Here is a 72,089-nt window from a genome sequence, read left to right as displayed (position 1 = left end):
CACTGCTCAGAGCAACTTGGGGAGCAGAAAGCAAGTCGATATCTGCAAAGAGTTTGGGTGTTTCCTATGAGCAGACCTTGCTGTCAGGTTTTAGCTCAATCTAATCTAAACTTCACTGCCACTGAAGATAATTATGCATTAAGCAAAAAAAAAATGCTTAGGATAAAAGCAACTTGGTGTGTGTGGGGTGGGGGGTGGAGGAGAGGTAAAAGGCAGGCTGTTTCATTTCAAATCAACATGTGATTTCTCACCTCTGGGGTTCTCTGTTGTGCTTTCCCAGTTTCCCTATTACGTTCTTTCCTCTGGCTTTCTTCCCCATTTTTTTTGTCTTCTTCTTCTTCTTCTTCTTCTTCTTCTTCTTCTTCTTCTTCGCCGGCCCTACGGCCAGGCTGGGTGGCGCAGGGCACCATGGCGCCGGCCCGCCAGGAGGGCGCCACGAGCTGTGCCCACCCGCTGGCTGGCCGGTCCGCCGCGCAGCTGCACCCACGGCAGCTGCGCTGCGCCTGCCCACCCGCCACGCAGCAGCGTCTGTGGCAGCCGCGCTGCGTGCGACGCCCACCGCGCTAGGAAACGGGGCGGGAAGGCGCCGGAGGGATCCGGCGCACCACAGCGCCAGGGCACTTAAGACGGCCCTCTTCTTCTTCTTCTTCTTCTTCTTCTTCTTCTTCTTCTTCTTCTTCTTCTTCTTCTTCTTCTTCTTCTTCTTCCTCCTCCTCCTCCTCCTCCTCCTCCTCCTCCTCCTCCTCCTCCTCCTCCTCCTCCTCCTCCTTCTTCTTCTTCTTCTTCTTCTTCTTCTTCTTCTTCTTCTTCTTCTTCTTCTTCTTCTTCTTCTTCTTCTTCTATCACTTGTAGCCGAGTAAGATTGTCTTCCATAAACACGGTTTTAACAATGAGTCCGTAAGTGATCCACACATCCTTCCACAGTGGGGACATTGATTCCCGGGCGGGAGTTGACCACAGTGTGGATTTGCCAAGTGTGCCTTCCTCTTGCCACGTTTCTGCCTTGTGTCCTGAATTCGAGTGTCTTCAAAGCCCATGACACCTTTTGTAAAGGCTGTTCTCCACTCACAGGCCAGTGTTTCCCAATTGTTGGTGTTTATGCTACATTTTTTTAAAAAAATGCTTTGAGTCAGTCTTTAAACCTCTTTTGGTGACCACCAGCATTACAACTTACCATTTTTAAGTTCGGAATAGAGTAGTTGCTTTGGAAGACGATCATCAGGCATCCCCACAACATGACCAGTCCAATGAAGTTGACGTTGAGGAATCATTGCTTCGACACTGGTGATCTTTGCTTCTTCCAGTACACTGGTATTATTCCCCCTGTCTAGGTCACTGGTAGCATTAAGCCCAGGCAGAGGTGGATATAGGGGAGCACAACTGGTTCATTTGCAATGAGTGTGGCACCTCAGGGGCGCTGCAGAGGGCGCTGCAGGTATGATGGAAGGCGAGAGGTGGGGGTGCTGGCTGAAATTTGAGACCCCAAGGTCTCCCACTGGCCCATGCCAAGGCCCAAGCCATAGTAGCACGGCCCGTCCATGAGGCAGACTGAGGCAGTGGAATCCCTTGGGGAAAGTCTGTAAATGTTGATAATGTCAAGACCACAAACATGACATGAGTCAGCAGTGTGATGCAGCAGCAAAAAAGCCAATGCAATTCTGGGCTGCATCAATAGGAGTATAGCATCTAGATCAAAGGAAGTAATAGTACCACTGTATTATGCGCTGGTCAGACCTCACCTGGAGTACTGTGTCCAGTTCTGGGCACCACAGTTCAAGAAGGATACTGACAAGCTGGAACGTGTCCAGAAGAGGGCAACCAAAATGGTCAAAGGCCTGGAAACGATGCCTTATGAGGAACGGCTTAGGGAGCTGGGTATGTTTAGCCTGGAGAAGAGAAGGTTAAGGGGTGATATGATAGCCATGTTCAAATATATGAAAGGATGTCATATGGAGGAGGGAGAAAGATTGTTTTCTGCTGCTCCAGAGAAGCGGACATGGAGCAATGGATTCAAACTTCAAGAAAGAAGATTCCACCTAAACATTAGGAAGAACTTCCTGACAGTAAGAGCTGTTCGGCAGTGGAATTTGCTACCAAGGAGTGTGGTGGAGTCTCCTTCTCTGGAGGTCTTTAAGCAGAGGCTTGACAGCCATATGTCAAGAATGTTTTGATGGTGTTTCCTGCTTGGCAGGGGGTTGGACTGGATGGCCCTTGTGGTCTCTTCCAACTCTATGATTCTATGAATGGGGGGGGGGGTTAAATAATTTCGACTGCAACTGTGCCTATATCTAGATCTATCAATCACATCGCCCTGGAAATGCCTCTTTGCTTGCCTGGGTGGAGGTATGTGTAGAAACCGTTGCACCATAGGAAGACAAGACTTACCTTCATTGGCCCACCCACTTTTGCCCTTAAAGAACCTGAGAACCACAAACTTGCTTGAGGAAAGGCAGGAGGGTTGGACAATTGCGATGTTGCTGGACTATATGTCCCATCATCCCTGGTCACTGACCATGCTGGATGGGGCTGATGGGAGCTGGAGTCCAACAGCACCTGTAGGGCCACAGTTCCCCCACCCCTCAGTTGAGGGATGTGGGCGTGTTCAATGGGAGACCTCTGAGATGCCTAGGCGAGCCGCTTGAAGGCCGTTCCCAAGGAAGGATGTGGTAAGTATGAAAATAAAATAAAATAACACCTGGGTTCTGACTGTTGGTCTTATTTATTTATACTTTTCAAGTTTATACATTACACTAATTTTACAATCCAAATTAACTTAGTTTGCTCATTTATTCATCTTCTTTAAATATATACTCTTAAGAAACTGCAGGTTATTACAATAATCCTGTCAATGTTTTTATCCGTTTATAATTTATCTGTAAATATTCAATAAACCATTTCCATTATTTTGTTGGTTTTTTTTAAAAAAAGTTATCTTGATTTCTTATTCTTCTGGTAAGTTTCGCCATTTCTGCACATTCCGTAAGTTTTTGTATTCATATTTCCATTTTTTTTTGGCAAATAACATTCTTGCTGCTGTAGTAGCATAAACCAATAAATTTCTATAAATTTTAGGTAGTTCTGTCCCTATAATTCCCAAAAGAAAAGCTTCTGAGTTTTTTGTTTGTTTTAAATATAACTACTGGGTAGTTCGAGAACTGCAGCCCTATGCACAATTTCCTTAGAACTGAACTGAACGAGAGTTACTTCTGAGTAGACATACATAGGTTTGAGCTGTTTGATGTTTAGTAGACTTTTCCTAGTTGGCAATCTGAACTGTGTTCATCAGTTAAGATGACCTACTTGGATTTAAACTGCTTTAATATGTTTGGCTATTGCTGAGGATTTGAGCCAATTAATCTTACACTGAGCTAGTGACAACTAGGGATGGGTGAATATGTCAATTTGTGCTGCTTTCCATTTCTCATCTTCAGTTCTTCACCTCGCCACATCATTTTGCTTTAAGAAAAGGGCTCGTGAAAATTCACCATCATTTTAGTGTGAATTTCTCCTAATATTCTCATTTTTGTATGCAATTTTGCCCGATACACACTTTTTTTGTGTGTGTGCAAAAAAATTCCCATATATAATGCATCTATGTATGTTATTTTCACTAATACATGCACCAGTGTGTGTGTTTTTGTACACATTACTTGGCTGGAGAACTGCATTGCAAAATTCAAACAAGTGCGAATTTTGAACAATGGCTATGTTTATGCATTTATGCATTGTTTTTGGAAATGTGAGTTTCCCTTTAAATCCAAACTGATCAGATTTCTCCTTCATCTCTAGACTGACAACTCAACACTAGATAAATTGGCTGGAGCCCCAGGATTGCCAAAATTTCCTCATGGGAGATTCTTGTTATGCAATAGATCAGAGAATCTTATGCAACTCTAAATCATCTATGAATCTGCTCCCAATTCCTGTTTTTGAGGGCAAGAAAGGGGCTCCAGGAAAGAGGAGAAAATGGGGAAGTTCCATTCCTCAAGCAGAATTCTCTTTCACTAATGGATCGGGAATGGCAGATAATACACACTGTATTAAATCAGGGTTGCGAACACTTGAGATGAAAAAATTCTGGTGCCCAGGTGCGTCCAATGATGGAGCTTAAGCGTGGAGACCAGCAGTTTATGAGAAAGCAGAATATATCACTCATGGCCTTATAATGACATTATATGTCCTCTGTGGAATCCGTTCCTCTCTTTTGACTGTTGCCTTTCAAACTTGCAATTGTGCTCATTTTATTAGCCCTGTCCACACAGCCTAAACCACACAATTAACATCACATGGAGTAGGAAAGTGGGGCCATCCCAATGACCCCAGCCACATGTCCCCTGCCAGACCCACTACTGCTGTGCATGAATTAGGGGGCGGGATGAAGTGGGGAGCCTATCACAGGGGGTTCTCAATCACAGGAGGAGCCTGTAGGGCAGATCTTCACTGTTCAGACCTTCCCCCTCAATGTGAGGATGGCATGATCACTTGCAGTAGTTGTTGCTCACCCTCTTGCCCTGCATGATATTAATCTAATGATTTAAAAAAGGTAAAGGTAAAGGGGCCCCTGACCATCAGGTCCAGTCGTGTCTGACTCTGGGGTTGCGGTGCTCATCTCGCTCTATAAGCCGAGGGAGCCAGCGTTTGTCCGCAGGCAGCTTCCAGGTCATGTGGCCAGCATGACAAAGCTGCTTCTGGCAAACCAGAGCAGCGCACGGAAACGCCATTTACCTTCCCGCTAGAGCGGTCCCTATTTATCTACTTGCACTTTGATGCGCTTTCGAACTGCTAGGTGGGCAGGAGCTGGGACCGAGCAACAGGAGCTCACCCCATTGCAGGGATTCGAACTGCCGACCTTCTGATCAGCAAGCCCTAGACTCTGTGGTTTAACCCACAGCGCCACCTGGGTCCCTTACAGCACCTAAATAGGCTTGGTTTTTTTGTTTTTTTTTGTTTGCAATGCACGTGTGTCTATTGTTAGCCTCCTTAAGGCAATTGTGAAAGGAAGGATATACATAAATATAATACAGTCATACTTCATGTTGTGCCCACTTCAGGTTACGTGTTTTTGTGCTGCATCCGGAATGGGTTACTTTTGGGTTTTGCCGCTCGTGCATGCGCAGAAGCACTAAATTGTGCCGTGCGCAGACATGGCACTTCGGCTTGCATCAGTTCCGTGTTATGGACGGCCCCCTGGAACAGATCCCATCCGCAACATGAAGTTCCACTGTACATTTTTCTTCATCATCATTTACTGATTCATGTAAAAAATGGGTTTACAAAGTAGTGGCTTATAAAGTACAGCGGCACCTCTGGTTGCGGACAGGATCTGTTCCAGAGGTCCAGTCGGATCCTGAGGTTTCCGCAACCTGAGGACCGCTTCTGCGCATGCGCGCGTGGCAAAACCCGGTAAAATATTTCTGGGTTTGCCGCTTTCGCATCCCGAAGTTTACGTAACCAGAGGGTTACGTAACCGAAGGTACTACTGTACATAAAAACCAGTTGTACAAACATTAATGTCTTGACACTTGAGGTGTATGTTTTAAGGACCCACCTTATGTTTATGATTATTTTCAATTGTTTTCAATATTGTGTTTTAATGCCGTAACCCACCCTGGCACCTTAGAGTGAAGGGCAGGTAATGAATAAATATTATAAATATAGATAGAAGCATCTATAATCAAAAGACACAATAAACCAATCCCCATCAGGATAACGCCGCAATGAAACCCGGAGAGTTTTGTCGACAGATCAAGGGAATGCCTATATAAACAGGTGCTTGTTGTTGTTTAGTCGTTTAGTCGTGTCCAACTCTTTGTGACCCCATGGACCATAGCACGCCAGGCACTCCTGTCTTCCACTGCCTCCCGCAGTTTGGTCAAACTCATGTTCGTAGCTTCGAGAACACTGTCCAACCATCTCGTCCTGTCGTCCCCTTCTCCTAGTGCCCTCAATCTTTCCCAACATCAGGGTCTTTTCCAAGGATTCTTCTCTTCTCATGAGGTGGCCAAAGTATTGGAGCCTCAGCTTCACGATCTGTCCTTCCAGGGAGCACTCAGGGCTGATTTCCTTAAGAATGGATAGGTTTGATCTTCTTGCAGTCCATGGGACTCTCAAGAGTCTCCTCCAGCACCATAATTCAAAAGCATCAATTCTTTGGCGATCAGCCTTCTTCATGGTCCAGCTCTCACTTCCATACATCACTACTGGGAAAACCATAGCTTTAACTATACGGACCTTTGTCGGCAAGGTGATGTCTCTGCTTTTCAAGATGCTGTCTAGGTTTGTCATTGCTTTTCTCCCAAGAGAAAACAGGTGCAGTCCTCAGAAAATACATATCACAAGTCTCTCTCTCTCTCTCTCTCTCTCTCTCTCTCATGCTCCCCCCAATCTTTGGCACTGCAAGCTGAATTTTTGGCCATATCAAAAAGGAGCAGGCCCTGTCAGCATGAAGGGAAGACTCAGTCTATGCACTGCATACCATAGCTGCCAAGTTATCCCTTTTTTTAAGGGATTTTCCCTTATGCTGAATAGGCTTCCTCGCGAGAAAAGGGAAAACTTGGCAGCTATGCTGCATACATAGATGCACCATTGTAAGCCTCAGTGACTGGGAAGAAATGGTGACACTTTGCTGGGATTCTGGAGGTGGGATGCTTTAACCACATGATAGGAATATTTAGTCCTACTTCTTCCCTTTCTTTTTAAAACTCAGGATGATCTTTGCCCAGCTTTGTAAAAGTGAACGGGGAAAGTTCCCTTGAAAGAGACCTTTTAATCAGTATTCCATTCTGACAGCAGGGGCTACAGCCTTGCCAAGACATTTTTTACTATTAAGTCAGTTCGGCATCAAAGCCCTAAATGATGCATACAATTTCATGGCTAGCCCCTTGGCTTCAATGTTATGACTGATCAGCAGCAGAAGAAATGCCTTTTCATTTAGCTGAGGTTGCACCGGAAGAGTCCTAGGGTGTGGAAGAAAATGCTACACACACACACTCTCTCTCTATTTCTCTCTCTTACTTTTTCTTCCCGTCCTCCTCCTCCTCTATTTCTCCCCCTTTGAAAAAACACATCTGTCTGTCTAAGACGTTTTTCTCCTACTGTGAAAATAGGTCAGAGTCATAAAGTGCCCCCCCCATGCAGTCTGAGGTAAAAGAAATAAAGTAAAAATAATTTTTGGTCTCTGCATTTATTAGCATGGAAGAGATGTTAGGTTACTTAGTGGAAGGTTCCTTTGAAAATGAAATGAAATAGGGAGATAAAAGACAATCGAAACAGCTTTGTTTCTGTTGGAGGGATTGCGGTGTGTGGTGGTGGAGAGGGGAGACATAAACAATAGGAAATAAGATATTTGAGTCCCATTTTGGTTCAGCCACTGTGTTTTTCCTGCCTACAGATGACACTACTGGTAACTTTTATAATAATAATAATAATTTATTATTTATACCCCGCCCATCTGGCCGGGTTCTTGCTACCAACAATCATTGTTCAAAGTAGGGATGTACGACTTTTTTTTTGGACAAAATATGGAAGGCAAAGCCTCATTTATTTATTCACAATATTTGCATCCTACCTTTTGGCCCTTCAGCCCTGCCTTGAGGCAGTTCACAACGTAATTTAAAGCAATATGCAATTCCAGCAGCAAATCTATATAATTAAACCAAGTGCCAAGCTCAAAGCTGGAACAGATGTTGGTTGAGGGTAGGATGCTGTAGTAACTGCAAGGAAGAGGGCAAGGAAGAAGTGGCAGCAATGGCTGAACAGGACCTCTTTGGTAGGGGCCGAGAAAACCTTGGGCTTTGGATGGACCAAAAGCCTGACTTTGTGAAAGGCTGTTCCTGCACCCATAATCAGAAGGCCAACTTTTGGGAAAAGAGGCTGCAGGTCAGTGGCAGAGTATACTAGACAAGAAGTTCAGCCTCCTGCATCCTTAGCCAAAGAGATCTTATATGTCCTGTTTCCCCAATAAAACTGAAACTCTGCACAGTGGTACCTTGGTTCTCAAATGCCTTGGTACTCAAACAACTTGGAACCCAAACACTGCAAACCCAGAAGTAAGTGTTCTGGTTTGCGAACTTTTTCCAGAAGCCAAATGTGCTCCCTTTTGAGTGTTACACTTCCATTTTTAGTGTTAGGCTAAGGTCTGTCTGTTTTGGCTATTTATTTTGCGTTTTTGTTTTTTGCGGCTCTTTTTTGTGACTTTGTGGAACGCAGTTCAGCTACTGATTTATTGATTGTGTGACTGCAGTACATTTTTTTTATTGCTTTCATTTTATGGATCAATGGTCTTGATAGATAGTAAAATTCATGTTAAATTGCTCTTTTAGGGGTTGTTTTTAAAAGTCCGGAAGGGATTAATCCGTTTTGCATTGCTTTCTATGGGAAAGCGCGCCTTGGTTTTGGAACTCTTTGGTTTTGGAATGGACTTCTGGAATGGATTAAGTTTGAGAACCGAGGTGCCACTGTACTGCTGATAGACATAACTAACAATATGCATGTGAAATAAAAAAATTCTTTCAGTAGCACCTTAAAGACCAACCAAGTTTTTATTTTGTTATGAGGTTTCGTGTGCATGCACACTTCATCAGATACTCTTGAAACAGAAGCAACTTCTCTTTCCAGTCTGCCTCTGAAATCTTTCTGCAATAAAACAGAAATATTTTTACTGCAGAAAGATTTCAGAGGCAGACTGGAAAGAGAAGTTTCTGAATTGGAACTCATTACCAAGCTTAAAACCATGGAACCACCTGGGATGAACAAAGACATTGGATTCTTATCTCATTATGCATGATCAAGCTTTCTTTAGCGCCTCAGCCCTTGCTTTTCCCTCGCAGGACCAATTGCAGTCATCAGCAGTTGTTAACAGCCATCAACAGGTTTACCACTCCTACCAGCCCATCACCCATTCCCACCCACCCCCACCCTCTGTATATACATAAGGGTCTGGCTCTTCTGTTTCAAGAGTATCTGACGAAGTATGCATGCACACGAAAGCTCATACCAAAATAAAAACTTAGTTGGTCTTTAAGGTGCTACTGAATGAATTTTTTTTATTTTGCTTCGACTCAGACCAACACGGCTACCTACCTGTAACTAGAAATATGCAAGTGGTTTGGGGACAGATGCACCACTGATGGCAACATGTCACCTTTTCTTCTCTAGTTTAGGGACTGACATTTGATTGCGTACCAAACGAAAGGCCTTTTTCCATCTTTGGTTTCCACATTTCCCCTGGTTCCTTGGAGACTGCGTGTGGCAGGGCTTTGTTTATGCGTGGGGCCGAGAGTAAGAGGGAAGTTTGTTTGAATTACTCTTAGCAAGAAAGATTGATGTTTAAAATCAGACATCTGGGTAGGGCACGAAAGGCCTTCCCTAACAGAGGATTCAGTCTTCAAGGTATAATATTTATAAAAGCCAGGGCAAGCGGTACATATGTAGATCTAGGACAATTTGATATTTATGAAGTGCCGGGGTTTTATTTGGACAGAAATGTTGGTAATTATCTTTGCAAAGGGCCATTTATATATAGCATTTGAAAGTAAATCAATAGCAAATTGGAATGCCGTTTCTTTTAGTGGACACTCTTGCCGCTGAGCCGAGTGCCAGCAAAGCCGAGCGAAATGTTTCTCGAGGCCTGCCAGACATTGCTAATGCTCTCTGTTCAGATTTCAAGCGGCTTTGTAATGGCAAGTGAACCATGTGGACATGCCTGGCTCTGTCGGCTTCAAGGAGCTGGTTACAATCTGTGTAAATACGACACAGCACAAAGTATTGTTCTAAGCTCCACGACACCCTAAGTCACGCTATAAGGTAGGACCACCTGGAAAATGTCTAAAGGCATGCTGGGAAATAAAACGCCTCCTCTCCTAACTGCGTTCTGTAGAGGGTGCTTCCTATAATACATGTGTTATTAATTAGGGATGTGCCTGCCATCTTGCAACTTTTATTAAATCTCTCTCTCTCTCTTTCTCCCCTGCCTCCCTTAAAAAGTTCTCAGAAGAAGCACCAATTTGGTCACTTTAGTGGAAACTTAGGGATGTGGAAACCCATCTTTCCCACAAGACATCTGACTAGCCCTATCAAAACTTTATTTTTCCCTTTCCCTGAAATTCTTTGGATGTCTTTACCTGGAGAGGAGCGACCACCTTTCCTTCAGGAAAATCATTTGACAACAAAATGTTGTGGCGCATCTAGGGATGAGTGAATCTGTCAAAGTTAGTTCCTCTCATTTTCTCATTTCCCCAGTCTTAAATAGAGTTCTTCACATTTCCACGTTAGTTTGCAATTCTGTGGGTTTTTCTTTAAGGAATTGTGAAAATTCACCAGCACTTTAGGGTGAATTTGTCCCAATATACAATTTTTTTGCAGCACAGTTTCCCTGAATGCTTTTTTTAAAATACTAAAATATACATTTTAGGGCCGCCCACTTTAAATTGGTATATGCATTTTTGTACACATCACTTGGTTTTGCACTGCAAAATTCAGAGAACTGCAGATTTCAAAAGGTGGCAGTTTAAGTGGGTTCACCTTTAAATACGAACCAAACCAACCCCCCACTGCTACTCCTCACGCCTAGCAGAAGTACATGTGTTTAAGCTTCCACCTCAGCCATGCACCCTTCTCCATGCTACTATAAGCTGTAACAGTTTTAACCAGGCCAATTCTTACTGGCCATTGGATTTTCTATTTTTCCTTTCGAACTGATACTTAATATTCCATAGATCCTGGAAGCCACTAAGTTTATTTTGGATCTTTTATTGTGGCCTAATTTGCATTTCAATTTTTTTAAAAATTGCTTTCTACTTCTATATACCTTGGGGTTCACGCAAACATGGTGAGACTTCCTCCTTGTTTCTCAGTGTCTGTTTTTTGGCTCCAGTCTTGTCAGCACTCACCACCCAAGTTTGCTATCGAAAGGAACATGATTATTGTGGTCCTCTGGCAATCACAAGCCAATCGGCATCTCTCTGCACATATGCCGATGTTAGGTTATTTGCTGAAAAGGGAAAACAATGTTCATTTTATTTTCTACCTAGCCACTAATTAGCAGTGCTGCAAGCTTTAATTGGCAATCTCAATTTAAATTGATGAGGCATTCAGGGTACGTTTCCTTCCAGCCCCCCAGCCCCCCCCCCCCGGTTTGAGGCTATTTTAGTTCCTGTCTGTTACCATATGAGGGAAAGAAAAAAAGTAAATATTAAAGTTGGCCTTCCTTTCTTCCCACGAGTGGTAGCTTTTGCTTATTCAAAGTCATATTATATCACCCTTACTTTTATATCTCAAAAAAGGTCCTGTCATGAAGTTTTGGTAATACACACATTTTGATTAATTGCCCCCCCAAATTAGTTGGATTACAACCCTATTGATAAGACAACTTATGAATCACTGACATATGGAATCCATTTGTAGGGTGTTGATATGAATATGGAGATTACCCAGGATCCATAGTTTAGGGCTAAATTATACTAGGGTTGCCATAGGTCCGGATTTTCCTGGACATGTCCGGAATTCAAATGATGAAAATGGCACCCAAGGGGAATTTCCCAAAACCGGCTAAATGTCCGGGAAAACCCAGATGTATGGCAACGGGGGTGATTCCTTTTTAAAAAAATATTTTTTATTAATTTTTTCCAAATAAACAAACAAAACAACATTTTTTTGTACAATTCATTTTAAATTCACCCATCTCAGTTCATTTTGCTCTGCCGAGCTGTGACTTCCCTCCCTCCCTTCATCCGGTTTTCTTATTCACTCCTATCTTGCAGTTCTTTGTTACCCTTACTTTAGTCAGTTCGTAGGGTTTATTTTAGTCCTGCAAGTGTCTTTAAGCTTCTACAGTTCTTCTCCATATAGTCCACAAATTTACTCCAGTCTTTTCGGAACCTTGTCTCTCCCTGGTTTCGGATCTTGCTAGTCAGTCTTGCTAAGTCCGCATATTCCATCATTTTCATCTGCCACTCATCAATCGTTGGTAACTCCTGGGTTTTCCATTTTTGGGCTAACAATGTTCTAGCCGCGATTGTCGCATACATAAACAATACTTGATCTTCTTTTACAATCTCCTCTCCTATACTTCCTAATAAAAATGCCTCTGGTTTTTTGGGGAAAGTATATTTAAAAATCTTTTTCAATGACGGGGGTGATTCCTTGCCAACAATGTTCAAAAAGCTGAGCGGCTCAAAAGCAGTTCAAAATTGGAATGGCGCCGGCACCCGACTGAACACTGACAGCAGTGAGACCCAACAGAGGGGCCACTGCTGCCGCCTCTGTTGGCTCCGGGGAGCTCTGGCTCTGCAAAGGGGCCGCCGTGAGGGGCACGCTGCTACTGCTGTCACCGCTCCTCCACCGGCCTCTGCATTCTCCGGGCCAAGAGGGCTTTGCAGCACCACCTTGTTTGTAAGCCAAAAATAGCTTATCTTCTGAGTTACGCCAATAAAACTCAGAGGCAAGAGGAGTTTAGGAGTCCATTGTTTATTATTGCAAAGCAATAGGTTACAGTCAAATCTTCTTGCAAAACTGCAACCCCGCCCAACGTGGGGCAGGGGAATTTATAATATTTCAAACAAAGGATTTCAATTCAACCAATCAGGTACATCATGACCCCATTTCATGTTTAATACACATGCACAATAATTTCCTGCCAACCTAGCAGTTCGAAAGCACGTCAAAATGCAAGTAGATAAATAGGTAAACGGCGTTTCTGTGTGCTGCTCTGGTTCGCCAGAAGTGGCTTTGTCATGCTGGCCACATGACCTGGAAGCTATACGCCGGCTCCCTTGGCCAATAATGCGAGATGAGCGCTCAACCCCAGAGTCGGTCACGACTGGACCCAATGGTCAGGGGTCCCTTTACCTTTAACTAAACTTTGATTCTTACCGTGATCTGTTACATTGTGTTAGTATGCATTTTGGGAACCTGTGTTACATGTACCATGTATCAACTTATGTTCTAGCTTATGAGCTGCATCTTTGTGATTTGCGTATCAGCTGTCCTTCTATCCCAGTGGGGGCAGCATCTTGCTAAATCATCAGTTTCTTAAAGCAATAGGTTACCATAACTCTTCTATTAGAAGCATATTCTAGGATTTATACGGGTTCACATTATCACATTCATTATAGCCCTTTGGGCCACTACCACAGGAGGAGGTGGTGTTGGAAGCTGAAGAGGTAACAGGCTTTAGTGAGCAGGACGAGTCTGTGGCAGAGAGAAATCCAGAATCAGAACCAGAAGTGGAAGCAGGAGAAGAAAGAAGGCAAGAAGCAGAGATGAGTTAGGCTGGTGAAGAAGCTCGAGTGTCTCCCCCTCCTCTTGCGACCAGCTCACCTTCCCCCTGGTCTTTATGCCTCTTCTGGTTCTGGGAGACAAGAGGGAGGGGAGCTTGTCACAGTAGGAGGAGAAGACACCCATGGCTCTTTGACTTATCTCTGCCTCTTGGCCTCTCTCCTCCCACTTTTCTTCTTCATCTTCTTCCTCTGATTCTCTCTGCCACAGACGACCTCCCTCCCCACTAAGCTCTGTTACCTTTTTAGCTACCTCCTGTTTCCTGTTATTGTCGTCCCACCACCAATGCCCAAGCTCTGAGTCTTCTTCCCTTGGTGGTTCTCCAGCCACTTCCTCCCACCATTCCTCTATGCGCAACCAGCCCATGACGGCCACTCTTTCACTTGTGGGCACCAGCAGAATAATAATCTCATTGCTGCTTGTTCTAAGGTTATTGGATATGGCAAAGCGCCACTAATGCTACCTGCGGATTGGGCTCCAACCGCCTTACTCAGCCAAATCTCCCAATGACGTTAATGAGGGTTTTGGCTCAGGGTGGAGTGCCGCCATCAGGCTCCCACCATCCATTAAAAGCACTTATGAGAGCCTGCATTAGGCTCACCTCGGTGCGGATCAACATTCCATTTGTTAAGATGGAGGCAGGAGGCTCCCTCGACTTTGCCAAGTTCTGGCGGGGAAACGTTAGATTCACTCACCTGTCGAAGGACAGATCATTATATCTGGCGATGCATGCAACTGGGAGACAACAAGATATTTAATGGGAAATGCATGGAATCTAAACATGCCCCCCAAGTGCAAAATTTTCTGGGATGCAGCCTGTCTATAATAATAATAAGAATAACTACAAATGATGGTGATGATTATTTAAAAAACCGACCTACAAGTCTTTAAAGATAAGTGCTTCCAGAACAGTATTGGCATTTCCCCCTTGCTCTTAAGCCAACTTCCTTTCTCTTACTCGGGGGTCAACTTCCAAGACAGCATTAAAGCAAGCGGCTAATGGAATTAAGGGTATAATAATAGAAGAGTATAGTGAGACAATTGTATTAACAAAAAATAAATCATGTTGAGTGTAAGGTAAGTGTTTTTTAATTGATTGATGGGAAAGATGCTCTGCGGGGTTCTTCTGCCCCCCCCTTTTTTGAGGACTAACAGTTACCTCCCAACTACTGCATAGTGGAAAAGCCAAAAGAAGAGAGGGGCGGGGTAGGGAGGAGGGAGAAAGTTAGAATATTATGCACAGGGAAGATAAATTATTCAGGGAAGATGGCCCATTTTGTGCTGACATCACTAATGTGAAAACGCATTAAATCTTTGACACCAGCTTCATTCCTGGGAGGCTGGAATCACCGCGACAAGGTGTTAGAGATTATAATGCGGCGCTGCCGGCTCCGACTTCCTTTGCGCGCCGTTAAATGGCTTTCCAAGGTGATTGGGTAAGTGGGGATTCAGCAGATATTATAAATGCTGGAAAGGAATAGCTTGCAGCTGGGGAGTCTCTCTGTAGGGCCGGCCCAAGACATTCTGCTGCCTGAGGCGAAGGACAAGATGGCGCCCTGCTAACCCACAATTCCATGCAGAATCAATTCTGCCCTGAATCAGTTCTGTGGGAGAACGTCCCCCACTGTACCTGAGGGCAGCAGGCTAGCTTGGGGCTACAGCAGGGGTCAGCAGACTTTTTCAGCAGGGGGCCAGTTCACTGTCCCTCAGACCTTGTGGGGGGCTGGACTATATTTTGAAAATAAAAATAAAAATGAACGAATTCCTGTGGCCCACAAATAACCCAGAGATGCATTTTAAATAAAATGACACATTCTACTCATGTAAAAACACCAGGCAGGCCCCACAAATAACCCAGAGATGCAAATAATAATAATAATAATAATAATAATAATAATAATTTATTATTTATACCCCGCCCATCTGGCTGGGTTTCCCCAGCCACTCTGGGCGGCATCCAACAGAAAAATGAAATGAAATAATTAAACATTAAAAGCCTCTCTAAACAGGGCTGCCTTCAGATGTCTTCTAAAAATCTGGTAGCTGTTTTTCTCTTTGACATCTGATGGGAGGGCGTTCCACAGGGCAGGCGCCACCACCGTTGGCTTCTCGCAACGAGGGAACCGTCAGAAGGCCCTCGGTACTGGACCTCAGTGTCCGGGCAGAACGATGGGGGTGGAGACGCTCCTTCAGGTATACTGGACCGAGGCCATTTAGGGCTTTAAAGGTCAGCACCAACACTTTGAACTGTGCTCGGAAACCTTTTAAAGAAAAAGGAAACATTCTACTCATGTAAAATCATGCTGATTCCCGGACGATTCGCGGGCCGGATTGAGAGGCCGATTGGGCTGGATCCGGGCCCCGGGCCTTAGTTTGCCTACCCATGGGCTACAGGGTGGACCATGTGGCACACTCAGCTTTGGCCCGCATTGATTGTTGCCTGAGGCAGCTGATTCACTCTGCCTCATGGCAGGACCGGATGTGGGTTTCTGGTTAACATAGGGGTGGGGGGCTTCAGGCCTGCAGGCCAAGTGTGTCCCTCCTGGCCTCTCTGCTAAGACATGAGCTGGACCTTTGAGGCAGATGTCAATGCCTGGGCAGGTTCCTACAAAGCAGAACTGAATGGTGCAAGCCGTAATACCAGAGCATGGTGACCAGCACTTTTTCTATTGCTAAATTGGTTCCTGCATTTTTGACCGTGTCACGCAGTGTCATTGGCTTTAAAAGAATTTACTTTGGCCATTAGCTGCAGGGGATCCAGGAGATCAATGCCACTTCTTTCCATTAAAGACAATAATGCTAGCTTAGCTCTTTGATAACATCCATAGTTCCTCCCTGGGGACTACTCTCTCCTTACATTGCCCGAAGACATGGTAAATTTATATAACCATCTCTTGTCTAATATTCTTGATTTGTCATCTCTTGTTAGTACTTTCGCCATTAACTCTAGGTGAAGAGATCCATAGAAGGATGATCTCAGACATATAAAGGCTGTAAGTAGAAAACTAGGGATGGTGCTGTGGTCTAAACCACTGAGCCTCTTAGGCTTGCCGATCAGAAGGTTGGCGGTTCGAATCCCTGCGATGGAGCGAGCTCCCGTTGCTCAGTCCCAGCTCCTGCCAACCTAGCAGTTCGAAAGCATGCCAAAAAGTGCAAGTAGATAAATAGGTACCGCTCCGGTGGGAAGGTAAACGGTGTTTCCATGCAGTGCTCTGGTTTCAGTGTTCCGTTGTGCCAGAAAAACTATCTGCGGACAAAGGCCGGCTCCCTCGGCCTGTAAAGTGAGATGAGCGCTGCAACCCCAGAGTCGTCCACGACTGGACTTCAGCATTCTGAATTTGAATAGCATTCATATCCAGTGGGCACATTTTTTCACACCTGAGAACAACTGATTGTGTAGTAGCTAATGGGCAGGTATTTGTTGCACAGTGGTGCCTTGGTTCTCAAATGCCGAAAACCCGGAAGTAAGTGTTCTGGTTTCCGAACCATTTTTGGAAGCCAAACATCCAATGCGGTTGTCAGCTGTTGTTTCCAGGGCACCTGCACCAATCAGAAGCTGTGCCTTGGTTTTCAAACATTTCGGAAATTAAACAGACTTCTGGAACAGATTAAGTTCGGCGCTTTTGTTTCTGCTATTTTTTTGCATTTTTGTTTTTGAGGCATTTTCATTCAATTTGTTTTTGTGACTGTGTGGAACCCAGTTCAGCTACTGATTGATTGATTGATTGCGGAAAGGGATGAAAGCCCCCCCATCCAAACAGTGACTATCATCAGTGCAGGTAAGAAAAATTAATAATTTTAATGTTTATCATTTACAATACTGTCTTATTTATTTTATAGTACAGTACATTGATGATTGCTTTCATTTTATGAATCAACTGTCTCGTTAGATAGTAAAAATCCATGTTAAATTGCTGTTTTAGGGAATGTTTTTAAAAGCCTGGAACAGAATAATCCATTTTACATTACTTTCTATGGGAAAGCACACCTTGGTTTTGGAACGCTTTGGTTTTGGAACCGGAATGGATTAAGTTTGAGAACCAAGGTACCCCTGTATTTATTTCTTTTACTCACAAACCCACCCTTTACCCATCTGTCATGGATGCTTTAGCTGAGATTCCTGCATTGCAGGGGGTTGGACTAGATGGCCCTTGGGGTCCCTTCCAACTACAATTCTATGACTCTGTGATACTGCCTTAAATGTAGAGTACACATGGAGCTTTAGTCTGGATTGGCATCATTATAGTAATAAAACGAGATTTATTTACCTCATGAACATCAAACCAAACTATATTCCATGAGATTTAGTTTAAAGTAAATATACCGAGGGTGGGAGATTGAAGCATCATGCCGATTCCCTATTTTAGCATCCCCTGTATTAACAGGAGAAAGCAACTATTAAAGAAAGGTAAACCGAGTGTAGTCTGTGTTTACAGTTCTAAATTGTTTTTTGCTACTAAGGAAAAGAATTTTGCAGTCAATGCGGACAGTTCACTGAAGATGTCAGCTGAGTTCAGCGCAGTAGCAAGGCAAACAGCATTAAGAACTATTAAAGGGGAGATGGAGAAAACCATGGCAGAATACCGTGTGACTATATAAATCTATTGTTTGTTCATATTTCACATAATGTGTAAATGATCTCAAAAGAAAAGAAAAGAAGATCCGTCAGAGCTGAATTGGGTGTAGGCTTGAAATGAAGAATTGTTGTTGAGACAATTTCTGGAACGTTATGTATGAAAATGCTTTTAAAAATAATTGGTGCAGTATATTTCTGCTGTGGTGCTATATGTGGTGTTGTGATCTAAACCACAGAGCCTAGGGCTTGCCAATCGGAAGATCGGTGGTTCGAATCCCAGCGATGGGGTGAGCTCCCATTGCTCGGTCCCAGCTCCTGCCAACCTAGCAGTTCAAAAGCACATAAAAGTGCAAGTAGATAAATAGGTACCGCTCCAGTGGGAAGGTAAATGGCGTTTCCGTGTGCTGCTCTGGTTCACCAGAAGCAGCTTAGTCATCCTGGCCACATGACCCAGAAAAACTGTCTGCGGACAAATGTCGGATCCCTCGGCCAGTAAAGCAAGATGAGTGCCGCAACCCCAGAGTTGTGTGCAACTGGACTTAACTGTCAGAGGTCCTTTACCTTTACCTTTATGTCTGCATTGCTTGGGAACCAGGTCACTTGATTTCATTGGCATTGCACACCTTTTTACCCTAGCCTCTCTCTCTCTCTGTCTCTCCCCCTCTCTCTCTAATCACCGTAATTCATTCAAACAGTGTTTAATGTTGTATTTTAAATTGCTGTGATCCACTCTAGGACCTTATGATGAGTCGTGGGTAATAAGAATAAGATGCTGCTGCTGATTTATTAATCAAATTACTTGCAGCATCTTTTTAGACCATGTGGCAAGGAAGCCATCTTTGTGTTTCTATGCAAATAACTTAGAAACTCTCACCCCTTGGGGATCTAAGTCTTACTGCCTGTGTTTTCTTACTGCTGTATGGAAAAGCACATGAACCTGACCTTTGAAGAGTTTGTAAGTAAACCATGTTTAACTTACCAAACATGCGGTCTCTTTCTGTGCTAAGGGAAGTGGGGAACTTTGTGGGGGGGGGATTAGAAGGATTTAACAGCACAAAGCCCTGAAATTCTGGGAATGGCAATTTGACTGCCCCTCCCCCCGGTTTTCCAGCTGGTATGCTTGGCAGGATTGCAGATGTGGCAGTCGACCCACCACTCTGCTAAACCCTGCTAGGGTGTGGTTAGGGCTAGGCTTTCACCCGAAGTGGTGTGTGGACAAGTGTGAATCAGCTCAATTATTAGAAAGCACAAAAAACGGTGAAGCATTCTTATGTGACCAGGGAGGACCATCTCCTGGGTTGAATGGACCCTGGGCGAAGTGCCCCCAAAGAGGCTGGCTGCAGGTACCAGCTATGGAACTGGAAGCAAAGAGGATGGGTGGAAGACAAGCAGATATTTGATTTATGGCGTGGAAAACAAACAAAACCTGCCTTATTGAGGTTTCTGAGAGTCTGTTACTAGAAATAGCTGGAATAAAAATGTCATTGACTACAATGTTTTCCCAGTTAAGGGAAGTAATGAGAGCTTTTGTTCATAAAGAAGAGAGTTGCTTAACAATGAATTTCTGAAATAATAATAATAATAATAATAATAATAATAATAATAATAATAATGGCACCAGCAACAATAATAGCTCACTGTGCCATCCTCTTTTCACTCTTCTTCTATGGGGCTTCTTAAATCTCACAATCTCACCTTTATGGTACTGCTTGATTTCTCCTTCTTGGTCAGGCTTTTTTTGTTTTTCTTCTGGGTCCACCTGCTGCTGCCGTCCACTCTTCCTGGGGCTTTCCCTTTCATTTGCTACTTAGCAGGAGCACATTGTCCTTCAGCAAGGAAGCAGAGAGCAGTCCTGCCTAGAGGAAAGTGTTTGCCGCTGTGTTAAATTGCTCCTTCCCTGCCCCTTTGATTCAATTAAAATGTAAACTCTCCCCCCCACAACAAGAGTCTACAGTGGAACTAGAAGATCATCCTAAAGACCACAAATGCTGATGACCTAACGCACCACTTAACCATAGCCATTGCTTGCCTGCTACATTGTCCTCTCAGCATATAATCTCCTTAGTGGTTCAGCGCCATGGGGACAACTGAAATGCCCCAGCAGGGGGGGAAATATAGGACCCCAGGAGGGCAGGCCAATGATTTGCTTCAGAGAGGTTTCCCTGCCGTGCCTCAAACAACATTAAATTTGTGGAGGAGTTTGCCTGATGAAGATGTTTGCCTCGAGCAGCGTCCCCCAATCTGGTGCCCTCCAGATGTATCCCATCAGCCCCAGCCAGCATGGCCAATGGTCAGGGAGGATAGGAACACAGGAAGCTGCCTTATCCATTGTCCATTGGTCCATCTAGCTCAGTCTTGTCTACACTGGCTGGCAATACAGTAGCTCTCAAGGGTGTCAGACAGAGGACATTCCAAGCCCTACCTGGAAAGGCCAGGGCCAGGAATTAAATCTGGGACCTTCCGTATTCAAAGCCGATGCTCTGTCACAGTCCTCTTATGATGGAGCTGTAGTTGGGAACATCTTGAGGACACCAGCTTTAGCAAAGCTCTTTTGGAGTGGTCAAAGAATCTTAGAAATATGGAGTTGGAAGGAACCTCTGCAATGCAAGAATCTCAGCTACAGCATTCATGGCAAGTGGGCCATCCAACCTCTGCACCCGACAGCTCTCACTGTCAGAAAGTTCTTCCTGATGTTGAGTTGGAATCTCCTTTCTTGAAGCCATTAGTTCGAGTCATACCCTACAGAGCAGGAGGAAACAAGCTAGTTCCTTCTTCCATGTGACAGCCCGTGAGATATTTGAAAATGGCTATTTACTTTCTTGGGCTCCTTGATCACTGCAGATGGTGACAGCAGTCACGAAATTAAAAGACGCCTGCTTCTTGGGAGAAAAGCAATGACAAACCTAGACAGCATCTTAAAAAGCAGAGACATCACCTTGTCTACCATAGTTAAAGCTATGGTTTTCCCAGTAGTGATGTATGGAAGTGAGAGCTGGACCATAAAGAAGGCTGATCGCCGAAGAATTGATGCTTTTGAATTATGGTGCTGGAGGAGACTCTTGAGAGTCCCATGGACTGCAAGAAGATCAAACCTATCCATTCTGAAGGAAATCAGCCCTGAGTGCTCCCTGGAAGGACAGATCGTGAAGCTGAGGCTCCAATACTTTGGCCACCTCATGAGAAGAGAAGAATCCTTGGAAAAGACCCTGATGTTGGGAAAGATGGAGGGCACTAGGAGAAGGGGACGACAGAGGACAAGATGGTTGGACAGTGTTCTCGAAGCTACGAACATGAGTTTGACCAAACTGCGGGAGGCAGTGCAAGACAGGAGTGCCTGGCGTGCTGTGGTCCATGGGGTCACAAAGAGTCGGACACGACTAAACGACTAAACAACAACAACAATTATATCTCCTGTTTGTCTACTCTTTTCCAGGCTAAACATACCCAGCTCCTTCAACCATTCTTCATTCTTTCCAGACCCTTGATCATCTTGGTTGCCCTCCTCTGCACATGTTCCAGTTTCTCATCACCCTTCTTAAATTGTGTTGCCCAGAATTTGGACACAGTATTCCAGGTGCGACTGGCTGATGTTGGCTGATGAGCAGTGGCTGCAAGCTTTGTGCCCTCATGATGAGGTTCAGGGTTCTTGCATTCATTTACTCCTTGGGTTCAGGATACCTCTTGGACCACCTATTCCTTATATCCCTGCCTGACCACAGAGGTCTTTGGAGTAGTCACTGTTAGTGGTCCCCCACAGCTTGAATGCACAGCTTCTTTCCACCCCCAAGTCATGCACACTCAGTATTTTGTAGGTCTCATTTTATGGCAGTCCCTTGGAGTGGAGGCCAGTGCGGACCTGCCACCTACGGGCCTCTTATACACACACCTCCTAGCGAGGAGAGGGGATCTTTTTCTGGGGATAAACCAGGAACTGTCCTTGAAGGTGCTTGGATAGTGTGCTGCTAACTCTAAAGGAGCTATTTCAAGGCTCTGCTGCTCTCCTGTCTTACAGGTTTAAAATAATAATTTTAAAAAATTAGGTCTTACGATTTATAGTGTCCTAGTTTCTGCTTTTAAGACCAAATTTGTAGCTGACTGTCTGCACCTTGGCTCACATGATGCTAATTCTTAGAGCGTGATTGTGGGGTTTTTCCTCTCCGTGCTAATGGTGGGATGTGCCCAAATTGAGAAAAGTTCAATGGCTGAGGTCACAGCACTAAAAGACCTTCACATTCCCCCAGCCAGTAAATGTCAGAGTTCTGTGCATGAGAATGGGGAAAGCCCTTCCAGAGTTTTCAAAATATGTCATTAATGCCTAGTATTCCAGAATACTAATCTTGTGAGAATATAGGAAATTTGAAGGGGAACCGTGTGTCTTCCTGAGCTATGGCCGACCTCAACAACCTCGTTCTTCTCATAAAATTTTATATGCAGCTAATGATTGCTGTCATGGGCAGGGCTTTGACTCAGTACCATAGTCTCTATCTGCCATATCTCTCCTCTGAACTGAGCTTGTGGAACTGACAGTATGTACCGGTCAAAAGGTGGTGATGCACAAGGTTCCCAAATCATGCCCAGCAACATGGACATCATGCCCTCTATCCGGGAAGAGGTAGGATGCTGGTACACTTGCCCCACAACGGAAAACATTGAAGAGCCATTCTGGATCATTTACAAAAGCCGGAATTTTTTGTGGTACAAGGAAAGCAAGTTATTTGAGTACATCAGGGGTGGCCAACTCCCAAGAGACTGAGGTCTACTCACAGAGTTAGACTGGCAGTGATCTACCCCCTTTTGGGGGGTTCAGGTCAAAGTTGTTTTTTTAGGGAGGAGGAAAGCCCCATGGGGGGGGGCAAAATGTTGAGCTTCTTTGGGGGGGGGAGCCAGTGATCTACCAGTGATCTACCATAGATGTCCAGTGATTTACCGATAGATCACAATCTACCTGTTGGACGTGCCTGGAGTACATTATTCTGGAATACTAGCCGAATTGTCACGGTCCAGTCGGCGGGCGGTTGAAGCCCTGACTGAGGACGTCAGGACCAGAGGCAAGATGGTGATGTAGAAGCAGGAGCAGGTGCAGGGCTGAGGGTCCAGCAGCAGGCAGTTGCAGGGTCAAGGAGCAAGGCAGAGGCGAAGGTCTGGGAGTCAAGGAGCAAGGCTCCAGAAAGGCAAGGGTCCAAGGAGCAAGAGGCCAGAGGCAACCAGGCAGGGATAGCGTTGCTGTGGCAAAGAGCTGAAGGGAAATGCTGAGCTTTTATCCCTCCCAGCTCCTGCCACCAGGTGCAGTGAGGTATCAAGTGGCCTCACCTGAGTGACCACTCCTTGCCTCTCCAGCACAAGCTGAGGCCTCACCTGGGTGGCCACTCCTTGCTTCTCCAGCACAAGCTGAGGCAGGCCCCAGTCCTGCAAAGCACTACAGGCCCCAGAGCCTGACTCCTGCCCATACTCCTGGCACGAATGATTTATCTACGAAATGGGCTTGCTGTATGTACACACACTCAACCACTTAGGCCAGAAGAAGTGGCAGCAATATAGGTGCCACATAATATTCATAAGACTTTGGGACTCCTTGCCTATTAATATCAGGCAGGTGTTTCCACTGTATTCTTTTTGGTGCCTGCTGAAACTTTTTTGTTGATACAAAATTTAATCTGTTTTTAATCTATCGCTACTTTAACTTTTCTAATGTCTCAGATAACAGGCACCTCCCCACTTGCATGCAATGGACTTGTGCACGGCCGCGTATATGTGTGGCACCAGGAAACAGATAAAGAATTTAATGGCGGGAGAGAGCTGGAGAGTCCTTGTGGCTCGTGAGGAGACCCTCCTTGGAGCCCGAAGAGGACATCAGTGAGGGCAGAGGGAGCCCCCAAAGGACAGTGGAGCTTTATTGACACTGCTCAGCCTCCCCGCCTAACAGCTGATGCTCGTGGTAGCGCAGCCACATTACCACACATCCTCCAGCCTCCTGCCAGCCCCAGAACTTCAATTCTAGTTGTGGATATTTTTGGACACAGTATTTTTGGTATGGATTGGAGAGGGAGTGGCAGAGAGGGCATTTAAAGGGTGCTTAGAGGGAGCTCCCCACTTTTACACACTTTTTGTTTATGTGTGTGGGGTCCCCAAATGTAACTCCCATTTAATTGGTGTGTGTGTGTGTGTGTGTGTGTGTGCCCCTGAACTGTTGTTAATTTTTCCTATGGATTATTATTATTATTATTATTATTGGTAAACTGCTCTGAAGTTTCTTGTTTTGTTTTTACAATCAAGCAGTGCATCAGTTTTAGGAAACAAAATAAATAACATAAACAAGAAAAAATGATGCCCAAATTGTTTGGCAACATCCCAAGAAAATCTCACCCCACCCCACCTGCTGGCAACTATTCCAGTATAAAAGGTAAGTGCGGAAAGGCTCTTAAACTCCACTAGGGCAGGTCTTTAAACAACAGAGTCCTTTGTCCTCTGCAAAACAGGACACATGACCTTCCCTTCTGCTGTCTTCCATAAGTACAAACAACAGTATTCTAGTAATAGCAATATAATTAAATGCTGTCTCAGCCTTAGGTATGGTGAAAAAACTGTATTTCTTTTCTATTCGGTTGGGGGGAAAACATACAAGCATGAGGTTGAAAATCTGCATGGTTACGAATAAGGGATCAATTATGAAGATAAAAGCCTGCCTCTATTGATCAGAGGGCGCTCTGCGCAATTAAAATAATAACACTGATTAATATTGCAACATTAAAAAGTCAGTACTTGCCGAAGGTGATCAAGTATGCCTCGGGCACAAACGCTGACTTGGTGCCATGCCGGCCCGAAGTGTGAATTTTTTGTCCTCGCCCGAGCGTTAAGTGATAACACTTCTGCAAATGATAGATTGCTACTAAAAGGCTTCATGAGAAGGCATGATACTCGAAAAGAGATTTGGGAATAGAAAGGTGGGTGCTTTCACTGAAATACAAAAGATTTCTTCGATACAAATCAACAGAGACGAAAGAGCAGGGGCAAAGGTCCTGATCTACCTCTAGTCACAGTCGGGTTAATCACATGTAAGAACCGCCGATTCCTACAAATGGAAAAGCATGTCTCTATAAAAAAAAAATCAAAAGTGTGATGGGTCTCCGAGGAGCTTTATGAAACAGGTAGCGATAAGCATTGTGATGTCGGACAGTGGTACCGTTTCATTGCCCAAGCAAAAGATGACTTTGCTGCCGCTGTGGTATAGCCATTATGGATGGCATGTGGGACTTGGATCAGGGAGATATGGGTTCAGTTCCCCCACCTAGTGCAAAGCACAGTAGGTGGTCTTGGATCGGTTGCCGTCTCTCAGCCTAAGTGTCACGGTCCGGTCGGCGGGCGGTTGAAGCCCTGACTGAGGACGTCAGGACCAGAGGCAAGATGGTGCTGTAGAAGCAGGAACAGGTACAGGGCTGAGGGTCTAGAAGCAGGCAGTCGCAGGGTCAAGGAGCAAGGCAGAGGCTAAGGCCTGGGAGTCAAGGAGCAAGGTGTCGGCAAGGCAAAGGTCAAGGATCAAGGCGTCGGCAAGGCGAGGGTCCAAGGAGCAAGACGTCGGCAAGGCAAGGGTCCAAGGAACAAGGCGGTGGCAAGGCAAGGGTCCAAGGGTCGAGGATCAAGGTGTCGGCAATGCAAGGGTTCCAGGAGCAAGGAGCAAGAGGCCAGAGGCAACCAGGCAGGGGTAGCATTGCTGTGGCAAATAGCTGAAGGGAAATGCTGAGCTTTTATCCCTCCCAGCTCCTGCCACCAGGTGCAGTGAGGTATCAAGTGGCCTCACCTGAGTGACCACTCCTTGCCTCTCCAGCACAAGCTGAGGCCTCACCTGGGTGGCCACTCCTTGCTTCTCCAGCACAAGCTGAGGCAGGCCCCCCCAGTCCTGCAAAGCACTACAGGCCCCAGAGCCTGACTCCTGCCCATACTCCTGACACTAAGTGACCTCTCAGAGTTGCCGTGAGGATAAAATGGGACGATCCCATGTGACTTGCTCTGAGCAACCTGGAAGAAAGGCAGAACGCAAACATAACAAATAACCACTTGCGGTTTCATATTTGCAGCATCCCAGTTCTGAGTAACATAGCACAGATCCATCACTGCTGAAATCTGGTTAAAAATGCTGGTAACTTACATGCTTGTCCAAACAACCACCACACATTTTCATATTCAGTTTTTTAACACCTCTCTGTGTTCTTCTGCTATTTCACACCAAACTATATTCATCCTTGTGAGCAGAATGAACATGCACAAAACTACAGTCGTACCTTAGAAGTTGAACGGAATCAGTTCTGGAAGTCTGTTCGACTTCCAAAATGTTCGAAAACCAAAGTGTGGCTTCTGATTGGCTGCAGCCAATCGGAAGCCACAGAAGCCCCATTGGATAGTTCGGCTTCCAAAAATAGTTCGCAAACCGGAACACTCACTTCCGAGTTTGCGGCGTTCTGGAGCCAAAACGTTCGAGAACTAAGCTGTTCGAAAACCAAAGTAAGACTGTACCTGTTTGGGCAGCCTTAAGACTACAAAACCCATATTGCAGTGCAAGTAAGAAGGTACAGAGTTGACTCCAGATTTTGCAGGACCCCAAGGCAATATGCCCCCTGTGAGGCTCACTTTCTTGCTACTCTACTGTGGACACATCCCATTCATTGTCCTCTCCTGCACCACCTCTATGCCCAATCTTCACGACTGCCCAGAATGAGGAACCATGGTAAGAGTTTGCTGCTTTTCCTTAACTGATGCTCATGCACTCGGAGAAGGCAGCTGAACTAGGTGCAATAGACAGGGCCAGAGGGATCTGGGGACAAGCAGTGCATCCCCTGCTGGACTTCAGCAGGTTCCCTGGCATTCTGATTCCTGACCCTGATAAAGAAGCATGCATGTCTACAAACACACACCTGGTATTTACTGAAGCAAGCAATTTACAGTATTGAAGGAACAGAAGGACAAAAGCACACCCTTCTGCAAGGGCACATGTAGATATTCCACAGAAAACTAGCTGGCTGGGACTCAGAAAAGAGAACTAGAACTAGAAAATCTGTGGATTTTAATGCACTACTAATAATGTGCTCCCAGGCTAAGTTCAAGGTTTTGGTACAGTACTAACATATAAGAGCCTTGGGTTACCTGAGAGACTGCCTTACCTTTCCACGCCCAGTAGATCACTTAGTTTTACAGAAGAGTCTCTCTTCGCGGCTCCTAAAATATCAGATGCAAATCCGATCAGGGCTTTCAAGCGGCTGCTCTTGTTTTTGTTGGAATAACATCTCTGTTGAGATATGACAGGCAACTGTTATTTCAAGATGTTCTTGTTCCAACATTTCTTTTTAATTCTCTTTCTTGGATATTTATGTATGTTGCCTTTGTTTAAAAACAACAACACACACTCTGATTTTAATGGTAGCATTGTATGGCTGCAAAGCACATTGAAATTTATAAGAAAGGAGATAGGTAGGTAAATAGATAGACAGACAGACAGACAGACAGACAGACAGATAATAGATAGATATAGATAGATAGATAAAATAAAGAATATGGATCAGTTTATATTCTGCAGTATCAATACTGAGCTTGGTTTTTTGTGATTATCCGTATGTTTTTAATGATTCATATTTATATATAGCTTTAATTATATTTAATTATAATTGTTTTCTAATGATTGTTCCTCCTCCCCAATATTTTTAGCTGTTCCTGTTCTATCTACAAGCACCTTGAGTCCCTGTCAGGGAAAAAGGTAGGGTAACAACAACAACAACAGTTGCTTGCCGAGAAGTAGGATTTAAAGCTGTGTGCAGTGCTTTTTTTCTGGGGGGGCGCAGGGGTATGCATACCCCTAAACATTTTTTGAATCTAACGGGAGAAGAAACTAAAAATATTAATTTTTTAAAGTTTCTTCTCTAGCACAGTGAATCGTCAGTTCCATTGCTACCCGCGATGGCGGCTTCATTTCCTGTCACGGCGTTTCCTGAGTCTCAGGCGGAAGCGAGCGTTTAAAGTGTGAAGCAGTGTGGAATGTGGATGTGTGGTGTTTTACTGATGAAAGTTTGGCCTCATTGGGGGGCAGTATTTCAGTATGAGAAGTGCATGTTCTTTTGTCCATTTACTGTATTTATTTTCCCTGTTTTGAACTATAAAATGGCCATTTTCTTGAGTCATAATGAGAGTACCCCTAAACATTTTTTAAGGAAAAAAAGAGCACCGGCCATGTATGTGTGTGTGTGTGTGAATGAGTGCAGAAACCTCTGACCTTTGCGGGCCTTGAATGTAGCATGTTGTACAAAAGAGTCAGACCCATTTCTCTGCACACTGTTGCTTCTGGCCCCACCCATGAGGGAATGTGGCTGAAAAGGGTTCCCCACTTCTATGCTAGACCTTATCACATGAAACCTTCAACCATGCCTTCTTCCATTTACAGTGGTGCCTCGCTTAACGAATGCCCTGCTTAACCAAATTTCCGCTTAACGAAAGGATTTTTCGAGCGGAGGTTACCTCGCTAGACGAATGCATTTTACGAAAAATTCGTCTAGCGAATCGCGGTTTCCCATAGGAATGCATTGAAATTCAATTAATGCGTTCCTATGGGCAAAAAAAAAATTCAAAAAAAATTCAATGCGTTCCTATGGGATTCGCTAGATGAATTTTTCGCTATAAGAAAAGACCCGTGGAACGAATTAATTTCGTCTAGCGAGGCACCACTGTACTTGTAATGCAAATAGTGAACTTCCAGAGATGTTGCTGGACTCCAACTCCCATCAGCCCCAGGCATCATGACCAATGGTCAGGGGTGATGGGAGCTGTAGTTCGGCCACATCGGGAGGGCGCCATGTTGTTGGCCACCCCTGCTGCACTAGTCACCCAGAAGAGCGAGAAGGGCTATCCAACTAGATAAAACCAGCAAGAGGAGACATGAATATTAACGGTTTGTCTGAGGCCATCTCTGGGATCTCCGAGACTGATTTGCTCCACTTTGTTCCCCTCCGCACAGATTATGTGCCCCACGTGCCAATCTGTGCCTCCCCTTCCCTGCGGCTTCGCACACTCCTGCCATGATAAGTGCCGCTATTATAGCAGCACAAACAAGTGACAAATCTTGGGAGCGCGAGAAAGTAACGAGGGTCTGATCAGTAGTTTTAGTTATCTTTCCCTTTGTGTTTATTGCAGTCTGCCATAGTTATTTCAAAGGCGCCGACATTGATCGACAGCTTCTATTAAGGCCCCGCGCAAGGCAGCTGGATTGAACAGATACATTAAATAAAGCCGTTATTGCTTTTCATTGCCCTTCCGTAAAATATCACTGCTAAATAGCTTCTGCCATCAGATGCAGTTAGGTACATGGTTTTAATTTGAGGGACTGCTTTCTAACACTGCACAATTGACACGGGCCTTTGTTTCCCTTGCAATAATGATTGTGTACAACCTCGAGAATTGATGGGCTGTCTTTGGAGGCTGGAAGGGACTGGGGGGGCGGTGGCGTGGGGGTGGGCACAATGGCTTTATTGTCTTTTCTCTCTCTCTCACCCTCCTTTTTTTTAAAAAAACTTACACTTGCTATGCTTGTCAGAGGTTTGCAGCAGAAGCTGGAACAATGTCAGGACAGGCTCCTTATCTCAGGATGTTGTAATGTAGCAAGCTGCAGGCTCTTGCCTGGGAGCAAGATAAGAGAAACCTTACAAGGATTGGGGAGGGGAGTAATGAGGCCTATCCCCCCCCCCCCAGCCTGGTTAGAGGTATTATTGAGATAACAATGGCAGAGCTGTCAGTCGCCTGCTACAGCTCTTTCTGGCACTAGCCAGGGAAATATATGTGTGCTGAGCACGAAAATAAAAGTCTCAAATGTTCATCTAATAATGATGTATTTGTAACAGGATTTTCTGCCCGGCGATATTCTTTCTTTATCTGGGAGCTAAATGGCCGGGCAGCTGTGTGCTTTGGCACGGCGCGATGTCCTTCCTTTTGTGCGCTGCATATTAATCCTTTATTGAAGTAATTAAATGTGTGCTTAATGGCAATGAGCTGGCAGAACGAGAGCACAATTGAATTAGCGGTTATGATTGGGAGCACGGTACAAGATGAACTAAATGCAATTACTGTAGGCATTTCTCCATCTCCCCCCCACCTCAACCCTCCAAGTTGAATCGGGCTACATGACATGACTTAATTAGAGGTTGTTAGATACACTTACTCCCTGATCTTGCAAGGGGTGGATCTGGGCGGATGTTACAGTTTCTGGAGAATGTGAGCGATGTGTGCATCAGTGCCATGCGTGCTGATCCATTCAACCTAGCATGAAGGTCAACCTGATTTTTGTAACAATCAACAGTAAATGCAAAAGACCCAGTTTCCCCCCCAGATCAGATGGCTTTGCTTGACCAACTTCTAAATAAGAAAGGGAGGGGTGGAAATAAAGTGTTTTGAAATCCTTTTATATTATCTTGTGTGCCATGTAGCCTTGTTTTCGTTGGTTATATTTCAGGTCTTAGCCAAGACACCAAACCCTGATGCGCATGAAGCTATGAACAAGGGCTTTTTGGCATCAGTGGCCCGTTGAATGTTCTATGCATGCACCTAAGTCTACATGCATGCAGAGTGAATGAGACAATCCATGCTCGCAGGGCTTTTTTTCAGCTGGAACTCACCAGAACTCAGTTCTGGCACCTCTCAGGTGGGCGCCATTGCCATTCTAAGAGACAAGGTGAGTTCATGGTGAGTTCCGGCACCACTTTTTTTCTAGAAAAATAGCACTGCATGCTGGTAAACAGAGTGTGTTTGGTATTGGAGTGGGCAAGACAAGGAGTGGGGTGAAAGACATATAGAATTATTAAATAAGGGATGGATAAAATGGTATGAAAATGGAGTGTCTGGTCGGGGTTTACAGGGGATTGCCAACCGGGGAAGGGAGGGGGGTAAGAATCATTTTTTTTTCTTTTTGGTAGGTGAGTGGGGAATAAAGATTGGGAATTTTTTAGGGAATATAAAGGCGAAGGGTTTTTTTTTATAGATAGAATATTTTCTTTCTTTTTCAAGAGAATTTGATATGATATAAAAAATTAGTTGATTACGTTAAGATTAAGACTGTATTAATAGAGAAATATGGTAAATTGTGAAGATTGCTAAAGTTGGGATTAAAACGGACTTGGGAAGGGAGGAACGGGGAAGTCGATGAAGATAGGAAGAATGTTTAGATAAGAATGAAATTTTTTTTTCTCTTTTTCTTCTTTATTTTGGTGGTGTTGTCTTTTTTTTTAAGCAACGCTTTCTTTTTTTGTGCTCTATGTAAGAAAAAAATCTATGTTATGAGATTATGAGGGATGTATAAAGCTGGAAAATCTTCAATAAAAATTATTTTTTTTAAAAAAACAACAACAGAGTTCCACGTGTGCATCTAATTTCTGCTAATAGCTGAATGAGGTCTGAAGGTACCAGTAGTTGTTCCATTTTTGAAACCAATGCGGTTTAAGTATAGGCAATGTGAGGATGGGAGGCAATCTGGAAATCTCGTGCATACCATGCAGCAGAAGTTTTGGGGAGAAGTTCTAAGAATGCAGAAAGACAGCTCTGTCTCTCTTTCTTCCAGAAAATGAACTCCCTGTAATCTTTGAATAAAGGGTGGTGTACAAATCAAATAGGCGCGGGACCCAGGTGGCGCTGTGGTTAAACCGCTGAGCCTAGGGCTTGCTGATCGGAAGGTCAGCGGTTCGAATCCCTGTGACGGGGTGAGCTCCCGTTGCTTGGTCCCAGCTCCTGCCAACCTAGCAGTTCGAAAGCACGTCAAAATGCAAGTAGATAAATAGGAACCGCTACAGCGGGAAGGTAAACGGCGTTTCCATGTGCTGCTCTGGTTTGCCCGAAGCGGCTTTGTCATGCTGGCCACATGACCTGGAAGCTATACGCCGGCTCCCTTGGCCAATAATGTGAGATGAGCGCGCAACCCCAGAGTCGGTCACGACTGGACCTAATGGTCAGGGGTCCCTTTACCTTTACCTTACAAATCAAATAAGTAAATAAATAAGGTTCTCATCACCTATTTACTAACTTGCAAATACCATCTCTCTCCCCCCCCCCCCCAATCTTGAATGAAAGATCCTGTTTCTTCTGGAAAGCATTACAGGGGGAAAAAACCTGAATGCTCCAGGAGAATTGTGATTTGCAAACCTACTCGATTAGGGAAGAAGAGTGACCTGAAACTAGCAATGGGCAGATTTATTTAGTTTTGTTCCATGCCAGTTTTAAACATGTTCCTTCAAAAGTCCATTCCTTCTCATTCCCACATTAATCTGTGATTTTATTTTTAGAAAAATCTGTATGAAATTCGTATCTCAAAATACATTATCCCAGTGTACGTATTTCTAAATATATCGATTCTCAAATATGCTTTAAAAAATAGAGTTTGGTACTTGTTTCCATCTAGATATTGCAAAATTCAGAGTAGTCAAAAATCCCTGTGATCAACTCCTTCCCAGAAACCTATGTCCCCCCTGTATCTTGCAAGGTAGCCTGCGGTCCTCAAGTCCTTCCATGCCCAGAAATGGAAGAAAGGAGTAATACCGACAAAAGAGGAAAGGCAGATTAAACTGTGGGAATATGCTGAACTGGCTGAGTTAACGAGCAGAATTCGAGACCAAGAGAAGCAGATTTTTAAGAAGGAATGCTGGAAACCTGTGTAAAATACGTGAAAAACTATTGTAAACAAAACGCTAGCAGGCCTAGAATAATCAGAGCAGAGAAAGTTTAATAAAATGAAATGAGGCGGACAGTGAAAAGAAAAGGGTCAAATTTTAATGAACCACAGAAGGCGGGGAAGGGAAGTCGTGGACAGCGAGGTGATTCAAATAATTATGTCTTTGTTGTAAAATTGAAAACTATAAATGAAATTGTTTTTCAAGGGAAAAACAAAACAAAAAACAAAATGTGTTGGGCTGTTTCTGCACAGGTGTGACATAAGACTAATGCTTATTCCTAGCCATATGCCCAACCTACCTGGGTGGGTAACAGTCAGCAAAGAGACCCAACCATTTCCCACAACCAATTGCACCCATCTTGACTGTGCGGCTCAAAAACACGACTATTAAAATAATCAATGCACCTTACTTTAAGTTTAAGTTTTGCAGAGCGTTTTTTAGGGGGTGGGCAAGTGGTGGGCAAGTGGAGGCATAGGTGGAAGACTGTTTTATAGCTTTCCTTCTCTTTGCCGGGGCCATAAATGAAACCCTTTCAGCCCTAATGACCACAATGACTTTCCTCGATCATCTTATTGCTGCTTTGGCACATTTATCGCTTTCACATGCACTAATGGATGAGTTTGGATATGTTAACAATTTATATATCATTTTGATCCTAAGAAGAAGCCCTCCTCTTCCTCCTCCAGCCCCTCCCCCCTCCTTGCACAACCAAACTAACTTAGCGCTCACGATTGAGTAGCTTTTAAGGAGTATAAATGAATTTAATGCTTTAGAAAGAGCCTCTGTAAATTATGAACATGACACCTATTACATTAAGCTACATTAAGCATTAATACATCTTCATTACTGGCAAGGTGCCCAAAAACCCAAGGTTGAAAAAGAAGCTTGCTATGCCCAGTGTGGCAGTGACCTAGGCTAAAATTGATAGTCCGTTCTGATAGTCTGTGCTGGGGAAAAAACATAGGCACACTTCTTTCTATAAGCTCCCATGGAGATTAGCCTAATGGGACCCCTGGCCATTAGGTCCAGTCATGACCGACTCCGGGGTTGCGGCGCTCATCTCGCGTTATTGGCCGAGGGAGCCAGCGTACAGCTTCTGGGTCATGTGGCCAGCATGACAAAGCCGCTTCTGGCGAACCAGAGCAGCGCACGGAAACGTCGTTTACCTTCCCGCTGTGGCGGTACCTATTTATCTACTTGCACTTTGACGTGCTTTCGAACTGCTAGGTGGGCAGGAGCTGGGACCGAGCAACGGGAGTTCACCCTGTCGCAGGGATTTGAACCACCGACCTTCAGATAAGCAAACCCTAGGCTCTGTGGTTTAACCCACAGCGCCACCTGCATCCCTCTACCGCCTTACCGCCCCTTTAAATTGCTTTAATCTCCTTACCGCTCCTTTAGACTGCTGTATCTGGAGTTCTAGGACATAATAATGTGAAAACTGCTGGCATGTGTTGCAACGAAAGAAGCTCACCAGGTTAACCATTTAAATACCATTGAGATTGGGTCACTATGCAAATACTGAAAAATACCATAACCCCGACTCCCCCTATTCATATGTAAGATGAAGTCCTTGATTTGGAATCACCAGGGGTTGAAATTGCTGATAGGGTATTTCTGACGGTGGGGGAAGAAAAAAGTATAGAGGGTGGGGGAAATCGTGCCAGATTAATGACGGGCTACCTTGTACTGTCAGAGAACAAGAGATAAAACTGATTTTAGTGTCTTAAAAAGCAATATCCATTAGACTCACATTTGGCTACAGCTGGAGTGGAAAAGCCTTTATTTCCACAAGATGTAGAGGTTTGGCTGGGAGAAAAAAACAAGCTAACCACTTGTGACATATTGTAATTGATTTTATGTTGTACATTTATAAGACTGGCAATTCATGTTCCATATGGGATTCAGCGCCGAGGTGTCACGGCGACTTCAAAAGGCTTTATTATATTACAATTCTCAGAGGCTTCCAGGAGACTCTTCCGCAATATCCTAAGTTGGAATCTTCACCGAAATTGTCCAGCGGACGCACTTTCACAAAGCTTTTTTTTCCCAGCTGGGGAAATGTGTCTTTTCGGCTGACTTCGAAATGTTTACAAGAGATCCTAAAACAGTATTTTAGTGCACAGGTGTTGGTTTCTCTGCAGATAATAAGATGAGGTAACTGCGATGTCCGACGCTGTGGGGTAATCCACAGAGTCTTTCTGAGAGTCTTAATATGTGCCTCCAGTGTGAAGTCAAGAAAGCAGCACAGTGGCTGTCTTAAATTAAAACGAATGAGGATCCCAGCGGGATCAAATGAAGGCCTTTTGAGTTCAGCACTGACCCTCCCACAGTGGCCAACGAGTTGCTTGTTGGGAAGCTCACAAGCAGGGTTGCAATAGCTTGCTGCTGCTTGCGGTCCCCTGCAATCGTTATTCAAGTAAGTTTTACTCCAAGTTAGACCCATTGAAATTAACGGACTCTACTTAATCATGTTCATTAATTTCTCTTATCTTTACTCCACTGAGTCAAACAGAGTTGAATACCACCTTCTGGAATTGAAGATAGCATAGATTTGCCAGAGCCAGTAGCCATTGATAGCTTATCCTCCATGAAATGCATCTAACCCTCTTTTACAGCTGTCTGATTACCCATCACTGCATCTTGTGGCAGTGATTTCTCAAGTTTACCTGTGTGCTGTGAGGGAAAAAAGACTTCCTTTTGCTCAGAGGTGCATTGCAGGGGGTTGGACTAGATGACCCTTGGGTACATTCCAACTCTAAGATTCTATGATTCTAAGTTGCCCACAAGACTCAGGGGGCTTGGGGCACAGCACATGTCCACGATGTCACACACACACACTGCGATACATGTGTGCATGGGCACTGAAACTTTGCCATGCTTGGCTCTGCACTTGGCTTCCTCCGCCCCCTCAACATTGAGGGGGCCTGGCCCCCTCCCAACAAACATTGAGGGACTTTGGCCCCCTGGAATTGGCACGCCTGCTTTTGCCTGTCCTGAAACTCCAGTGTGGTGTAGTGGTTAAGAGCAGTAGACTTGTAATCTGGGGAACCGGGTTTGCGTCCCCGCTCCTCCACATGCAGCTGCTGGGTGACCTTGGGCTAGTCCCACTTCTTGAAGTCTCTCAGCCCATACCTGCCAAGTTCCTCTCTGAAAAATAAGGGACCGGACCGAAAGTAGCAAACCTGAAGTAGCGTGGTGGCCATTTTGGAACTGGGCAGAGCAGCATCAAAAGTCGCTTCTGAGCATGCTCCGCCCAGTTCCAAAATGGCCACCGCGCCAGAATAAACCGGGGAAAAACAAAAAAAATCCGGTTTTTCAGTTGGGGACAGCTGGAAAAACGGTGGTTTCCCGGGGAAAACGGGAGACTTGGCAGCTATGTCTCAGCCCCACTCACCTCACAGAGTGTTTGTTGTGGAGGAGGAAGGGAAAGGAGAATGTTAGCTGCTTTGAGACTCCTTCAGGTAAAGCAGGATATCAAATCCAAACTCCTCCTCCTCCTCCTCCTCCTCCTCCTCCTCCTCCTCCTCCTCCTCCTCCTCACCTTCATTGGGTTCTAGTGCTTTGAGAGATGGGGACTGTATCCACACGGCAGTTTCTTCAATTTTCTCAGTGTTGATTTCAGCATCCCTTTTGAGCTTTCACACAATGTAAACACCACTTTTGGAAAACTTACATAATAGAACACTGTATAACTCGCATGCATAGATTTAGGGTGGTAAACTACAGTCATTTCCTGCTGTTTTCATGGGGAAATCATGGGGGAGCAGAAGGGTGCATGTGCAGAAAGGTGGCTGGCACACTTTTGCTGTATGCCCCGGGGTGGGGGACCTATGGCCTTCCATTGGTTGTTGGACTCCGCCTCCCATCAGCCCCAATTGCCAGTGATGCTGGGAGATGGTGTGTAGCAACATCTAGAGGGCCAGCGGTTATCCACCCCGTTGTATGTTATTATTGAGAATATACCAGGAGGGAGAACTATACATCTCCCTCCACTGCTATCGGTTTTAATGAGCTTGGATATACAAGGCATCTCTCAAAGTTCACCTTGAATTTATAGCATCTGACTATTACACCGCATTTGTTTTTACTGCATTATTTAAACTTGTCATGAACAGGGTATTTAACTTCATATGATCTGAAGTCACTGCCAAATGAGACTTGGCACAGACTCCGAGGGCTTTACAAAACACACTCAAAAGGCAGCTCATCAGGAAGATCAATTTTGATGCCTAGCACTGTCAGGCGGGGAATTTTCTCAACTTGCTACTTTGCTTAGCATTAAGCACGGTGCTTTGATGCTTGTTGCTTTTTCCATAACAGTTCCTGACTAGGGCTGCAAATTTTCAATTGGAAAATTAATCTGCTGAAGCGTCGGTGTGTGTGTGTGTGTGTGTGTGTGCAATTGGAAGCCAATGAGGCAGTTTTAATTGGGTGTAGAGAATTAATGTCAGATTTGGTTTTTTTTGTTTTGGTATTGTTTTGTTCTATTGTGTGACGAAAAAAACCCCCAAAATCAAGATAGTCTTTCCTCTTAGCAATGAGCAGTAGATTTATTAATTTATTTTTTTAGAGATCAGGATATGTTTTGCACTTCTTTATGTCCCCCCCCCCCAAAAAAGGAAGAAAGAAAAGGCACCTATAGGTTTGGATAGTCTAAAACTGCACTCATATTTACAGTGAAATCCTTTGCCTGGCTATCCAGAAGTAAGTACCATTAAGTTCAATGGAACTTACTCCTAGGTAATTGTATATTTGCACTTTGCTGTCTTTTTACCTGCCCTGAATCTAATGTCAGGTGTAGGTAGGAATAGATGATTTTGTCAATTTCAGGATCTCTCAATTTCTCGTTCTTCCATTCTTAAATTCTGATATCTACATTTCCACATCAGTTTGCAGTGTTTTGTTTTTTTAAGTCCTCATGAATATTCATTGTTGAATTTCTTCTAATCTACATGAATGGATACCTAATTTTGCCCAATCCCCACATTTTTGCAAAGCATTTTAGTGTTATTTTCACCAATACATTCATTATTATGAACACTTTGACCCAGTATATACATTTTGGTATATATTATTTGGCAGAAAAACTGCATTGCAAAATTCATAGCCTCCAACATTTCTCCGATGAAAATAGGGGCGTCCTAGTCCATAATGATGATTTTACTTTTTATACCCCACACATCTTACTGGGTTGCCCCAGTTGCTCTGGCCGGCTTCCAACATATATAAAAACATAAGAAACGTTTAACATAAACTTCCCTATACAAGATTGCCTTCAGACGGTTAAGGGATTGGATAACTCCATAACCTCCAACATTTCTCCAATGAAAATAGGGACATCCTAAGTAAAAGTGGGACATTTGGGAATCAAATCAGAAACTTGGACTGCTTCCCTAAATCAGGGACATCCCTGGAAAATAGGGACACTTGGAGGGTCTGGATTATTATTATTTATTGAATTTATATACTGCCCTGTACCCGGAGGTCTCAGTGTTGATTTTGAGTATTGTTTCAGAAAGGGTGAATTAGATTTGCCTTTAAATGTGAACTGATTCAAATTTTATCCACCCTCCTAAGTATAGGCTGGCATGTTAGGGGGGGGGAAGTCTCATGGGCAAAATACAGAGGTTTGCCAGGCCTGGAGATTCTCTACCCCTATTGTATTATTATTATTAATAATAATAATAATAATAATAATAATAATATTTAAATATTTAAATATACTAGACTGCTACAGTTCTGATAGTTCTGACACAATCTGACAGTTGCTGTGATTGAGCTAGAATGCAGATTCTTCATAATCTATAAATTCCTTAAACAGTTTTAATCCTGTCTTAAGAAGACACCACTCTCAGACTTTTTGAATCAATAGCTCTTGATTCAAACATTTTAAAACTGTAGTTTGTGAGTGTATGTGTTTTAAAAAGATGTTCAAACATAATCAAATCTGGACATCTATTTTGTTTGGCTCCTCTTCCTTTCATCTAGCAATAGGACCATACCAGTTTGCTCCCCTTCTCCAATTCAACAAACCTTTTTTATGAAGAGGGCGAGTGAAACAATCAGGCCACGGCTTCAATCCTAGCCCCACTTAGTTAGAAGTAAGCCCCATAGGACTTCTGAGCAGACATAGTTAGGATTGCACCATTAATCCCCCCCCCAACTGTTTTATTCCTCCATATGCTCAACAGATCACAACTGTTGATATCCACCTATCTTTTCCGAGTGATAGTAATACCATATCAAGCACTGGACCAGTTTACCTTTTGTTTGCCCTGTGTATTTTCCGAAACCCAATAAAGCATAATTCACACCCCCAAAAAAGTTGCTCGGAAGCAGTCATGTGCCACCCAATGGGCAAATGCACCTCAAGGGGGGAGGGCATGCAGACCCTCAACGTGTTTTTTTTTTTTGACTCTTGGAAGCTTTGTATTAATCACAGAGTGGCTGAATGGACTTCCCTTGCTCTGAATAAACTTTGGTATTAAATTTTGCAGCCTTGGTTTCATCTGTGAGGGAGAACGCTCTGACCTTCACATTCCTGGCGGCTGAATGAAAACTCTTGGAGGCAAACATCAAAGCTCTGTCAACAATATGAGTAACACTTTGGACACTACCGATCGGGGAGACGAGGGGAGGGAGAAGCTCGCTCTACGAAGAACACCCAAGCATTTAAGAAGAAGGAAAAGGAGAGGTTTAAATATCTCACTGTTTTTCTTTGCCAGGGTGACCTGCTGTGGATGTTATTTTCCTTTGCAATGCTTATCCCTCAGAAGGCCTTTTCTCAGAGATAGGCTGACGTTACTGTACTGGAGGGAAACTGGGCAGGTTCACCGGAGCAAGTTTATTTGTAGTGGAGCTCGAGCCGCATTGGAGGACTCCATTTCGTTTGGGAGACTTCACAAGTTTGGGATATCGATGGCACTTCAAAGAGGCAGAACTGTGAATTAGCAGACGGCATCCCTGGCAGGCCCCAAAATAGAAAGGGGGAAAAAAAGAGTGAAGTTCAAAGCTAGAAAATGGGTAGAGTTTCTCCAAGGGCACAAAGACTAAAGTGGGCACCGCAGGTCTTCATAAATGTTGTGGAGTATCTCTGGGACAGAGAGGCTGTTCCACTTGTGTGGTGAGGACACAAGGCTGGGCAAATCGCCCCCCACTCCATCCTTCACTGAGCTCTGAAAAGAGCAGCATGGTTTTCATGAGGAGTATGGAGACAACGGGCTCCTCCTCTACACTTCCATGGGTCTGAGTGGTTTCCCACTTGACACACACTTTCCAGCTATGGGTCCAAGCACTTTCCCCCTTGCACTGCTCATTTCCCAGGGAAAACCTGGGAGCAAACATCAATCCAGAGAAAACCCAAACTGCTGTTTCCTCCGGCTGAGACTAAAGAGCGTTTTCCCCTGGGGGGAAGCAGCAGGGCAGGAGGAAGCGTGGACAAGCCCAATGTCCAAATGCTTTTGGGCGTTTCTGAAGTGTCACATCATCTTTTGCCAACCTAGTGCCCTCCAGACTCTAGGTCCCATCAGGTGCAGCTCTGCTGACTGGGATGGAAGGAAGTTGTGGTCTAAAACATCAGGGGGGCATCAGGTTTATTGATTTATTGTATAAGTTCATTACATTTACACCACCTTTTCCTGCAAGAAGCTCAGAGAGCTAAAAATGGCTCTCCGCTCCCCATTTTATCCTCACAACAACCCTGTGAGGTAGGTTAGGCTGTGAGACAGTGACTGGGCCAAGGTCACCCAGTATGTTTCCTAGGTCCTAGTCCAACACTCTAACCATTACACTACACTGGTTCTCCGGTATGTTATATGAGTGTAAGAACGGGCCTTTTCTGTGGTGGCTCCCCATTTGTGGAATGCTCTCCCCAGGGAGGTTCAGCTAGCACGTTCATAATACACCTTTAGGTGCCAGGCAAAAACATTCCTCTTTAACCAGGCCTTGGGCTGATTGACATCCAATGCCCTTTTAAAATGGGTTGGGAAGGGGGAGTTTATTGGGTTGTTATTGTTATGTCTTTTGTGCTTTTATATAAAAATAAAAATTCCTTCCAGTATCACCTTAGAGACCAAGTTTGTCATAGCTATGAGCTTTCGTGTGCATGCACACTTCTTCAGATACATCTGAAGTATCTGAGTGTATCTGAAGAAGTGTGCATGCACACGAAAGCTCATACCTATGACAAACTTAGTTGGTCTCTAAGGTGCTACTGGAAGGATTTTTTATTTTTATTTTGACTGCGTCAGACCAACAGCATAAACCTACCTGTAACTAGTGTTTTTATATTGTAACTTTTATGTTGTATACCTGCAGGTGTAGGGTGGTGTACAAATTTAATAAATATAATCACAATCCTTTGCATGTCTACTCAGATATAAGCCCCATTAAGTTCAACGGCGTTTACTCCCAGGTAAGCAGTGACCCTCCCCCAGGAGCCACCTCCCATGCAACCTCCTAGGACTGTCTTTAGCTCCCCCCCTTTTTGCAATGCATTTCTTTCTTCTTTCCTTTTTGGCAGTGTGTCAGTGTCCACTTCGCTCTGCCTTACAGTAGGGCCACCCTTGGTGATCTAGAAGTTGGACCCAGATCAGAACCGGTCTCTGTCCTTCGAATGTTTATTATTAGCATGCATTTGCTGCTTAAGAAGCGGCATTTCGTTTCTCCTGTGCTGACTTCAGCTGGAGAAGGAGTTCCTCTGGCAAAGGAACAGCAGAATCTGACACAAAGGCTTGGTGTTCGCTGGGTAAGCAGCCTCTCTGCTGGGCATAATAGCTCAAGAGCAAACAGCCAGAATCATGTGAACTTGGACGAGCTTATTGGCTGCAATCGAAAGCTCAAGTGAGCAGCTTACTGTAGCTTTGAGCCTGGGGCAGGCTGTCAAACATAGCCTTATGGCTCAGGCAAACGACTCCGGTGTAAAATGCTGTTGTGCATGTCAAATGGGAGTCAAGGCTGCGGAGCGGGTGGCGGCGGGAGACACCGGCATGGAGGGCACCTTTCAAAGCCAGAGATAAGCCTTAATTCCAGGACTGTGAGCTTTTGGTGCCAAGGGACATTGGAAAAGGAATCACTGTGAGCTATGTCAAGAGAAAGGCTATTTGGTAGCCAAAAGCAGAGTCTATAAACAGTGCACAACAGTGACAGCAGAAATCATGATGTGGGAAGATGGAGTTGTACTTGTACACACTTAAGAGTCAAAGTGAAGTGTGAATATATTAGCCTATTTATTCCAGGACTTCTGTTTCTCTCCCTCTAATTCTCTCTGTGTGGTGCTACTCTTGAGGTCGCTCCAGAGGCTGCAGCTAGTGCAGAAGGCAGAGGCTAGGTTGCTTGTGGTGGCAAACTGCCACCAGCATTTAATACTTGCTTATGGAATCTAAGCTTGCAGTGAAATTTTTTGCAGGGGAACAGTTTGGGCCAGAGGTGCCAGCTTGGAGTTGTAATCCAAAACAGTGGAAAGCCACCAGGTTGGGGGGGAGTCTGTTCCAATTTCTCCCATGTATTGCCCACATGCTCCTTAGCAGTTGCAAAACAGGAGCAAGGAGAAGGAAGAAGGAAAAAAAGAAACAGAAGAAAGAAAAAGGGGAAAGGAAAAAATAAAATAAAAAAGACTTCCAATTCTCTGCCTGCCAGCTAAATATAATAACTTGTTGAAAGTATTCACTCAAACTGGCACCCAGCTATTCTATAACCCAATATTTTTTCAGTCTTCAAATCCAGATATTACAAGTTCATTTTCTCTTTCACGCAGAAAATCCATAAGAAGCTTCCAGCAGTTTATTCAATTTTCATGATATTTCCCTAACTGTCAATCTCCACATTATGTTTGATCTTTCACATGATGTAAAAGCCAATTCTGGAACTATAGTGGAATATAAGGTAAAAGGTAAAAAGTAAAGGATCCCTGGATGGTTGAGTCCAGTCAAGGGCAACTATGGGGCGTGATGTTCATCTCACTTCAGGCCGAGGGAGCCGGCGTTTGTCCACAGACAGCTTTCTGGGTCACGTGGCCAGCATGACTGAACCGCTTCTGGTGCAATGGGACACCATGACAGAAGCCAGAGCACACGGAAATGTCATTTACCTTCCCACCGCAGTGGTACCTATTGATCTACTTCAACTGGTGTGCTTTCGAACTGCTAGGTTGGCAGGAGCAGGGACAGAGCAATGTGAGCTCAACCATTGAGAGGATTTGAACTTCCGACCTTCTGATCGGAAAGCCAAGAGGCTCAGTGGTTTAGACCACAGCGCCACCCGCATCCCTTGGTATGCAAATAAGGGTGAGATGCAATGCATCAACTGCTGAGTGATCACAGTTTGTGTTAACTGCTCTGAGATTTCTCGGGTTTAAAAACTTCAGAGCCAAGCCCGGCTCAGAGCAATTTTTTTCAGAGTCTTTATAGAGAAATAGACACCTGGAATTATCTACAGCACAAAACAAGGTAAGAAAAGAAACTCTGAATTGTTAGACTTTGTACCTCCCTCCCCTATTTCCTCGACATACTCGACTTTTTATTATTTTTTTATAAATTGAGCCTTCTATCTACACTCAAGCCAAGAATAGTAGTCAGGAAGGGGGAAAAGGAAAAAAAAAACTTTAACAGTGTATTTATATGTTAACGTCATTCATTTGCGTAAAAGGCCCTCGCAGCTGCTTTGATTTAAACAGCCAGCAGATGTTGGAACTTAAAGCACCTGCTAAGAAAAGCAGATTCTTTATAGCCCTGGCCTAGCCCCGTCTCCATGGGATTTTATTTTTCCCCTGGCCTCCTTGCTGCGGCCCAGCAGTGTCTGCCCTATTAGATCATTTGGACAGGCAATGGCTGTGGTGGGTCTTGGACCCTCCATCCTGTCTATCTGCCAGGCTGGCTTTGATAGCACAGCCAAGCCACTGCTGGTTGAAATGTCAAAAATGCCCGAAGTTTCTCTCTCCCGTCCCTTCCCCTCCCCACTGCCGTATATACACAAATGAAGCCCAGGAGGGCTGGCGGCGCAGAGAAAGCAGATGCCGTTCTCTGCTTATACAAACAGAAGCCCACACCACCTCCTGCCCAGGTTCAAGTTTACAACATCTAGGTGTAGCAGATTCCCTCCAAACGGGTGAGACTGTGTATTTTCGGGCACACAATGAACTGATTGTCAGGAGGACGCCAGTTCTGGGCACCACAGTTCAAGAAGGATACTGGCAAGCTGGAACGTGTCCAGAAGAGGGCAACCAAAATGGTCAAAGGCCTGGAAACGATGCCTTATGAGGAACGGCTTAGGGAGCTGGGTATGTTTAGCTTGGAGAAGAGAAGGTTAAGGGGTGATATGATAGCCATGTTCAAATGGCTATGTTGTTTTCTGCTGCTCCAGAGAAGCGGACACGGAGCAATGGATTCAAACTACAAGAAAGAAGATTCTACCTAAACATTAGGAAGAACTTCCTGACAGTAAGAGCTGTTCGACAGTGGAATTTGCTGCCTAAAGCCTGCCTTCAGGGATCACACTGTGCTCTGCCTGATCATGAGCAAACTTTCTTTTTGTTACCAAGGAGTGTGGTGGAGTCTCCTTCTTTGGAGGTCTTTAAGCAGAGGCTTGACAGGCATATGTCAAGAATGCTTTGATGGTGTTTCCTGCTCGGCAGGGGGTTGGACTGGATGGCCCTTGTTGTCTCTTCCAACTCTACGATTCTATGATTCTATTCTATGATTCTAGGAGCCTGAGTACGGTACGAGGATCCAAGATGCAGCAATGTCATGGACTGGTTGGCTGCGGAGGAACCAGCTGGGGAACTACGAAGAGAAGGCGGCTCAGAGACCAGGCAGTGGTGGTGGGTAATTGGTTTTCATGGAGGAAGGCCACCGGGAATGAGGTGCTCTTCCACCAAGTCTGTGGAAGTCGTGTTTTTGCTAATAAAGAGTTAACTCCATCTTAGAACTGTGTAATAAATAAACAAAAATTGTCTAGTAGCACCTTATTGACCAACTAAGTATGTTCCGAAGTGTGCATGCACACGAAAGCTTATGCCCAGAACATACCTAGTTGGTCTCTAAGGTGCTACTGGACAATTTTTATTTCAACTGTGTCAGACCAACACGGCTACCTACATGAATTTAGAACTGTGTAGTTACTGACTGGCATGCTCCTATGACACTAAGTGTGTCTGGATCTGTTTAGTGCAGGATGGGAGACACCACAGCCAGCGTGGTGTAGTGGTTAAGAGTGGTAGACTCGTAATCTGGGGAACTGGGTTCGCGTCTCCGCTCCTCCACATGCAGCTGCTGGGTGACCTTGGGCCAGTCACACTTCTCTGAAGTCTCTCAGCCCCACTCACCTCACAGAGTGTTTGTTGTGGGGGAGGAAGGGAAAGGAGATTGTTAGGCGCTTTGAGACTCCTTCGGGTAGTGATAAAGCGGGATATCAAATCTAAACTCTTCTTCTTTGGAAACCCCAAGGAGTCCGCTTTGACTTCTGTGAAGGAAGGAAGGTGTGATATAAACATAACTATATAAATGAAAAGGAGGGCATCAATGCAAAGCAGGCTAAACCCAACGAATAGACGTCACTGTTCAAAACCAGATTACTTTCAAAGTCCCTTCCAGCTCTACCATTGGATACATATCTGCCTATCTATCTGATTTCTCACCCACCTGTCAACATAGGATCTGGGATGGGGAACCACAGACCCTGGATCATTATTCGAGGCCCTTCTTCATTTGCATCTCCACAAAACGTCTAGAGGGCAGCAACATGAGAATGGGCCTTTTCTGTGGTGGGTCCCCGTTTATGGAATGCTCTCCCAAGGGAGGCTCACCTGGCCTGGCACCTTCATTTCATATCTTTAGGGGAAACATTCCTCCTTGGCTGATTAACATTCTATGTCCTTTAAGATGTGTTTGTGAGAGGAGGGGTTGTTGGTTCGCTTAGCTTATGTTTTCTTACATATTTTGTGTTTCCATTTTGTATATTTTTATGCTGCGAACCGCCCTGCAATCTATGACGGGCAGTATATGACCTCAATAACAAACAAACAAACAAACAAACAAACAAACAAACAAACCACAGTGGTGCCTCGCTTAACGAATGCCCTGCTTAATGAAATTTCCGCTTAACGAAAAGATTTTTCGAGTGGAGGTTGCCTCGCTAGACGAATTCATTTTATGAAAAATTCATCTAGCGAATCGCGGTTTCCCATAGGAATGCATTGAAATTCAATTAATGCATTCCTATGGGCAAAAAAAAGTTTGAAATTTTTTTCATTGCGTTCCTATGGGATTTGCTAGACGAATTTTTCATTATAAGAAAAGACCCGTGGAACGAATTAAATTCGTCTAGCGAGGCACCACTGCAGTTTGAAACTGGTTTAACTCTGTTGTGTAACTAATGCCCACTGTACAAGGGTTGCCTCCCCCTTTCCCCCCTATATAGCAGGAATGGGGAATCCGATGTGGCATGATAGCTCCCATCATCCCTGGCCATTGGCTGTGCTAACTGGAGCTGATGGGATTCGGAGTCTAACAGCATCTGAAGGGCTGTGGGCTCCTGCTTCCTGCTGCATAGCATCGCAGTGCTCTTACTTCCCTTTTCCTCGCCCTGTCATTTCACGGTCTCATACTAATTTTTCATTAGCAGGAAGCGGGTGTTTGCAATTTATTTGCCACTAGCCAGAATTCCCTGAGTGGTGCATGTTTAGTCCAGTGCATCCCTCTTTCTGTGTTCCTTCATTCTCCGCAGTTCATGCCTCCATATTGCTCCGAGAAAATTCCAGGTATGGCACCTTGGCAAACGACCCAGATGCATTTCTGATGTTTCCACTGGAGCACACAACATCAGTAAAAAGCCTCCCAGGAGAGGCTGGTTCTTCGTTAGGCCCCAGCTGCAGCTGGGGCTTTTGGAGATGACTGCAACATTTGATTAAACGAAAACTTCTGCTCAACACACACACAGCTGCTTGTGGAAACAGAAGGCAAGCTACCAGCATCACAGACTTACTACCCGTGTTTCTCATATTTTAAGACGTAGCCATAAAATAAGACGTAGCAGGATTTCCAAACATTTGAGAAATATAAGCCATATCCCAAAAATAAGCCATAGTGGTAGGCGCCGTTCTGGAGGGCGCCAAGGAAGAGGCGAGGCTGCTCGCACCTCTCCGGTCACCCCTGAGCCTCCGGGAGCCAGCAGCAGCAATGCCAGCTGCGGCAGGAGGAGGAGGAGGCGGCTTGCCGGGTCGGCACCCAGCAGCACCATGCGGAGTGACCCGAGCCTCCAGGAGACAGCAGAAGGAGGAGGCAGCTTGTCAGGTTGGCACCCAGCAGCGCGCCCCAACCCTCCAGGAACCAATGCTCCTGCTGGCTTGGGGCTTGGAGCACACGGCGCTGCTGGGCGCCAACCTGGCAGGCCGCCTCCTCCTTCTGCTGTGTTGCTGCTGCTGACTTCCGGAGGCTCGGGGCGCACTGGGCGCCGACCCGGCAGGCTGCCTCCGGAGCCCCGACCCGGCGGTGGGACGCGGCAAGAGCCGCAGCGCGCGCCGCTCCGAGCCCCGTCCCAGCGGGACCCAGCAGCGTGCCCTGCTGAAGCGCCGACAAAGCGCCCACCAGTGCAGCAGCAGCAGCAGCAGCCAGTTCCGGGTGCCAAGCCGTGACAGGAAGAGGAGGCAATTTTTTTAAAAAAATAAGACACCCCCGAAAATAAGCCATAGGCTTATTTTCTTGAGTAAAATAAATATAAGACGGTGTCTTAAATTATGAGAAACACAGTAGCTTCCCCTGAGTCAATGGAGAGGGTTGTTTTCCTTCTTGACATGATACACCAAAGTTGAGTGTTAGCTGGGGGGGGGGGAGAGAAACGGTGAGGTAAACAACAAACATGGCTGCCCCCTTTTTTTCCTGACAGCTTTTAACAAGTTGAGTGATGGGCCAAAATTCAGCTGGTGCAGCACGGAGATGGGAACCTCACCTGTTGAATTTCTGCCTGCCTTGCAGCTGTAAGCAGTCTGTCCGGCCCTCTCCCCCAAACCACACCCCTTCTCCTCAAGTAAACCCAGCTTCAGTGGCTCTGCCTCACACCTTGATTGTTTTTGCCTAGCTGGAATATGTACTGGAAATCTGATAATGCTTCTTACGTGCCTGGGTGGAGGATCCAGAGGAATGTGTGATTTTTTTACATCCATTGCCCTGCCCATTTTTGCCTTCGGTCCCACCCCTCATTTGCATGTGGCACTTGGAAGGCTGTCCAGAAGGGAATGGTCTGCAAAAGATTCATATAGATCTCAGGTGATAGAAGGGAAATTGCCAGGTCAACCTTCTCCCTGGTTTTAGAACCAAGCTATTGTTATTCTTAAAAATAATAATAATGTATTGGCCATTTGCCCTCTTCCACAGTATCTAATTATCCTAGTCAATTTCACCACAATTCTGTGTTTAATATTAGCTTAAAGAAGTGGGAATCAGCAGGGACAGAACTTCCCAGAATAGAGATGAAGGCTACAGTGGTTAGAGTGTTGGGCTTGGACCTGAGAAACCAAGGTTCAAATCCCCACTTAGCTATGGAGCTCACTGTGGGACCTTGGGTCAGTCACAGTCTCTCAACATCACCTACCTCACAGGGTTGTTGTGAGGATAAAATGGAGAAAGAAAGAAAATGTGTTGAGCTCCTTGGAGGCAAGGTGGGATATAACTGTAATAATGAATGAATGAATGAATGACTGTGCATGCTTAGCTGGGAGTAAGCCCCATTGTAACCTGGTGTAATTTAATGTTAACATTCCTGCCAGCCAACCATGCTGGCTTAATTCAGGCAGGTAAGCAGCATGATATTCCAATTCAATTTTTAATGCAAAAATTTGTCACCTGTCAATCATTTCCTCTGGTTCTGATGCTCATTCAGACGGCGAGTGCTGATGCTTATGGGCTGGAGCCAACTCAGAGTCCTTCTCAGAGTGGATCCATTAAAATTAATGGATATTACTAACATAGGTCCATTGATTTCAACGGGCCTACTCTGCGTAGGACTTAATTGGATCCAAAGCTATGGATCTATAATCGACCCTCCAATGGACAAGAGAGAGGCTTGAGGAGGAGTCCCATTAGTAAAGGAAAACATGGTTCTTTCCTTACAGTTGCTTCATATTCACAAGGATTCTAAGTCTACATTGTGAGAGGTTTTCATCGCTGCTTTGTGCAGAAGGAAAGGATGGAGAGACAGAGAGACAGACAGACAGCCGGAGGAAAGGGCAGAACCTTGGTCTTTAGTGGGAAACCACAAAATGTATTTCCCCAGCCTATCTGTTTGTTTCAACCCTGCCCTCTACTGACCTGAGGCATGCAAGCTTGTCTATATCCAACAAAACTGGGCAGAATGGAATGGAGAATTGTGAATGGTGGACCAGCTGACTGAAACACCAAAACGGAGCACTCTACACTGCGACATTTTGTTGCAGCCTCCACTTGTTTTTGTCTGTTACATAGCTGCTAAGCTTTTAAAAGAGTCATACCTTGGCTAAGCTTTGCAGTCATACCTTGGGTTGCGAACGCTGCGGGTTACGTGTTTTTGGGTTGCGCTCCGTGCCGAACCTGGAACTACCAGAATGGGTTACTTCCGGGTTTTGGCACTAGTGCATGCACAAAAACACAAAATGGCGCCGTGCGCATGCGCAGAAGCGCTGCATCGCATCACGCGCAGACGCGACACTGCGGGTTGCGGATGTGCCTCCCACACGGATCACGTTCACAACCCGAGGTATGACTGTATATAGAAAAATGCTTGCCTGCTTCTGCAGTGGGGGGAAAATATGGCAAATTATCAGCTTGAAGCACAATGCAATTTCCCTCTCATGCCTGCGGAACTAATCAAAACATCTACCACTCATTGAGAAGGCATCAGTTAGTGGCCTCTGGAAACTGAATGCAAATGGAAGGATATATTTATGGTCAATTTAGCAGAATCAGCTATTGGGTGACCTATGACTCCTGACATCTTTTGCTAAAGAGCTAATCAGCTGTGAAACCAGATGACAAGTCTATTGTAGAGGCACAAAGGATGGATTTGTTATTTGGGTTTTTACCGATAGGACCGTCTTGCCAGACAACAATGATCTGGTAGCTTTGTGTATGTGTGTGAAAGTAAATTTTCCTTAAATAGAACAGCGGAAAGGAGCTGATGGCGAAATGAAACCTCCTGGAGTGTGGAAATAATAGCCTGGAATCTCAAGCATACACTGATGATTAAAATGAAAATTAGAGTAGGTTGGCCATTTCTCCTGCTTCGCAAGAGACAAACCCTTGACAGATTATCAGAGAACAGTCTATGTGTGAAGGGGTGTCTGGTCCAAGTCCTGTTTAAAGATAAAGAACTCTAGACCACTGTAAGCAGATGGAAAAAAGAGCAAGATTTAGATTCACTTGTAGTGTATAAATTACTATGGACAATATGGTTTGATATAAAAATAGGAGTACAGATGAATAGGCACTTGTAGATGTTTAAAAGATGACCCCATTGGAGGGGATGGGGAAAAGTCTTGAGATTCAGAGAATCTCTTTATACAGATATGTTTTTACTAGTTTGTGTTTATTTGTACTTTGGATTTGTAAAACCAATAAAAATGATTTCATTAAAGAAAGATAAAGAACTCTAAGAGGGGGCAGCAGGGGTCTCAAATTGCATCAAAGCAGTTACTACCTAGATAGCAGACCAAGCAGGCACAACAATAATTTGGCCATTGTCTTGTTTCTCTGTATAGGGAAACAGACTTTCCATTTGAATTACAATTGTTTCTCAATTTGGGTCTTGTCATCTAAATGTGCGGGTACAAATGTAATGAAACTTGGTATCCTCTTTTGCCTTCTTTCCCTGGTGATGCACAAGCGGCCTCCGCAAAGTAGAAGCAGGTGGTGGTTTTTCGTTTTGTTATCTGCGATAATAAAATGAGTTTTGAGTGAAAACCCAGATTTCATTATAGATTCAGCCAAATTGAATTATACTTGAAATGCAGTGGATCCACCTGAGCTTTTAATCCATGTATAAAGCAATTTCTTGCTCTCACATTATAGTGAGGATCCTCCTGGAATATGTTGCACTGACTTGCTCTCACTCCAAACAGACTTCAGCAGCCCCCAGTAATGTCATCATTGCACCAACTTGCTCTCAGTACTGCTATCATCTAGAAAATTGTCAATCCCACCATGATTTCCATACATACCTGCTTGGTGCTTTTTGGATCTTGAAGCTAACATGGTTTGGAACTCCCTTCCCAGTCTTCTTTCCTTTGGTGATAACTCATAGCTGAGTAAGATTATATTCCATAAACACAGTTTTAACAGGGAGTCCGTAAGTGACTCTGGAGGCCAATTCTGGATCTACATGTCCTTTCACAGTGGGGACATAGGTTTCCAGGCTGGAGTTGATCATGGTGAGGGTTTGCCAAGCGTGCCTTCCTCTTAGCACGTTTCTCCCTTTCGTCCTGAGTTTGAGTGTCTTCAAATTCCATGACACCTTTGATAAAGGCTGTTCTTGCCCAACAAGATAATGACAAAAATTTACCACCAGCATACAAATCAGTATGGCTAACCTGACCCCAAACACCCACCCACCCCACTCACACGTGAAAACAAAGACCATCATAGCCAATCACAAATGAACAACCACACCCTTGGCCAACCCCAATCTCTCTCACCACCAAAAGAACACAAGCGAATAAAGAACCTACACAAACAAAGCTGACATCAAGCCCTACATATATTAAGCAAAACAGAAACATCGTCAACTAATCCCACCCCCATCCACCCTCCCACCCCCTATCTACCTCGTTTTCCCTCTTTCTTCTTAGTGTCTTAACAAAAGAAACTGATTTGCAAAAATGATACATGTAAAAATATGAGAGACACTGCACACAGCTTTGTAATTCAAGAAATCTTTAATAAAAAATACTTTAAAAATAAAAATAAATAAAGGCTGTTCTCCAATTGGGGCGCTCACAGGTCAATGTTCCCCAGTTGTCAGTGTTTATACTATTTTTTTTTTTTTAAGATTTGCCTTGAGGGAGTCTTTGAACCTCTTTTGTTGGACACCAGCATTACGCTTTCCATTTTTAAGTTCGGAATAGAGTAATTGGTTTGGAAGATGATAATCAGGCATCTGAACAACATGACCAGTCCAACGAAGTTGAGCACAACCAGCATCTGAGCACTACTAGCAGTGGAAGAGCTATGGCAGCAGAGCCACAATGAGGATGGGACCTCCAACTCACAGACCACCTCCTTTGATCATGGACCAGGAGTTACACAGCATCTTACATCCTGTTAGCTGCACTCCCAGAGAGTATAGGGTGGCCTCTAAAACAAGCTTTGAAAACTCATTCATTTGAGGTGGCTTTTGATATTCAGGTGCCTATTAAAGATGCATTTGTTTACCCAAGTGCATGGAGGGTGAATATATTTTCATGCTTAGAGCACCAATGGCTGTGACTAAGATTTATTATTATTATTATTTGCTGGTTTTGTTTTAAGTAAGTGCATAGGCATCCACAAGAATTTTTCCGGGGCAGGAGGAAGGCAAACTTAGTCAATGTGAGTAGGGAGGAAAGGTACTATAAAAACACAGCTAGCTAGCCAAATACACAAATATGTACAGCAATGTTGATTTGTTTAATTTGTTTGCATTTCATTTATAATGCAATTTTGCTAGCCTGTGCTGTGTTTTATACAGTGGTACCTCGGTTTATGAACACAATTGGTTCTGGAAGTCTGTTCATAAACTGAAGCGTTCATAAACTGAAGCGAACTTTCCCATTGAAAGTAATGGAAAGTGGATTAATCCGTTCCAGACGGGTCCGCGGAGTACTCAACCTGAAGCGTACTTAACCCGAAGCATGGGTGTAATTGGTTCCGGAAGTCTGTTCATAAACTGAAGCGTTCATAAACTGAAGCGAACTTTCCCATTGAAAGTAATGGAAAGTGAATTAATCCGCTCCAGATGGGTCTGAGGCATCCGTAAACCGAAAATTAGTAAGCCGAGGTGTTCGTAAACTGAGGTTCCACTGTACTGTTGTTTTAAATGACTTTTTAATTTATATATTGAGCTAGGGGTTTGTGTGTTCTGGTAATTATTGCTTTTTGTGTAAGCCGCCTTGTAAGGGCTTTGCCCTAAAAAAGGAGGGCTAGTAATGATAAATTAATCAATAAGAACCCCACCAAGCGTGCAACTGAAACAGAGCAGGAATTATATGTTGATGCCATCTGTTGCCAGCGAAAATCTCCCAGTAGCAACATTTTATGCCAGCTGCAGCCTGTTAAATGGTGTGTTCAGGGATACCCGCAGAAAAAGGCATTAACAACAGGCCAAATTGAATGAAACAATGCAGGAACAAAATACCCCAGCAACAGTGAGGGTCAGGTGATGACATAGTCTGGCTGCGTTCCTAAAGACATGGCAGGCAGTTTTCAACACACAAGATTCAGCTGTGCATTATACCGGTACGTATTGTGCTTTAAAGCAGAGCTGTCTTCTCTCGTGGTGGTCTGGCCTCCTCCCATAATCTCCATGATCCTCCGATGTAGTTTTTTTTACAAAGCAAGACTCCATAGTCTGGATCTCTTAACAGTTAAGACATAACTAACCCATTTTAAGTTGCCAAGAATCTTGGGCTGTGTACATCTTACCACTTACTCTGGATCCAGTATGCTCTGACTGCTGGTGTTTGAAGCTGTGTACACACAAGAAGGTCTCATGTAGCTTCTAGAGAAATACTCCTATTTGATGTGCTTTCCCTTAAACCAACTTCTATCTGATTTGAAAATAGAAGCCGTTGTTCTTTCGTACTGTCCACGAGAGCTGGACCATAAAGAAGGCTGATCGCCGAAGAATTGATGCTTTTGAATTATGGTGCTGGAGGAGACTCTTGAGAGTCCCATGGACTGCAAAAAGATTAAACCTATCCATTCTTAAGGAAATCAGCCCTGAGTGCTCACTGGAAGGACAGATCGTGAAGCTGAGGCTCCAATACTTTGGCCACCTCATGAGAAGAGAAGACTCCCTGGAAAAGACCCTGATGTTGGGAAAGATGGAGGGCACTAGGAGAAGGGGACGACAGAGGACGAGATGGTTGGGCAGTGTTCTCGAAGCTACGAACATGAGTTTGACCAAACTGCGGGAGGCAGTGCAAGACAGGAGTGCCTGGCGTGCTATGGTCCACGGGGTCATGAAGAGTCGGACACGACTAAACGACTAAACAACACAACTGTCCATGACAAAATCCAGAGTGTCATCGTGATTCTGAGTCTTGCTTAAGAACCTGAAAGACCTAGGCTAGCATTCTGTGCAAGACCTAGAAAGACCTAGGCTAGCATTCTGTGCAAGAACTGCACTACAAACAGGTCCAGTGGTCCACCAGTAGACCAAAATCTTCTTTCTCCCCATTGATGCTGTGTAACACATAAGCCTACCTATGTCAAAATGTGAAATGTGATTTTTAGTTTGTTGTAGCAAAGCCAGCAAAGAGTCGTTGGGCACCTTAAAGATTGGCAGGTTCATCTGAGCATAATCTTTGATGGTCTAGAACAGGGTGGGGAATCTCTTTCAAGCCAAAAGTCTTATTCATACCTAGTCAACCTTCCAAGAGCCAAATTGGGAGGGCCCATAGACTAATTGGGTTCAGCTAGGTGAGCAGGGCTTACAGAGAGTCAACTAGATAAATTAAGTTATTTAATAGAATATGCCTAAAAGAATAATGATCCTGCAGCTTCCCAGTGTACAGCTTTAAAAAATAGTAATATTGCAGCTTTTCAATGCACAGACAAGATTAAAACACACAAACACAGCCAAAACTGGCAGGTAAACACAATAAGCTACAATAATCCTGCAGCTTGCCAGTGAACAGCTAAAAAACCTGAACAAACTTCAGCTTCTTGGTGAACAGGGGACATTAAAGCAAAGTTAAACAAATAGACACAAAGCCCAAACCCACAAGCAGCTCCACAAAAGCCCTCCACAAACAATGCTAAATAAACATATAAGTTTTAGCCATGACCAAGTGGAGATGAGTGGAAATCCAAACAGAATTTACTCTCTAATACAGTCTGGCATAAATGTTACAGGTAAAATAGGCTCTGGTGACTAGAAACTAGGGACTGTTTCACCTGTGTGCTGGTCTATATTAAGGTAAATTCTATGGATAAACTAAGAGTAGACCTATTGAAATTAATGGAGCTCACTTCATTCTCTTCATTAATTTCAATGGGTGTGCGCCGAATAAAACTTAGTTGAGTGCCACCCTACTTGGCCTTCCTCCAGAAGAGTCTATTTGAAAAAGGTTCATCAGAATGCAAAAAATACAAGGAAGAACAAATGAGGCAAGCTCAAGTATGGTTCAGCACTAGCCCGCTCATGTCAAATCCAGGGCAGTAGGAGGCTCCTCAGCCCCATCAGAACCAAAGCCTGCGGGTTTGAACATGGCTCCTTTCAGTCAAAGCACTTTTCCTAAAAGAGGTCAGGGTCATAACACCCACTTGACTGCAGAACTACTTGAGCTCACAGGTGGGTCCAGGCTATTGGTGGAGGAACATTCTGAGCTCTTTGCTTGTTGGTTTGCCCTGTAACCTTTCTAACCACAGTGAGCTGACCGTGGTCCTGATCTCCTGCTCTTTTGCTTGAACTCCTCCTGAGTTTAGCTATGGTAACTCACCTCCTTGGTACCAAGCCTGAAACAGGATACAGAGGAATGGAAGCTACTCTCCCCCCCCCTACAGCTCTAAATCTGGTCTAGGGATTTCCCTATGTCCAGTCTTGTATTCTGTGAACCCATGAGAAGGAGAACCAGGGAAAGGTTTCGGCTGGATTTCACAACCCTGTTTGCCACGGGGGATATATAAGATAGTTCAGTGTGCTTTGTATCATATACTGACAACGATTATGCACTTGGCTGAACACTCAATGCACCTTCCTGGAACACTTTGCCTTTCAGATCTGCAAGCAAACAGCTGACTCTGCAGTGCAGTGTTTGCTAGGTACCTGTCCTCATCAAGCCTCTACAATCTGGAGTAGAGATGTTGACAGCGGTAATCAATAGAGCAAAGAATGATGAACCAATGAAATGAGTCTGCCTGAAAGGCCGCTGCAGGGAACACAACAATCACCGCAACAGGCGGTATCCTAATTATTGTTTTGAGGGGAAATGGCCTGTGAGAGCTTAAGCGCCAAAATAACACGATCGATATTTTAAACCTTGCAAAGTGGTAAGGTTAAACAGGAAAGGGCCAGAAATCCCTTCTAGCATTTTCTCCACACGACGCGAGAGGGAGGGTGTCTTTTCAAAGCATTAGTGGCTGGTAACCGCCTTCAAAATCTAGCTAGGCTTCGGCCCAGTTGCAGGCTGCCATTAAGCAGGAATGAGCCCTTGGCATAGAGTTACTGACTGACCTTGTTCCTGTTAGGGTGGCACTACTGCTGGGCTACTGCTGACCACAGCAGCCACTCCACACACACCCAATGGCACCGCAGCTGGCAGTTAATGCCCCTCCCAAGCATGTTCACCTGGTGGCAGGGTCACCTGACCCAGGCGAAATCTGAGCAACTGCTTGTTGTTGTTTAGTCAACATGGCGGCTAACAGATTGAGGTTGAATCCTGACAAGACAGAAGTACTGTTCGTGCGGGACAGGAGGCGGGCAGGTGTGGAGGACTCCCTGGTCCTGAATGGGGTAACTGTGCCCCTGAAGGACCAGGTGTGCAGCCTGGGAGTCATTTTGGACTCACAGCTGTCCATGGAAGCGCAGGTCAATTCTGTGTCCAGGGCAGCTGTCTATCAGCTCCATCTGGTACGCAGGCTGAGTCCCTACCTGCCCGTGGACTGTCTCGCCAGAGTGGTGCATGCTCTAGTTATCTCCCGCTTGGACTACTGCCATACGCTCTACGTGGGGCTACCTTTGAAGGTGACCTGGAAACTACAATTAATCCAGAATGCGGTAGCTAGACTGGTGACTGGGAGCAGCCGCCGAGACCACATAACACCGGTCTTGAAAGACCTGCATTGGCTCCCAGTATGTTTCCTAGCACAATTCAAAGTGTTGGTGCTGACCTTGAAAGCCCTAAACGGCCTCGGTCCAGTACACCTGAAGGAGTGTCTCCACCTCCATCGCTTTGCCCAGACACTGAGGTCCAGCGCCGAGGGCCTTCTGGCGGTTCCCTCACTGCGAGAAGCCAAGTTACAGGGAACTAGGCAGAGGGCCTTCTCAGTAGTGGCACCCACCCTGTGGAACACCCTCCCACCAGATGTCAAAAAGAAAAACAACTACCAGACTTTTAGAGGACATCTGAAGGCAGCCCTGTTTAGGGAAGCTTTTAATCTTTAAGAAATTAGTGTCTTTTAATATTTCTGTTGGAAGCCGCCCAGTGTGGCTGGGGAAACCCAGCCAGATGGGCGGGGTATAAATAATAAATTATTATTATTATTATTATTATTATTATTATTATTATTATTGTCGTGTCCGACTCTTCGTGACCCCATGGACCAGAGCACGCCAGGCACTCCTGTCTTCCACTGCCTCCCGCAGCTTCGTCAAACTCATGTTCGTAGCTTTGAGAACACTGTTCAACCATCTTGGAGGAATGGCTTGACCTCCAGCAAAAAGAACTCTTGCCCCGCCCCACACTGGGTAAGCTTCTGGGAGGGGAGCAGCAGCTGCAGTGTTTTTTAAAATAGTTTTTAAAATTATTTTTCACAATCAAACATTATCTTCACATACCTTAATAAACAATTGCAATTAAAAATGAATAAAAAAATACATTCGGCTGCGGCTTTCCTTCAGAATGGATAGGTTTGAACTTCTTGCAGTCCATGGGACTCTCAAGAGTCTCCTCCAGCACCATAATTCAAAAGCATCAATTCTTCGGCGATCAGCCTTCTTTATGGCCCAGCTCTCACTTCCATACATCACTACTGGGAAAACCATAGCTTTAACTATATGGACCTTTGTCGGCAAGGTGACCTCTCTGCTTTTACCCTCCATTAATTTGTCCAATTCTTTTATTAAGCTATCCACGTTGGTGTCATTACTACCTCCTGAGGATGTGAATTCCTTGGTTTTAACTATGAGCCATTGTGTGTGAAGAAGTCCTTCTCGTTGTCCTGAGTCTTCCAGCATTTGGCTTCCTTGGATATCCCAAGTTCTACTGTTATGAGAGAGGGAGAAAGAAAAAAATCTCAACAGCTGAAACCACCTCCTCCAGAGACACCTGCTAATAAGTGTTGCACCTGAATCTAGGTCAGGAAAGGACAGCGTTGCCCACCAGTGTCCTTGGCGAAGAGCAATTTGTGCTGAAGTTGCAAAAAGTGTGAGTTCGGTGTCATCTGTTTTCAGTATTTCCCGAACGACTGATTTATTTCTCATTATTAATGAACTTTGTGGCAGTTCTACTTGTCAGGCCCACTCTGCAGGGGTCAATAATGAGAGGAAACCTGATGTTAGTGGATCCAGCTTAAGTGATTCTGTCATGCTAACGATTCAATATATCAGGACAAATGTCAGCTCCTTCCAATATGTTAATTCCTCTGACCTCATTTGCATAAACTACAGTCAATGAAATACAAGTTCTTACTTTCCCCCTCCCCACCTGGGGAGTTAATGGAGATGGTGAAAGGTACACTTTTAATTATTCTGCTTTAAATAAAAAGTTCGTAAGAATGAGAGGGGCACCTATGTAAACCAAAATGGAGAGGACTTAAAGCCAAAATGAAGTTCCTGCACTTGGGTGCTGTTCATCAGAAGCTCTTGCTCAAGAGCCATTGGAACGAGGGTAGTTGAACAGCAAACCTTGATAAATGGCTTTATTTTAATACAGCTACAAGGCTGCTGGGTCTTCTAGCCTCACTTTGTAATAATAACCCCCTCCTGGTTTTCTGTGTGTTCCCGTGTAAGCACATATGTCCCAGCTGAAGATCACACCTTGCATCTGATAAAGCGGGCGCTATGAAAACAAATGCCACAATATATTCAATAGTCTTAAGACAGACTTGTCCAACCTGGTGCCCTCCTGCTTGTTGGGGATGATGGAAGTTGCAGTCTAAAACATCGTGAAGACACCAGGTTGGGGGGTTGTTGCTATAGGTGCAAAGCGTTCTGCTTTTCTTTGGGGATAGAGAGAAGAATTGGAATGTTCTTAGGAAATGAGCAGCCAATTTTATGCCTTGCTAGAAGCAGTGCGGTGTGGTGGTTAGAGCAGCCTTTGCCAACCTGGTATACCCTCCAGATGTTTCGGATGGCAACTGCCATTAGCTACGGACACTTCTCCCATCAGGCCTTGCATCATGCAGCTATAATCACCAAGGCTGATGGGAACTGTAGTCCAAAATATTTGGAGGTCATCAGGTTCATGAAGGCTACTTTAAGCAACCAACAGATTGCGGTTGTGTTTGCTGCAACAGAGGAACATGGCTATCACTTTGGAATTAGCCAGAATATTAAAGGTAAAGGTAAAGGGACCCCTGACCATTAGGTCCAGTCGTGACCGACTCTGGGGTTGCAGCGCTCATCTCGCGTTATTGGCCGGGGGAGCCGGCATATAGCTTCCAGGTCATGTGGCCAGCATGACAAAGCCGCTTCTGGCAAACCAGAGCAGCACATGGAAACGCTGTTTACCTTCCCGCTAGGGCGGTTCCTATTTATCTACTTGCATTTTGATGTGCTTTCGAACTGCTAGGTTGGCAGGAGCTGGGACCAAGCAACGGGAGCTCACCCCGTCACAGGGATTCGAACCGCCGACCTTCTGATCAGCAAGCTCTAGGCTCAGTGGTTTAGCCCACAGCGCCACCTGGGTCCCTTTTACAATATTAGTACGTTTCAAAGGAATACATTCCTATTTCTTGAGATTTTGGTGGTGTGAAGGTTCTAACTGAGGTTTGTCTGCTAACTGAGGTTCTGCCCCGCCCCCAACAAAAATCCTGGCTACGCCCATGGAAGGCTATTGTCTGCAAATTCTGCTTCTGAGCATCTGCCTTGCTACTAGAAAGTTGGGTTAGATGGACCTTTGGTCTGATCTAGCAAGGCTTTTATTATGTTCCTTTTAAAAATCACGATGCTTTTAGTTTCAACATGTTTCATTTCCTTAGGGCTACATCTCAGCATTTGAAATTGCAGTATAATAATGTCCTCCTGATAATGCTAATTAGCATCAAATGAACAGCCAACCTCTCCCATCGAGTGCTCGAAGTTTCCCAGGACCAAATAATGGCCAGTTAGCACTGGTTCTCCCCCCTCCTCGTCCTCCACCCACCCCACTTCCTCTGGGTATGAAATCAGTTTGATAGATCTGCAGGAAGAGATTTAGTTGCAGGAGGCAGAGGTCAGTGCATTGTGTATTCAATGTAGTCAATAATAAAGTCAGGACTTATGCTAACAGAATGTTAATAAGGTATCACAAGGACCTTGGAAAGTCATTATGTCTGGTCATTTTGCCTCACAGCATTGCTCCAAACAGGCTCTGGAGGCCAGGCCAAGGGGATTATGGAAACAGACTTCCCCAAAAGCAAATTAGGAAAGGCAGGAGTCCTAAACAGAAGGTCCATGCAGTGAGGAACAGCTTGCCATGAGAATCCAGCTGTACTAAGGTGCTGAAACAAGGATGGAGAACTTCAGGCCCAGGGATCAAATATGGCCTTCCAGGGATCTGGCCTCTCTGGCCAGGGCCGGCTCTAGGTAGAGTCCCAGTGGTGCGGGGTGCCAGGGCGCTGGGCCGGTAGGCGGGGTGCTGCGCGGCGAAGCCGCGTGGAAGCCATGCTGCGCCCTGCAAGGGCGGGGGCGCCGGAGCGATCTTTGCCCCTCAGCGCCAGGGTGCCCGACCTGCTCGAGACTGCCCTGTCTCTGGCCTTCAGGACTCTTCCCAGCCACAACCCCTCTCTCTCTCCCCAGGCCATATTTCTCACCAGCCCTGACCTGCACCCTCCTTGAGTGTTTTTGCCTGGCTGGAATGTCTCGTTGATCTCTGATTAGCTTCTTGCTTGCCTGGATGAAGAACAGAGAGGAGTGTGTGTGTGTGTATGTGTGCAGAAAAACCACTTCCGCTTCCCCACAGAGGTGGTGTTGTGGGCTGGCCCCGACTGAACTCTCGCGATGGGGGCTGAGAGCTCAGCCCCCTCGCAACGTGGGAGTTCCCGCCTCCGTCAGACCCGGGCTGGCCAATAGTCGGCCGGGAGGCGGGGTTTCACATCTTTTAAACCGGCTGGAGGCGGGAACTCGGCCTTTCCTGCCCCGGCTCCCCAGAAATTGGAGAAGTAACCCCGTTAAAGGGGTTCCGGGGGCGGTAGCTTTGTCCTGGGCCTGCGGAGGACAGGGCCTTATGGCACCCCCCAACGGTGGCCACAGGAGGTGTTCCAGTAGATGTACATCACTGGGCTCCTTTCTGGTGGTTAATTTCTCCCGGACTGTAACACACGGGTTCCAGTTGGATATAGCCGGTTAGGTTCCAATGCCTAAGCCAATACCGCTCATCATTCGTAACCAATAAAGTTGTGGCCTTTTCGCCCACTTAAATTTATTCATTGTGTCTTGTGTCTTATTTCACGTGGAGGGAGGGGCATTGCCACACAACTACTGCATAATGGGGAAATTCCCATTTGTTGCTCTTTTGGCCCACCTACTACTAGCATGTGGGCCCTGGAAGGTTGCTCCGAAGTATTGAAAAGGTTTTTTCCGAACTTGAGCTAAGGAAAATGGCACCGCTTTTTTAAAGGATTGAGTCCAACAGTAGCTATAGCTAAGAACATAAGTAGAACCTGTTGGGTCAGACCAAGGGCCCACCCAGTCCAGCACCCTGTTCTCACATAGGACAACCAGATGGCTGTGGGAAGCCCTCCATCAGCAAAGAGAGCTTCCCATCCTGTGATTTCTAGAAACTGGTATTCAAAAGCTTTATAGCCTCCAACCATGGAAGCAGAACATAGCTAGGAGCCATCAGTAGCTCTCTCTTCCCCCTTGTAGAGTACATTGTAACAGTAAAGTTGATGTGGTGGCCCTGAGAGCCTCTACCACACCTAAGTGGTTATTGTTGGTAAACATGCGGTACCAGTAAGATGGGATTCAGGCTGAAAGTGACCAAGCTTGTAATGACCTTGGACCAGGCTAAGACACACTGCTCTTTCAGTGCCAAGAAGATGGCCTTTCAAATAAATCTGTTGCAAATGTCTGTCCAATGAATGTAAGAAGGCAGATAGGTCTTCCATAAATCTGAAAGAATAAGCTCAGTTCTCATTGTTTTCCGGCTGGAACTGTCGGCAAGATGCCTGTGTTTTCATTATAATTCTGTTTGAGAGATCAGCAGGAAAAATGCTAGTTTTGAAGAAACATTCCAGTATATTTACACTGGAAGGAACTGGGAACTTTGTTAATGGAGCATTGCATTCCACTATTGGGGTAGGTTCCAGATGGTACACACAGAGAGTTTTAATACTGTTCAGCTCCACAAAACAATGGTAGGTGTCAGCCTTCTACAGCAAAAAGCATGAAATTCTGCTTGGAAGGCTGTTCTGCAGTGCGATCTTTCTCTCATTGTGTGGACTGGTGTCTCTCTGGGTGTAAAACTGACCCTACTACTATGCATGTTTGCCAGCAGGAATAACAAGAGGGATCTGCGGTATAGGTTTCCAGCATTCCAGCTCACATTTCCAGTCATCCAGTCACAACTCTTCCATGAGACTCTATCTCACCCCTCCCTGGTTTTCAATCCCCCCCCCTTCCCCCAAATGGGGCTAGCATTCCATGGCCAGTGTCTGAACTTGGAAAAATGAGATACTGAGAGAAACCAAAACTGACAGCTTCACCCATCCCTAGTGGCAGATAAGCTTATGGTCAACAGAGGAAAAGGAATACAGGGGTACCTCAGGTTTCGAACACCTTCGTAGTCGAACGCTTCAGAACTCAAATGCCGAAAACCCGGAAGTAAATGCCTCAGTTTTCGAATGCGCCTCGGAAGTCAAACAGGAAACATGGCTTCTTGAAATATACTCAAGAGTCCTGTAGTGACTTCATGCTTTTTATTGCAGCACAGAAATGCCCCACAAACCTCAGGCTTTTACTGTATATACATTACTTACACAATGAGTCCCATCTGATTGGCTGATTCTGCTTCCCTCCTAGAGCCTGATTGGTCTTTTCCTACAGGCCAATCAGTTGTTGCTTTCTACGACCCTACCAGCCTAATAGGCTGATTAACTTCTTCCTGGAGCCTGATTGGTCTTCTCCTGCAAGCCAATCAGTTGTTGCATTAGAGGATCCTACTTGCTTATTGTTCTAGGATCCAAGCTTCGTACATAACACTTCTGTTTTGAGTTTTCTGTACTGAGGCTTCCGTTTTGAGGGATCCGTTTACAGTTTACACAGTTTTCAAACGTTTCGGAACTTGAACAGACTTCTGGCATGGATTACGTTCAAATACCGAGGTACCACTGTATTAGATCTTCAGAGGAAGATATCTAATGGGTTGGATTGGGGCTGCAGAGCCTGTGGCCCTCCAAAAGTTAGAATCATAGAATCAGAGAGTTGGAAGAGACCACAAGGGCCATCCAGTCCAACCCCCTGCCAAGCAGGAAACCCCATCAAAGCATTCTTGACATATGCCTGTCAAGCCTCTGCTTAAAGACCTCCAAAGAAGGGGACTCCACCACATTCCTTGGTAGCAAATTCCACTGCCGAACAGCTCTTAATGTCAGGAAGTTCTTCCTAATGTAGAGGTGGAATCTTCTTTCTTGTACAGTAGTACCTCGGGTTACAAACACAATCCGTTCCGGATCGCGGTTAGTAACCCGAAAAGGTCACAAACCGAGCGCGCGCTTTTGCGCATGTGCGGGACGCGCGCGCGCCGAAAACACTTTCGGGTTTACAGAGTTCGTAATCCAAAGTGTTCGCAACCCGAGCAGGTCGTAAACCGAGGTACGACTGTAGTTTGAATCCATTGCTCCGTGTCCGCTTCTCTGGAGCAGCAGAAAACAACCTTTCTCCCTCCTCTATATGACATCCTTTTATATATTTGAACATGGCTATCATATCACCCCTTAACCTTCTCTTCTCCAGGCTAAACATACCCAGCTCCCTAAGCCGTTCCTCATAAAGCATCATTTCCAGGCCTTTGACCATTTTGGTTGCCCTCCTCTGGACACGTTCCAGCTTGTCAGCATCCCTCTCGAACAGTGGTGCCCAGAACTGGACACAGTACTCCAGGTGAGGTCTGACCAGCGCATAATACAGTGGTACTATTACTTCCTTTGATCTAGATGCTATACTCCTATTGATGCAGCCCAGAATCGCATTGGCTTTTTTAGCTGCTGCATCACACCGTTGACTCATGTCAAGTTTGTGGACTACCAAGACTCCTAGATCCTTTTCACATGTACTGCTCTCAAGCCAGTTGTCTCCCATCCTGGACTCCACCTCCCACCACCCACAGCCATCCTTTGTGCATCTCAACACTTAGTGGAGAGGCCTTGCGTGTGTGATAACCACTTCCAAAATCTAGTCAGGCTTCATCCCAGTCGAAGGCTGGCATAAAGCTTGAGTGCGCCCTTGGCACAGAGTCACTGATGGACCTGGCCCCTGTTAGATGCGGCCCATTGTTTTATTGTGTTGGCATACAACAGCCATTGGTACCCTAGCAGCACACCGCACTTGTGGCATTCAAGTGCTGTTCATCAGACTACTTGTGTGGCTGTTTTACGGGATGCCCTATATTTAGAAGTTTGTTTCTTCCTATGCAGGGGTAGCCAGTGGGGGAGGATGCACGGAGCAGACGCTGGGAACGACTTAGGTTTTGTTTTAATATGTATAATTATGTGCATTTTCAACCAAGTTTCAGCCGCAGAGATTTACTGCCTCTTCCTGCTCAGCTCTATGCCAGAGGCGGCGTGCATAATAATCAGAGAATGAAAACTGAGAACATGGTTTAAGTTTATGTAATGCAATTAAAGCATGGAAAGGAAACGAAAGACGTTTGGCACCACGAAAGTGTGTGGGCTTAAAAAAAAAAATCTTGATGTGTGGATGTGACTGTTGTAGGTGTCTCAAAAGACAGTATTAATAGAGTCAAGCAGGGACTGGTGCCCACTGAGAGCCCAGTAGTCAGGTGGAGGCAGAGACAATGAAAGGCAGAGCCAACTTATGCTAACTTTGTCTGCAGCTTCCTCCCCGCTGAGTTCTACAAGGGCTACACTCAGACTCAGGGGAGAATGCTATCATTCCAGACAAAGTTCAGTTCTCCACATTAATCTGCAATCTTTTTAAAGGAGATATCAGGAAAATTCAGCAATATTTTAATGTGAATTTCTCCTAACAGCCTTTTTTCCCTTTGTATGCAATTTTGCCCAATACACTGATTTTTTGCAAAGCCTTTCCCTCTCTTGGTTGAATGCATTTTTTGGTGTTATTTTCATCCATATATGAATCTATGTGCACATGTAACCCTTGCATCTACATTTTTGCACACGGAATTCGGCTGGAGAACCGCGTCACAAAATTCGGTTAATTTTGAAGGATGGCTGCTTTTCGGTTCTCAGATTGGGTAGGTTTGCCTTTAAATGTGAACTGAATTGAATTTCTACCCCCCCCCCCAAAAAAAAACACACCCCTAGTGACACAGATATGCTTAGAACTCTCTCCCATAAAACCCATGGGCTAGCAAACTCCATTGAAGGCCACAGACTCACGATTGCTGCCATTGATTAAACTGCACTACATTGCATGGGAGTTCGAGCTGCTGCCCCCCTCTTTAAAAAAAGCACAAAAGCAGCTGTGAAATATAGAGCTTTTAAAAACATTTTTAAGAAATGCTGCTTCTGTGAGCCTATTGATTTCCTTATTGAAATCAATATTTATATAATGAGGTTTGAAGCAGTTCTGACCCATGTAGTTGCCGTGAATTCAAAGAGGGGGGTTGAGGTGGGAGAGGAAGAAGTGGGGGTTGCGCTATGTTAATGGAAGTGTAAAAGGTCTGTGATAGACCTGGGAAAGTCAGATGATTCAAAGTCAAGGATGTTCTGGAACCTTTAATGCTGAGTCCCTTCACCCTATGCATTTTAAAGAGGCTGTGGGTGTGGGTGTCTTTGATTACATTGTACCTTAAGCTCTGAGAAAACTGACGCCATATTGGGTGAATATTTGGACAGGAAATATGGATTAGGCAGGCACGATGTAAATGGATTAGATTATGAGAGGAGCGATGTGGAGAAAAGTCAGCTCTGTCATTAAGGATCCTAGCTAACGATATGAATGAAGTTAGCCTTTGTATATACGGCAAAGTGTATGGCTAGCCTGATGGAGTGATATTTTTGGGGAAGGGAAGCAAAAGGAGAAGGTAGTTGAGCTGGATCAAGACCAAATCCCCACTTTCCTTCCATGTGTCAAACTTTAAATAAATTTTAAAAAGCATTGTAGTCCATTTCATGACTTCAGTGTACAATTGGCATGGTTTATTTGCCTCTGTCATTTAAGAGGGCAAATTTGCACATATGGATCTGATCACACTCACGGACTCACACACACACACACACACACACACACACACACACACACACGTGTTTTAAAACAAAAACATACAGTAAAAATCATATAAAAATGTTAAAACCAGCTAACTATTATAGAATGATGTATTCTTAATAAGCCTAAATAAACCCCATGTGAGTGGCATGTCTTCTTCTCATAGAAATATCACAGCCATGCACCTAAAACAGTGGTTCTCAAACTTTTTTTCCCCCTCTGGGCCACACTTTCAGGAAAAAAAATTGCTCGCACCACACAGAAAACAAAAATAAACAAGACCCGACAGTGCTTGATCTATAACACAGAACAAAACTACTTTATAATATGATCACGGGACATCCAGAAATTGTAAAACAATGCAGCTACGTAAGAACAGGAATCATTCCCAAAATATAATTATAAATGAGCCTCTTAAGTATGTATAAAAACTCAATCAGAGGTGTGAGCTTGCTTTTGCCAGATAATCTCATTTATATTAGGTCTAATTTGAGGCAAACAAACTTCATACCTGTCCATATTCTGCAAATTAAAAACAACAACACCATATACAATACCATACTATCCCATCAGATGTCAAGGAAATAAACATCTATCTGACTTTTAGAAGACATCTGAAGGCAGCCCTGTACAACCACTGACCTAAAACATAGTGTGAACAGGCCGTGTATGTGTAGGTACCTCTTTCCTCCTTTTTTTTATTTCTTGCAAAAAGAACATAAGGTACAGGTCAATCTTTTAAAATTAAGACAGCCAAGGGACACAATTCCCCGTAGTGCATTTACGTTTTTCCTGAGCTGCTCAGGAGAGCAGACGTGGGTCTTTAATCCCAGGATCCATTTATAAGGGCTCGAATCCATACATATGTACAAATGATGAATTAAGTGGATCAATTTTACCTTATGTGTATTCATCACCATGCCATTCATTAGCTGAACAAAGAAAATAGCTTCAACATTTCGGATCAAGAGTCTATCAGGGTTTGGCAAGACAAAAGGCTCAGATTTGAAGTGCATTATTAAGCTGCTTCGTGGGAGTTTATACTCCAGATTGACCTTGATACCCTTCTGTTAAAGTTTTTTTTGTGTGATTCTCCAGGGGGTTGTGAAATTCTGCAACAGGGGTGGCCAGTACCTGCCTTCTTGCAGTATTTATATATTTCCAACACTCATCTGGGGAGACAGAACAACCCAACGCCCTCTTGGATGACCAATCTCTATTATATATCAAATTGGCATTGCGTACACTTACACGCGGGCCGGGTGGCGCTGTGGGTTAAACCACAGAGCCTAGGGCTTGCTGATCAGAATGTCGGCGGTTCGAATCCCTGCGACTGGGTGAGCTCCCGTTGCTTGGTCCCAGCTCCTGCCAACCTAGCAGTTTGAAGCACGTCAAAGTGCAAGTAGATAAATAGGTACCGCTACAGCGGGAAGGAAAACAGCATTTCCGTGTGTTGCTCTGGTTCGCCAGAAGCGGCTTTGTCATGCTGGCTCCCTCAGCCAATGGAGCAAGATAAACGCCACAACCCCAGAATCGGTCACGACTGGACCTAATGGTCAGGGGTCCCTTTACCTTTGTACACTTACATTACCAAAAAGGAGAACAAGACACCAATCTGTGTAAACACGTGCTAATTTAAATGCATAGAATCATAGAGTTGGAAGAGACCACAAGGGCCATCCAGTCCAACCCCCTGCCAAGCAGGAAACACCATCAAAGCATTCTTGACATATGCCTGTCAAGCCTCTGCTTAAAGACCTCCAAAGAAGGAGACTCCACCACACTCCTTGGTAGCAAATTCCACTGCCGAACAGCTCTTACTGTCAGGAAGTTCTTCCTAATGTTTAGGTGGAATCTTCTTTCTTGAAGTTTGAATCCATTGCTCCGTGTCCGCTTCTCTGGAGCAGCAGAAAACAATCTTTCTCCCTCCTCCATAGGACATCCTTTCATATATTTGAACATGGCTATCATATCACCCCTTAACCTTCTCTTCTCCAGGCTAAACATACCCAGCTCCCTAAGCCGTTCCTCATAAGGCATTGTTTCCAGGCCTTTGACCATTTTGGTTGCCCTCTTCTGGACACATTCCAGCTTGTCAGTATCCTTCTTGAACTGTGGTGCCCAAAACTGGACACAGTACTCCAGGTGAGGTCTGACCAGAGCAGAATACAGTGGTACTATTACTTCCCTAGATCTAGATGCTATACTCCTATTGATGCAGCCCAGAATTGCATTGGCTTTTTTAGCTGCTGCATCACACTGCTGACTCATGTCAAGTCTGTGGTCTATCGCATAGTTGCGATTTGAGGAATAGTTGCTGTAACTTAAATAGAAATGTTACATATTGGGGAAGACTGGCCAGGTTACCTGTGTGTGCCTGCTTAGTCTCCTGCTTAAGTGCTCACTGTTGATAGGCAACTTTCAGCCCCCTCCTGCTCTCCCTTCTGAGGGTTGTTTAGCTTTAAATTCAACTTGGACTCAACAGAAGACTTTAGAGTGGAAAGGAAGTGGTAGCCCTCTTTGGGTAGTGGGTCTCTCTTGGTCTTGGGGCCTGGCAAATGCCCAAACATGGCACCCACTGGAGCCAGCCCTGAGTACCAGACAGCCCCATACACCTGTATCCCAGAGAGCCACATCCCAGGTTGCTAACCCACCCATAAGAAGATTATATAACCCTTTCCTCATTGAATTATAGTGCTGGGGGAGACTATTGAGAGTCCCATGGACTGCAAGAAGATCAAACCTATCCATTCTGAAGGAAATCAGCCCTGAGTGCTCACTGGAAGGACAGATCGTGAAGCTGAGGCTCCAATACTTTGGCCACCTGATGAGAAGAGAAGAATCCTTGGAAAAGACCCGGATGCTGGGAAAGATGGAGGGCACTAGGAGAAGGGGATGACAGAGGATGAGATGGTTGGACAGTGTTCTCGAAGCTACGAACATGAGTTTGACCAAACTGTGGGAGGCAGTGGAAGACAGGAGTGCCTGGCATGCTATGGTCCATGGGGTCACGAAGAGTCGGGCACGACTAAACGACTAAACAACAACAACAACAACATTTCTCCAAGAAGCTACACCCATCACCCCAGCCCCCAGTTTGCTGAACTAGCAATAAAGCCAAAAGTGGAAGTGAGAGAAGTTTTGTGTGTGCGTGTTCGCGCATGTGTGCACAAAGAGCAGACATTACTCCCTTCTGACAAGAGACAAATGTTTCATTCAAATGCAGCATTTTCGCATATTGGAAACAGTAATGAATTCCTCTGCACCTCTCTGCCTAGTTCACAATGTCAGCCCGGGGCATTGTGGAGCCTCAGGCATCCCTTACAAAATTAAATTTAATGTTACACCCTCCAATGGAACGGTGCATAAATCAAGTGTTTGATTTGCATGGACTCTGGTGAACAACCCAGTTCTGGGCAAACATAAACCCTGCCTTGAATATTATGTCAGGGACAGGAACAAAGCAATCTAAGGCTGCCAATAAAAGCTTAGTACCAAGTGTAATTCATGCCGGTATTACGCTGCTCTTGTGTCAAGTCTGTTATTAAAATTCTTGTTTTGGCCTCCTTTTTCATTTCAAAGGAAAATGTTTTCCCTGACCTTCTTGTATTCTGAGGAGGGGGAAGGGAAAAAACAAAACCCTGGTGCCCAACAGCAGAACTATTTATATACTGGTGTCTCTTAAGGGGAGCTGAGAGAGAATTGTTTCTCCTGTTTACACAGCAGAGCTATAGGATGGCCTATACAATAAAAGGGGAGGGGGTGGAGGGAGCCTCCCACCAAGCACAGCGGATCTGATCAGAGAAATTCATTTGAAAAGATTAAGTGGTTTTGCTCAGAGGTGTTTTGCCTCGGAGATGGCAGGCTCATTTGGACCAGGGTAGGCAAATCTAAAAGGTGACTTTTAAGAAGCTGCTGGAAACAGGGTGTGTGTGCTGTCCCCTGTTTGATGGGCTGACCCAAGTTTGGTTTAAAGATAAGAAAGCCCAGTGCTTTTGTTCTAGAAAAAAATGGTGCTGGTACTACTACTACTACTAAATTTTTATTTGTATTCCGCCCTCCCTGGCCAAAACTGTAACATCATGAAGCTGTTAAAGTAAGTGCCAAACTTTTAACCAGTGCTTTTCTTGTAGAAAAAAGGTGCCCCCAGAAAAAAGAAAGCATGGAGGAAGCCTAACAAGGGAGAGTAACAGAGGCTTTGAAGATGCCCTATGACAGATCTTACCTGGAGAGCAGACTGAGCAGGCAGACAGGCAGGTAGGGATGGAGAAAATTGAATTCAGTTCACATTTCAAGGCAGAGCCACCAAATGTACACTTTATGAAACAAGATATGCACCGAAACACAACCAGCCTTTGAAATTTGCACTTCTCTGAATTTTGAAATGCTGTTCTCCAGTCATCTTTGAAACCCTGAGAAGATGTCTTCTTGTGGTAAAAGGAGGGAAGGGTCTGGGGAAATGAGGTGCTAATGGACACAGCAGGAAGACCCATTATCTCACACTGGGCAACTGTCACGTTTTAAGCAGGACATCCTGGATTTACAGAAGCTGCCCTGGCTTCTGATCCCAATCCCATTTTGGCCCCTGTGCTCTGGCCATGCCAGAACGCAGGACAAAAGACGTGCATTTTTTCATCCTGCCCTGTGGAGCGAGTTAGTTGGCTCACAGCAGAGTGCAGAAACAAAAAAATGGAAGCAAAACTTACCACGCTCCATGTGTCGCCACTCTTCTTCCAAATTCCACTGCGGCTTTCTAGTTGACATATTTCCAGAAGCTGGCACGGCACTTCCGGAAGTGGTGCCAGCTTCCGGAAGTACACCAGCAATTGTGGTGGAGGCTGTGGCAGCAGCGACTGAAAGTGCGGCCGAAGGTGCAAGGAAGGGAGGGAGCTGAGAGGGGGGAGAGGCATGAGGTCGTTTTCCAATTTCCCTCACTCCAGTGCTAGAGGGCACATTATCTGCTGCACTTCCTGCTTCCTGTCTTCTCCCTTAATCCAAGGCATTGCTAATTCTTTCAGCATTTAATTGTTTATTTTAATGACCCCCCCCCTATGTTTTAAGCTGTTCTTATTTTTATCTATATGGAAGTGAGAGCTGGACCATAAAGAAAGCTGATCGCCGAAGAATTGATGCTTTTGAATTATGGTGCAGGAGGAAACTCTTGAGAGTCCCATGGACTGTGAGAAGATCAAACCTATCCATTCTGAAGGAAATCAGCCCTGAGTGCTCACTGGAAGGACAGATCGCGAAGCTGAGGCTCCAATACTTTGAGAAGAGAAGACTCCATGGAAAAGACCCTGATGTTGGGAAAGATGGAGAGCACAAGGAGAAGGGGATGACAAAGGATGAGGTGGTTAGACAGTGTTCTCAGAGCTACTAACATGAGTCTGACCAAACTGCGGAAGGCAGTGGAAGACAGGAGTGCCTGGCGTGCTCTGGTCCATGGGGTCACGAAGAGTCGGACACGACTAAACAACAACATTTTTATTTGTAAGCTGCCTTCAGTCCCTGTCAGGGAAGAAAGTAGGATATAAATAAATATCATCATCAAATCATCATCATCTAGATTAGTGTTTCTCAACCAGTGTGCCTCCAGATGTTTTGGGACTACAACTCCCATCATCCCTAGCTAGCAAGACCAGTGGTCAGGAATGATGGGAGTTGTAGTCCCAAAACATCTGGAGGCACACTGGTTGAGAATCTGACTGGGCTCTTTTGGGGGTCCCTTCTGTTCCTGAGCTTTGGTTACCAGGGACTGGGGCTTTAGTGAGGTAGCCCCAATACTGTGGAACTCCTTGCCAATGGAAGTCACCCCTGCTCCTTGCCAATAGCAGAAGTCACTCCTGCTTTCTCTTAGACAACTTTAAAAAACTGTATTGTTCAGCCAGGCCTTTGGAATGTGCCATTTTCCACCACCCAGTTTTTTATGGATATGTTATTGATGGTTTTTTTTATACTGATGTTATGTTATTGTAGTATTGCATTTCATGTTGCACACCAGCTTGTTATATTTTCCTGTGAGAGCGTGGTTTATAAACATTTAACTAAAAACAAAAAGA

This window comes from Zootoca vivipara, chromosome Z1 (assembly GCF_965207765.1).
Source record: "Zootoca vivipara chromosome Z1, rZooViv2.hap1.1, whole genome shotgun sequence".
Lineage (NCBI taxonomy): Eukaryota > Metazoa > Chordata > Lepidosauria > Squamata > Lacertidae > Zootoca > Zootoca vivipara.
The sequence above is the reverse complement of the archived record's forward strand: the minus strand, read 5'-3'. Positions refer to the sequence as shown.